The 72,089-nt window shown below is 36.5% G+C and overlaps 1 protein-coding gene and 1 pseudogene across 1 annotated transcript; one reads left to right on the top strand and one right to left on the bottom strand.

Moving 5' to 3' along the window:
* The first annotated feature begins 39,728 nt into the window (after positions 1–39,728).
* LOC141718825 (wall-associated receptor kinase 2-like) lies at positions 39,729–43,424 on the top strand (annotated as a pseudogene).
* A 1,921-nt stretch (positions 43,425–45,345) lies between these two features.
* LOC141718764 (transmembrane ascorbate ferrireductase 2) lies at positions 45,346–49,423 on the bottom strand. The gene is made up of 4 exons (XM_074521149.1): positions 49,165–49,423; positions 48,924–48,972; positions 46,031–46,230; positions 45,346–45,911 (listed from the first exon to the last, which is right to left on the bottom strand). The coding sequence occupies exons 1-4, from the start codon at positions 49,306–49,308 to the stop codon at positions 45,606–45,608; spliced, it is 699 nt and encodes a 232-aa protein (XP_074377250.1). The 5' UTR covers positions 49,309–49,423; the 3' UTR covers positions 45,346–45,605.
* Positions 49,424–72,089: the final 22,666 nt, after the last annotated feature.

Raw genomic sequence — 72,089 nt, 5'->3', positions numbered from 1 at the left:
TGCACACATTTTATTTAATTATTTATTCAATTATTAAACTTTTTAATATTAAAAATAAAAGAAAATACACGAGTTGTTATAGGTAGTGAGTTTTAATTGGCTGAAGACTCTTTTGGGGATGATGGTGAGGATGATGAGAATGACAGCATGAGCATAGGGGGAGATGAAGATATTCTTTCGTGGGTGATAACCAAAGAATGTTCATATTCACATATCCAAACCACTTTATTCAAGCTTATTCATGACACCAAAAAAGCTATTCAAGCCTCTACAAGTGCCAGCACAAGAAGGGTACTCACAGCACATTTTAAAGCTCTACAATTGCACAAAATTCAGGCTCTCCAACACAATCAAAATGTGGATGAACTTAAGCAAGAAATTTCTGATATCAAATAAAATTTTGTAGCAAGGTTGGATGCTAGACTTCCTGGAACCACCATTACTGAGATAGCTCAGAATTTGAGAAAAGAAGCTGATTTGACCAAGAAAGTTGAGACCATGGACTCTAGACTGTCAAATGTGGAGAAGTCAGTGGCCAAAATACTTTCCAATCAGGAAGCTCAGACTGCTCTGGTCCAACAGTTGGTGGCAGCACAGACTTCTACCTCACCTCTACTTGATGATAACAAAAAGGGGAGAAAGAAGACTCACTTGTCCCAGTTAGTCAAGGAGGGTCAACATGTGAGGGGGACCAAGTGCTACATGTTCAAGTGAGCAAAGTAATTGTGCCAACAATTACCTACATAAAGCCACCAGAATTGGACATCATTGACCTTATTCAACTAGCAGCTTCTAAGTTAAGGTCAAAGGAACTCATCAATCAAAGTGAAGTAGAGGCTGTTGAAAAAGCAGTAAATGCTCAGTGGCAAAAGCTTAGTGAAAATATCAAAGAAATATTTGGACAGATAGAGAATCCAGACAAAATCTTTCATCACTATTCACAAGTCGAGCAAATCTCTGTGAGTGAAATGAGTCTAGGCAGCTTGGAAAAGGGACAGACTTCATGCATAAAGTCTCCAAAGGCCAAATTGGTTTTGAAGCCTAAAAGGAACTATCCAAAGACATCAGACAAGAATCCCTTGGATCTCATGTTTGAGACTCCAAAACCAGATGAAAAGAAGCTGTTGGCAAGGTCCATTGCATTCTTCAAGGATCCAGCTGATTCAGTACTAAAGAGGAGAATTGCCAAAATCTACAGGAATGGTATAGAGATTTGTGTGGTGGTTGGTCACCCTCAGTTTGCAGCAGCTAAACGTTTAATCTAAGTATGTTCCTCAACTTAACAATTTTTCTATAAAATAATACCCAGATTCCTTTCACGAGCTGTTGATGCCTAGTACAACTGGTCTGGTTCACAGACGACTAACTTCGATTCAGGTCTTTGTATTATAGCATTGATTACATTGTTAAGCTTGCAACAACTTTATTGCTTTGAACACTGACTATCGATAAACAAATGTACTTTTACTTGAATCCATTCTGGTACTTTAGACAAAATCTTCATTGTTACTACAATCTTGAATACTTCATTTACTGTTCTTCACTGACGTTTGAACATATAAGTGAACTTTTGTCAGTGAGTATAACTTCAAGATTGCAGCTATCTTCTTTAACCTTTATCTATACCATGTCTTCAATTCTTCAGATTCCTATGGTTCGAACACTGTCTATCTTCAATGAATACTGATACACTGAAATTTTCTGGTAGCACTTATACACTGAATCTTCATCATTTCTGTAACCCTGAAAGTCTTTAACCTTTATTCTTCACTGAGGCATGAACATATTAATGAACTTCTTTCAGTGACTCGTAGACAGACTTCAAGCCTTCTTCTAATCTTTTGGTTCTTTGTATTTGCCTTATCTTTATTTCTTCCTGATTTCTTGTGTAGACGTAGTAATATTAACTTGTCATGTTCTAGTGTTGTTCTCGTGTTGAGTTATCACGTATACTATTTATACAGTTACGCAGTCTCACCAACAGATTGATTTATTTACAAAGTTGCTACCTACCTCAACTTTTAAAAAGCTACGAAATAATATTAGAATGTGAAGACTGAAATCATTACTACAAAAGATGTCAAATTGTGAGACATTTTATTCAGGGGGGTTGTACTCTTTTTCCTTCGTCAAGGTTTTTATCCCATTGGATTTTTTGTTACAAGATTTTAACGAGACAGCTAATCTTTGTAATAACTCGCATTTGACAATTAAGGGAGAGCGTTATAATATTCATATACAAAACAAAGAGATAAACCCTGGTTCTAGATTAGTAATTGTCAAATAGTTTCTAAAAATGGCACAAATCTATACTATACTATTATAAGCAGAACATCCTCTATTTGGTAGTTGGTCGGTTGTTCGGTACAGTTGTTTGGTACGGTAAATATCAACCGTCAGATCTAAAGACAGATAGATGAGAACCATTAGATGTAATAATAAAATAATATTATATTAATATTTAAACTGCTCTCATAGGTTCCGGGTTTGAATCCCGTCAACAGCGTATTATATTTAAATTTGTATATTTTTTATTTTTAAAAATTTTACATGTTCAAGGTTCGAGTCCCGTCAACAACATATTATATATTATATTATTTATTTTCAGTCAAGTCTCAAATTATCATAAAATATATATTATTATAACTTCTTATGTTCTTCAATTTATTTTTTAACTATTAAAATCTATACTTACATATTAATAATTTTAAAATAAAATATATCAATTGTTAGTTGTTTTGAGAGTCGACTTCCATTTTCTCTCTTCTCTCTTTTCTCTCTTCCCCCATTCTCCAAAATAACACACTTCTGCCCCTTGAAAATCAAGAGTTCCTCAAATCTCTTGGTTTTTTCCATGATTTCTTGATTACCCATTATGGTTTGAGGAATTCTCTCCTCTTCTCAAAATGTGGTTATCGGAGCCTTTGGTTCGTTTTTGTCCACTAATAAACCTGTTACTGCTTGTTCTTCTTAGCTTCTTAGCTTATCTTTATGTTGGGGTCTTAGGTCTGGGTTGAGCTAGCTATTGCAGGTGGTTTTGTTGTTGGGAGTGTGCTAGTTGCTGGTTTGTTCTTTGGCGACTGGGCTGTCGCCGCCTGAGTGTGTTTGCCGCATGGGCGTCTGGTGTCGCCGGATGTTGCAGCAACTGGTGTCGCTGTTGCAGTAACTGCTCTGTCGCCGTCTGCAAATTGGGTTCTTGTTGTGTTCTAGCAAGCTGGGTGACCTGGTTGACTCAGTTTAGCTAGGGGACTCATCAATTGGTAATCTCCTAAATATAAACTTTCCATTTTGGGATTCCGCCCTTTGAAACTTTAAATTTCAAATTCCCCCCACCAAATAATTTCAAATTTTCGAATTTCCCCTCACCAAAAATTTGAATTTTCTTCCTTTTTTGGGTCTTTTCAGATTTCAATCTCCTTTCCATTTTAGGATCCCTCCTTTTGAAATTTTAAATTTCAATTTTTTGAAATCTATTTTCAAATTTGATTTTCGAATTTCAATTTACCTCCACCCAAACTTTTAAATTTTCGAATTTCCCCCTCCCAAATATTCAAACTTTTCTATCCTAACAGCCTAGCTTTGTTTCCAGCAGCCACTTGATTTACCCATGCCTATCTCTTCCCTTTGAGCAGCCTGCCCTATCCCACCCTGTCATTTCTTCTTGGTTCTTAATGAAGAGTGCTTGAATACTTAGTAATTATGCACCTTGTTGCTGTGCCTTGGTTGAATTCTGTCGCGCCACTTTGAAGGATTTGATACATGCTTGAGTTTTGTCTTGACTGCGGGTTAATTGTTGGGTTTGGTTGTGTGTTTCTTTGGATGTTTTTCGGTGTCCCCTTGTTTCTTTGGGCTTGTGACTCACTGCTCAATTATTTGATCCCGCCATTTTGTCCTACATTCAGAATTCGCAATGAAGAGTGCTTGAACGCCTAGTAGTTGGCTGAGTCATTATGTTTGGGCTTAAGGGTTGTTGTTAAGTAGTTGCTCAGTTAGTATCAATCTTGGGGTTTTAGTTAAATGGCAGATTATCACTTGGAGCCTTGGGGTTAACCCCTAGCACAATGTCCCGTTTCACTCTATTTTGGATGCAAGCCTTGCCAACTTGGACGAATGGAAACAAACGGGGTGTTGTTGGGTGAAGTTTGCTAGTGACACGGGCTTCGGTCACCATTACTGCCTTGTTAGGTCACACACATTATAGAAGGGGGTTGAATACAGTGTTTACTACAATCAAATCGAATATAAGAACTCAAGTAACAGAACATAAATTTTATTCAACACAATAAACCCTGTTACAAAGAACTGTTCTCTCTCAGTGATGAACAAATTATCACGAGAGCTGCTAGGGTTACAAAGAATAATATTTTCGATTAGGATAACACATATAGTGTAAACCCTATGATGTGTTTATATAGACACACAGTTACAAGATAAGTTCTAATTGATATAGAATATAATTATGTATCCTAAAATATATCAATTAGTTATCTTTTCTTCCAAGTATTCTATTCTTCATAGAATTCTTCTCCATGCATATTTCTTTCTGTTTTAGTCTCGATCTTCTTTCCTTTCAATCAGTCGCCTTCCTTATCTGAAAGTCTCCTTAAGTCCTGATATTATCTCCTGATAAATATCTTCTGATAACTTAAGTCCTGATATCTTAAGTCCTGATTTCAGTATAAGTACTGATTTCCAGTTAAGTCCTGGTTTGTCCTGTTAGTTAAGATCTGAAAACTAAACACAAATCATCATTAGACATGACATCACAAATATATCCAACAATCTCCCCAACTTGTAAATTAGCATAATATACAAGTTCAACAGATATTTGATGATGTCAAAAACATTAAGTACAAATGCATGAGAATTTGACTAGATAACTATAACTTACAGTCCTTACAGCTTTACCATCCTTAAAGTCTGATTTTAGCTTCAGTCTGTATATCCTTCAGAATTTAAGCAGTTGTAGATCTTTGACTTGGCTTCAGTATGTGATCTCTTTAATATCAGGAGTTGTTCTAAGATAGTTCTTCAACAAACTTCTCTCAGCATATTCAAGTTCATTCTGCATCCTCCTTTTTGCATCTTTAAGTTCAACTGTATCTTCACCTGTTTGGAAGATAGCAGCCCTGAGATCATTTATTTTTGCTTTCCTTATATCCTGATCAAGTCTGATGATATAGGCTTTATCAAAAACTAGATTGAATTTAAGTCCCTTAATACCAGAAAATGTAGTGATGATCTTTGCGGTATTAGACTTCATTTCAACATTATCACCATTGTGATCTCTGTACTTAGGATAGTATGTGCTGTCAGACTTTACAGAGTAAAGCCTCTTCTGTCTTTGAATATTTGATTTTAAATAACCTGTAGCACCATCTGTTGATCTATTTTACACTTGAAGTAGGAATTGAACATGTTCCAGTTCTTCAAAATACTTCAATAGAATAGCATTCTTCCTGATCTGGAATACCCTCCCATCTGTCATAAAGTGTAACATGACATCTTCTTTCAACACAGAATGGTAAACCATTTGTATAGATTCAAGTTGATTCAATCTCTCAGGAGTTGCACCTACTCCTGGTTCACTTAAGGAAGTTGGATCATTGGTAGTGTTGTGTATTCTCTTCTCTTTAGAACTACCCAATCCTGATTTGTCTCTTGCTTCCTTTTCTTGAACAACTCTTGCTTCAAAACCACTTGATGTAGTCTTCAAAGGTTGAGCCTGTTGATCTTTGGTAAATCCTGGTAGTAGCATCCTTAAAGGTTTAACATGAGCAATGTCAGAGGTTAATGTGCCCTTCTTCTTATCTTCTAATATCAAGCCAACTTGAGCTATGCCAGAGGTTGCTTGCTTCTTTGTAATATCAGAACTTACTACATCTTGCCTCTAAACAACTTGAGCCATGTCAGAGGTTGATTGAGAAATCTTCTTTTTCTTCAGAGTAAGACTAGTATCTTCTTCATCAATTATTTCCTCATCCATGATTGGCAGATAGACTTTTACAAAGTCATCAATTTTAGCTTTACCCTTGAACCTTGGATCTACCTCCACTTGTGATTTGGCCTTGGTTGCCTCAGAAATTGTCTTATCTTTTATCACAATGCCCTTAGGCTTTGGAAGTTTCTTTTCAGCAATAAAAGCTTTAGACTTGGATTTGATATTTTCTGCTTTAAGTCTGGCTTCTTCTTCCTTTAGAATTTCAAGGTTCATACCTAGATTATCTTTAAGAAATAATCTCTTTGAAATCCCTTCATCCAGCTTCTATAGCTTGGGGTCTTGATAATAAACAGTTGTTTCCTTCCCCTTGAGCTTCAGTGTCTGCATAAACTTCTGTGATTCTTGACTTTCACCATGTATCAGAACATCAGGCCTAGTCAGAACTTGTTTACCTGAACTTATTCTTCTATCAGCATCAGAGCTTAATCTATGTGTAGAAGTTTCAGCTTTCCTAGATAAAGAACCTTGACCTTGACCATGACCTCTACCCTTTTCAGAGTTTCCCTGGTCATCATTTCCATCATCCTTACCCTTTAGTGGTTGAATAGGTTTGCATTTGGACTTAATCACTTTTTCCCCCTTTTTGGCATCAGCAGGTAGAAGAAGAGAGACAAGCAATTCCACTAAGGATTGGATCTTATTGAGTTGAGTTTGCTGAGAAGCTTGATTCTTTAGAATTTAATAAATCTGTTCTTGTTGCTTCTCCTGAGTCTTTTCAATATACCCAATTCGGTCAAAGGCTGGCTTAAAAAATTTGTTCTTTTCCAATTTTACATTCATATCTTGCTGGATCAGTGATTCTTGAATTTTATTCACCTTGTTATGAGTTACTGAGTGTTGACCCTGAAGGTGCCATGTACTCAATGCAGTAACTCTCAGATGTGCCTTGAAATTATCATTTATCAGCATTTCATCAGCTTTGGCCAGGTGCTCAGCAAGAATTCTTTTAGTAGGAACAAAATCAACCTTGTTCCACTCCTTAGTCCACTCCTTTCCTCTAGGAGTTTCACTCCAAGGTACTGGTGCATCCTCTCTAACAAACTTCTTGATTAGATCATCTTTGCATGGAGCTTGTTGAGGTGCTTGTCCAGATGGACCAGCTGCATCAGCATCTACATTTGTAGCAGCTTCACCAGTAATTTCAGCATTGTCAGCATCAGAACTTACAGAGTCTGCAGTATCAGCATCCTCTGATAGAATAACAGTATGTGAGGCTATAGAGGTTTCAACATCATCCTCTAAATTCTGATCTGCAACTAAGTTCTGATCAACATCAAAATTTTGATGCCCACCTACAATATGATCTTCATCATCTAGATTCGGAACTGGTGTTGTTGGAATATTTGTATTGAAATCAGCATCCAAAATTGGTGTTGTTGGTGGAGTGAGTTGAGTTAGTGGAGCTTCCAAGTACAAAACATCAGGTACAACCAAGTTGTGAATATCTATTTCATCACTTGTACCTGGATCTTCAGTATGTACTGGATTATTAATAGGAAAAACGGGAAGTGTAGGCACTTTCTCTGGTCTTGTTCTTGAATAGGAGACTTGTGAGCTGACTCAGCAGTGGGAAGTAATTCAATTACTATAGGTTCTGTTGGGATCAGAGATTCCTGACCCCCTTCCTTAGCTGCTGCTTCCTGGATTTCCTCAGAGTGAGATGATTCACTTACAACCTTCCTGGCTCTTTGCTTTTTAAGTCTCTTTGCTGAAGTAGAGACTTTGGGAGCTTCATCATCAGAATTTAGCTTTCTAAGCCTTTTGAGGGGCCTAGAACTCCCAGTTTCAGTATCTTTCTGAGAAGATATCTTCTCAGCTTCTACAACAACAGGTTCTGATAGGGGAACCTGTTCCTCATCATCTGACTCATCTCTCAGAATGATCCTCCTTCTCTTCTGTTGAGACTGAGCCACAGTCTGTGTCATCTTGAGTTTTGAAGATGAAGGTTTCACAGGATGTGCTGAAGGTTGAGGTTGAGTTTGAGGTTGGTAAGAGATGGTATGTTCTGATGGTTGTTGTGTTGGTTGTGATGAGTTTGTGCGTTGGACATCATGATAAACAGATGTATATGTGTGTGGATCAGCATTTATCAAGATTTGTTTTACTGACTGAGGAATCTGTAAGGGTCTCAGAACTTGTTTCTTATTGTGAGCATTTAACAAATCATTAAAGGCCCTTTTTGCAAGCTTAAAGGGTGAAATTAAATCACTGTCTAGTTGGGGTTCATCAGCACAACAAAAAGTATATATAAGCTGATAGAATCTAGCAAAGTATACTACATTCCTATCCTCTGTCATCCTATCCCCTATAAAACCTAGCACAGCACTTGTAAAATCAAAATGAGTTTGATGGATAAGGGCATACCCAATTTGCTGACTCATGATGGGAATAGCATCAAAGTTGGAGAATTTATTGGTGAATGCCTTGGTGATACAATCAAAGAAAAAGCTCCATTCCTTTCTGATATAAGATCGTTTCAGTTGACCGAGCTTTCCCAAGCTTTGCTCATAGCCCAGACTGGCCATAAGCTGCTGTAAAACAGGATCCTCCACTGTTGAGAATGTACAGTCTTCAAGTAAATAGAGAGCTTTACGAACAACCGATTTAGTAACCACATGCTCGACATCTCCTGATGTGAAAACTATGCTTGGTAAACCAGCAGCACCACCATCATCATATAGCCTAGTTCTCCAAAATGTCAGTACTTGTTTGCTTGAAATAGATTGAGGTTGGGTCAAAGCATACCCAATCTCACTATTAGCTAAGAAATCTTGCACAAAGTGCAGATCTGGTGGAACTTCAGCCTTATTCAAGATTGCAGCATAGTTATTTGGTACAAACTTGGCTCCATCAACAATTAAATCCTCGGGCGCCATCAAAAATAAATGAGAAGTTAGAGTGCCTGAAAGGTGTTTGAGAAAATGTTTGTAAAGAAAACCGTCAGAAAATGCGAGATAATAAGAAAAAGAGAGAGATTGAATAGAATAGAAATGTGAATAAAAGATTTGAAAATCTTTTATCTCTTTTACTTAGACAACCCACATGACAACAATTATTGAGAAGTGGAACAAACCTTACACCTGTCAGCCATGCAGCAGTTAAGACAAAAGTTAATGGGCACGGTAAATAAGTAATGATTACTTTGCACGTTCAATTTTTCAAAAAGAAAATGTTCCCACTAAACAAATGATTATTACTGCTTTATCTCACATAGTCCAATATTCTGAAAAAATATAATCGTTCAAATATTGACTTAAAAGAAAACCAAGTGAATAAATACTACCGCGTTAGCATCAGAACTTGATTATTATCAGAATTTAAAAGTCATCAGAATATGGCTTATTTAACTCAAAAAGTAAATGTTTATTTCTGTAATTCTTCACACAAATACTGATATGGTTTTGTCAGAACTTAATCATCAGAACTTCCATCAGAACTTGTTCTCAGAACTTATGCAACTAACACTTAAACTGTTCATCTAAAACAACATTGATCACCACAGTAATTTTCATCAATCATATGGAGTGTATGTGTGTGCATTAAGCTAAATATCAGACAAAGAGTAAATTCTGATTCACTTCAGTACGTCTTAGAAATAAGGCATAACTAAGAATTGTGCTCAAAATCTGTTATCATGCTGAAGTCTACTATAGAATGAGTTTATGCATGAGTCCCCCTCAACTGTTTTGTGCTCATTTTATGCATCTTTTGAGATTCCTTTTTACAGTGGCTTCTCAGTGTAAGTGAGTCACAACTTCTTATCAGAACTTATGTTGTTGTCAAAGTATTTCTCCAGTAATCATAGAGCGTGAAAAGTCACCAAGAATTTTTTTTCTTTTCTAATGCATATTACTTAATACCAGCAATGCACTTGGATCTTCCCTTCCACATTTTTACTCTAGATCTCAAAAGAGTACCTGACATTTAATACTTTTCTTAACTTTTTCTTTTGATAAGTGAGGCTTATCAGCACTTAGTACATTCATAAGATTTACCAACATCAGAACTTAACAGATAAGAAGCATTATTCTAGTTTTTGACTTAATAATGAGATACACAAAGTAAACCTAACCAAGCTCAATATCAGAATTTGCTTGTGATAAAAGATTTCCACATAAACAATTACTTCATACATGGGATCATCAGTATGTTAGAGACTACTAGGTCAACATTTAACATAGTTATCCTCATTGGATTGAATAGTCACAGAAACATTCATATCACTATCAGAATTTAGAAATTCACATCAGATAATAATCAGCACTTAGGAAAATTTCAATTAAAGCACTGAATACACAAAGATAGTAATATCTGTAAATACTGATTATAAAATCTGATGTATCAGAACATAAACTATGCAGATTTAGAGAAAGAACCTGAAACCATTCCAAGTTCATTTACCAATCTAGTAAAAGTAGCTTCACACAGTGGTTTTGTGAAGATATCTGCTAGTTGTTGATCTGTTGGAACAAAATGCAATTCCACTGTACCTTCATCCACATGTTCCCTTATGAAGTGGTACATAATGCTGATGTGCTTTGTCATTGAGTGCTGAACTGGATTACCTGTCATAGCAATAGCACTTTGATTATCACAATAAATAAGGATTTTAGAATATGTTAACCCATAATCCAGTAACTGATTCTTCATCCAAAGAATCTGTGCACAACAGCTTCTTGCAGCAATGTATTCTGCTTCTGCAGTTGATGTGGAGATTGACTTTTATTTCTTGCTAAACCAAGAAACCAATCTGCCTCCAAGAAATTGGTGGCTTCCACTTGTGCTTTTCCTTTCAATTTTGCATCCTGCAAAATATGCATCTGAGTAACCTATTAGCTTAAAGTCTGATTCTCTAGGATACCACAATCCCAGATCAGCTGTACCCTTAAGGTACTTGAAAATTCTTTTCACAGCTGTTAAGTGAGGTTCTCTTCGATCTGCTTGAAACCTTGCACAAAGACAGGTAGCATACATGATATCAGGTCTACTTGCAGTTAGATAGAGTAGTGAGCCAATCATACCTCTGTAATCAGTAATATCTACTAATATACCAGTATCCTTATCCAATTTTGTTGCAGTGGCCATAGGAGTGGATGCACTTGAACAGTCTTACATTCCAAATTTCTTCAACAAATTTCTGGTATACTTAGATTGACAAATAAAAGTTCCTTCTTCATTCTGCTTGACTTGAAGGCCCAGAAAATAGCTAAGTTCTCCCATCATACTCATTTGATATCTTGACTACATTAACTTGGCAAACTTCTTACAAAGTCTGTCATTTGTAGAACCAAAAATGATATCATCAACATATATATGCACCAAAAGTAAGTCATTTCCATGGTTGAGATAAAACAATGTTTTGTCAATAGTCCCTCTGTTAAATCCACTTTCCAGAAGAAACTGAGCTAAGGTCTCATACCATGCTCTTGGAGCTTGCTTAAGGCCATAAAGTGCTTTATCAAGTCTGTAGACATGATTAGGAAAATTTGAATCTACAAAACCTGGAGGTTGTTCAACATATACTTCTTCTTCCAATTCTCTATTAAGAAAAGCACTTTTTACATCCATTTGAAAGACTGTAAACTTTTTGTGAGCAGCATAAGCCAAAAATATCCTTATGGCTTCCAATCTAGCAACTGGTGCAAATGTTTCATCATAATCAATTCCCTCCTGTTGAGAGTATCCTTTTGCAACCAGCCTTGCTTTATTCCTTGTAATTATGCCATCACTATCAGTTTTGTTTCTGAACACCCATTTTGTACCAACACCAGATATGTTCTTTGGTCTTGGCACTAGGGTCCAGACTTTATTTCTTTCAAATTCATTTAACTCTTCATGCATTGCTTGCACCCAATCAGCATCTTGAAGAGCTTCTTCCACTTTCTTTGGTTTAGTATGAGAAAGAAAAGAATGGTAGAGACATTCATTTGATGTTGCTGTTCTAGTTCTTATACCTGCTTCAGGATCTCCAATAATCAAGTCAGGTGTATGTGCTTTAGTCCACTTCCTTATAGATGGAAGATCATCTCTAGAACTGGATGCTCCCCCATGATCCATGCTGTCTCCATCAATATTTTCTGATTCTTCCCCTGAAATTATGCTCTCTAAGTTGGATCCTTCAGAATTTGAGTTTCCGAAATTATCAGAACTTGGTCCATGTAACGCCCCCAAATCCAGGGTCAGGAATCTGGGTCGTCACGCCATCATTCACTCATGTGTAACCTGATATTGATTCAATAATCCAACAGACCCCAATCTCATACTCGCACACACAAGTTATAGCCTTAGAAATGACATACAAAATGTAATCTTCTTTTATTACACTCAGATGTACATTACAGGATCTCAAACAATTATTTATAACCTCTACATGAAGTTGAAATAATTACAACCGATATCTTATATCTATCTGATACTCTAGCACACCTGAGATAAAGCTGCCAGGGATCCTCCCCATGACTGCAAGCGACTAAGTCCCACACCGGCATACTGGTTATCTGTTGTGTTATGTCATTAAAAAGAAGGCAATAGTGAGCTATAATGCCCAACATAATAATGTACAGTATAAAAATGACTGTATGATAAACTCATGTAAAACATCGTATTTGATAAATACGTTTTCTTTAAAAATAGTTTTCCTTGGTGATACACACCTTCTTATGAAAATAATCCTTTAGTGGATTTTATTAACCTGCGAATACCTTAATAGTAAACCCAGCACCTAGGCTTGGGTTACGGTATTGCATCACAATTCCAATTGGAAGAATAGGACATTCACTGGAGCCACCGCATACGATGATCAGTCGTACTACGGAAATAGTAAGCTTTTCTACTAGTAGAATGATGATTTCCTTTTTATTATCGGTTATCACCCTGGCCGCATTCGGGCCTTTTCTGTGTCCATCCCTCTCAGGTATACACTTCGTAGATCCATAGGTACATATTGTACCGTCTCCTACGGAACCAGTAGTCTATCCAATACACGAAGTACTTGGATTCTACCCCTCCCTTGTCCTTTAGGAAATCCTATCGTATCTCGAGAACTCGAACCACATCGAAGTTCCTCCAAGCGTTTTGCTTGTTGATAGCTTTACTGTATATATATATATATATATATGTACTTCCGAAAGTTTCGGAGGAAGTACTAAGGATTTGAGTTGACCGTTGTCAACAGATAATCAATAAGGGGGGAAAGTTTCTCCTTGAAACTATATTCAAAATATTAATAATTCGGGATAATATTCACCGACGATCTGAAATTATTCGAATGATATTCCGAAATCAGAAAGTATGTTATAAATCAGGATCTAGGATTTTTAAATTAATAATAAACCCTTTAATAAATAATTTAAATGATAATCGATAATAATCAAACCTCGAATGAGTTTACTCTCTAGAAGATTTATTTAAAACACTATTCCTCAACTAGTTTGTGTCTACATAATTAATAATCTATAATGATTAATCGGTTTTGAAATAAATCAACGTTGGAGTATACTACTCCCATAATAAAGGAATAAGTATATAATATTTATTATCCGAACAATAAAATATAGTTGAGGGAATATGATCGTTGTGAAATCGTTTTAATAAAAGTTCGAGGTGTTTTAATATTTCGTAAGTGGACGATGAGTCCCTTTTAAAACGTACTACTATGGACTTATAACCGTCCTATAATATCACCGGAAATGATTCCCGGGTTTTATCTTAAATCCTGACCGCCTCTCGGTCTTATATAATACGTCACGCTTAAAGCGAAATAACAATTCACGATATATACTTATCGTACAACATCGCTATATTATGCGAAAATTCAACAACTACGTATCATGGCAAACATGGTATTTATACAATGATAGTAAAACAATCCTTTCACAACCCAACAGTAAAAATGGAGTTGGGTTCGTAAACTTGCCCGGGTATCTCGAGGTGGAGGATGCTCTAGGTTCCGCTCGGAAATCTATGACCATAAACACAATTCATCTCGTTAGGTCCCGTTCTAATTTACGGCGACTCGCACTCATGCGCTATTTATTATGCACCCTCTCAAATTATACTACCCTTATTATTCCTTTAAGTCCTTATTTACATCGTGGTCGCTTCATTTTTCTAAGTATCTTAGGTTCATTCTCTTTATAGTCGTCGGCTCCGCTTATGGATTCTTACGGTTTCTAATCGCGCGGTCTCGGCTCTGATATTTTATAAAACTGAAAATCATTGTTTTCACTTGAAATTTTAATGGAAGTTAGGAAACACAATATGTTACTCTTTGTAAAAATTTCATGATTTATGAACACTTTTAAATTGATCCTTTATATTTTCAAGGTTCGTAATTTGTAGCAGTTTTTGTCGCGTAAATCACTTTTACTAAAATGACCATAACTTTTGATCCGTAAATCATAATCAAGCGATTCAAGTGCCTAAACGATCCTTAGAAAATTTTCTATCATCATCAAGGGTTATTTTTCAAGAAACGACAGTTTAAAACTTCGGGATTTTCTGCAGAAACTTAAAGTTATGATTCGTTGGTTTTAACGGAGTTACGTTTACGATCGGGGTTTCCTTTACGCCCTAACTCTTAACACAACCACCAATAATCATCATATCATCATCAACACATAAACTCCTCTCAAGAACATCATTTTCTTGAGGCAACAACAATCAACCTTAAATCTACTCAACTTAAACTTCAAGATCTCAACAATACCACTTCTTAAACTAAGTTTTCTACCACATACTAAATGGATCTTAAAAATGAATCTTAAATATAGTTGAGCCAAAGATTTTTACCTTTCTTGAAAGCTTGAGATGTGTTCTTGAGGATGGTGGAGGCTTGGAAGTGCTTGGTATGATTTTTGGAGCCTAGAACCACCATTGAAATCAAGAAACCAAAGAGAGGTTACTATTCATACTATTCACTAGTGAGTTTCTTGATTTTATTTTACACATCAAACCTTGATAAAAAGAGATGAAATAATTTTCTTACCTTATTTTAATTGCTAGGAGGCTTGAGAATTAATTGGATGATTTTACAAGAGCTAGAACTTAGAGATTTGAATTTGAATTCTCCTTCTTTGCATTAGGGCCGAATGGAAGCATCAAGGGGGGTATTTATACTCCTCTTGGTTGCTTAGCTTGGTTGATTTGATAGGTAACTTCTAGGAAATGGGGTGGAAGATCTTGCACTTGATTTTTATTCTCCTAGGTTGAATCCTAGGTTTATTCTTGTTGCAAATCTTTGGGACAAATCTTTGGTAGCTTCCTAGAAACTACTTATGTTAGCTTTCTTAGCACAATATTTGGATAGCTTGCTTGATCATCCTATGGTTAGCTTAATTTTTGAGAAAGTAACCATGGTTACTTTCTTACCATGGTTTAGTTAGTGTGTTACGTTTATTTAATCGTTTACGCGTTCGCTCGGTCGCTTAAACGTTTTCGTAATACTTATTCGTAAATGGTTCGCGACGTAATTCCTTTCGTATTTATTCCTTATATTTTTAATTATCGTACTTGAATATAAATCCGAAGGGTTTTAATCTTGTAATTATACTGTGATTCCCATAATCCTTGATGAGTCGTAAATACGGTCATTTTTCAAAGTTCGTTTTCTTCGAAAACTAATAGCGTTTACATACACTCATTTAGTACGTATAATCGTAATATCAACTCCGAAACTCATTTTCTCATGCACTACATAGTTTGGGCTCAAAAGTTTTTCCCGTCCGTCAGGGTTACTATTCATTAAAAGTTTTACAAGGTCTCAAAAATTCAAGTTATTATATTACCATTCATAAAGGTCTTTTACCGATGACAAAAATTTGGGTTCTTACAGTCTTCTCCCCTTAAAAGGATTCCGTCCCGGAATCAGTTCAGAAACAGGTAGGGATATGCTTCTCGCATGACAACCTCGAGTTCTCACGTTGACCTTGCAGTATTTGATCTCTTCATAAAATTTCCACTCATCCATCCAATATATTTCTGGGTACTCGTCCTTGTAATTTTATGACCTCTACACGTTACTCGACATACGCTAAGTCTGGCTACGAGCTTATTAGCTCATTTTCAATCATATGTTTAGTTTTGAAGATTAAATTTCCTAATCTCGATTCGTGGTACTCGTTATAAACTTAGTGACCGTTCGACGATGGTGCTAATTTATAAGTCAACTTTCTTAGTCCTTTAATCCTTTAAATGATCCAATAAATCTTGGGTTCAACATTTCTTTCTCTTTCGAATCTCGTCACTCCCTCCTCGGGAGGTACTTTCAACAATACTTGGTCCTCTACTTCGTACTTTCTGTCTTTATAGTTCTAGTCCACATATCTCTATTATTCGTCCTGGGCTGCCACTTCTAGGAATTCCTTTGGTCTGTTGACTCAACTATGGTACCGTATCCTCCGTTTACCAATTTCTTCCCAACCTAAGGGAGAACGATTCTTTCTTCCGTACAAGCTTTGTGGTCGTTCCAATGCACGCATGATAACTCGTTATTGTCGATAATTCGATTAACATCAACTGCCCACTTCATTCCCCTTAAAAACTGATAACATGGACGATTAGCGCATCTTCTAGTGTTTGGAATCATCCTTCAACTTATTCGGTTCCCCCTACATTGCTCCTACTAGTGCTAGAGTTTCATTCCTTAACGTTTTCCCATTTTGGGTGCATCATCTCTGTCGATTATTCTATGTAAGAAGTTCTTGTCGCATTTCTACACGCTCGTCTCCTGCTACACGCTTAGCGCCGATTTTAACATTTCTTCACGTAGTAACGTAAAGCACGTCATCGTCTGGTTGCTATTTTGAGGGAAGCACCATTTCATACGCAATTTATTGACATGTTTTAGGATCGTGCAACGTTCAGCTTCCGTCATCGGTCGGACTTCTTTAATCATTCCCCGTATAATATCTACAGTACTACGACACTTTCTGGGTCGTACTCGTTATTCTCGCTAGCGCCTTAGACGTATTCACATTTATTGGTACCTGCTACTAGTGGCCTTTATAGGGCGTGTACGATCTTCTTTGCATCCTATCAGTTCTGACAATGACATCCTTCATTCTTTCACGTTGCCCATCGTAAGGGATATCGGCGACTATTTTTCCTATGCTAGCGTGGTAAGTACATCTACACGAATTATCTGTCAATAATAGGCGATTCCCCAAACCGTTCCAAATAAAAGTTAAGCCGCTAGTTGTATTTTCAATGGTCAGGATAGTCCTCTCATTCTACTTGTCGATTTGAGAACTCTAAGTCGTGCCTCTGTCCGCCTTTTTTCATAAAATATCTTGGGAAATAGTCCCGTTAATTAAATCTTGGGTCTTGCGTGGCGCAGTCATCACAGGGTCTCTCTGTCCCAATTATCTCTTCTGCGTTCATAAAATTTTTTATAGAGTGGACATCTATTGTTTGCATAATAAAGCGGTCTTATTTAATCTATCACTCAAAATCCTCAAATAGCACGACGGCTAACTTGGTTCTTGATAATCCTCCTTCAAAATTTATTATAATTAACTCTTAACCCTATTTGGATCATCTACAAGTCGTAATCGTCAAAATTTTAACCCTCTCCTTTCCTTTTTCATTTTCCAATTATGTCGAATACTTACTTATCTACTCGATGACATCCCCTTTCATATTCTATCACGACTAATATCCACTTACATTTTTAGGCATCTTTAAGTCTTTTTGTTAAGTAATAAAGCATTTTTTTCATGCGATCCTTCTCATCAGTTATTCTGAGATTTGTCATCCTCAATATATCTTTTTCTACTTGAAGTGTCGGCCACCACATTGGCCTTTCCTTGATGATAATATATTTCTCAATCATGGCCTTTGATCAATTTGACTATAGCCTCTATCTCGTGTTCAGTGTAAAAAAAAATTCCAAAATTTTCTCATAAGTAAACTCCTTGTCCTTTTTCAGTCCGAACCTTATCGCAATTATTCTAGATTATTATTAGGAAGCCTTATGTCACAGTCCTTAAGCTGTGTAGACATATCATTAGATTTCACGCAATATCCTATTTTTATCATCGAGTAATTCTAGTACGGGATTGCTACTAACCTTGCCTTCACCTTTTGAAAAATATTATTCCTCAAATTCATACATGCTTGTTTTTTTTCCCGAATTTATTAGCACCTCTCCCGATAATATTTCATAGAAGTGCACCTCTCCCGATAATGTTTCATAGAAGTGCACCTCACTAATCACGTCGTATCTCTATTTTCATTCTTCTATAACCATATTAAAGATACTTATGATAATAACTAAACATGGTATTCTTCTTTTTAAAATAACTTACTCATCACGATGCTCCGATTGCACCATCATAGCACTGAGCTTTCAGTCTCATATTAGAACAATCGGTTCTCAACTATACCTCTCTTTGTTGGGAAGGCAATTAGCCTTGGAAAAAAAATGATTTTCACGATATCGATGAAATTTAGACAATCTTAACAAGATTTCCAAATCTAACATCTGAACAAATAATGAGCTCTGAATAAAAGAGTCGCGGTACTAAGAAGATTTATAACTTGGAAGGAAGAATATAACAAGGATTATCCTTCCATGTCCTTGGAAGTCTATATTGTGATATTATGGAGAATATCCATTGAAAGCAATGATTGCTGAATAATAACATCATACGAATGGTACTTGTAAGATTTTCCCATTGAAAAAATACTTTTCTTCTCGAAAAATGAAAAAAATATTGAATAACATCCTCAACCAAAGGTTAACCATTGAGGTCTCAAAGAGGTGTTATTTTGAAAGAAAGAATTTTATCCAATGATTAATAAATAAGGAAGTATATTGTTCTTCAATTACTTTGTAATTTTAATAGGATATTCGTTATACAAACGAAAGAATAAAATATTTCATGAACAAAATACTTCATAAAACTGAATGTGAATTCTCGTTTGAGTGGGCGACCTAGTTAGGTCTCAATTAAATCATTTTTTTGAAAATTCCAACAACAATTAAATCTGGCATATATAATGCACTATGGAATAATCAAAATTTTATTGGAAGTGGAACTAGCAAAATAATAACTAGTCCATATCAAGCAATATTATCAACCGCCTAAGAAAATGGCCAGCACATATGGTTTGGCCCATAGCAACAAGCTAGGACGATTAGCTAGGCTTTCGTTGCATTAATTAAAATTTTGACTAGTTAGGACAATTAACTAGTCATTCATGAGAACATATGCAACTAGGCATATTTCAGTTTGTTTGTAAAAAAAATCTCAACATTGTAACCACTGAAAAAATTGTGGCTACCTGGATGACGATTTTAAAATAAAGAGTTTTTAAATTTGGGCCGAGAAAGAAAATTATAACTCTGAATCGAGTGGTCTTGGCATCGGAAAAATCGATAGCCTCTTATCAAATATTTCTTGCCAATAAAAGGGTACACTCAGAGGTGTCCTCGTTCACATACTTTATTAGATTCTCAAATAGAATTAAATTCGGAATACCAATATCAAATTGATACTCGTACTATGATTTCAAAGTTCGGTATACGATTTCATCCCGATTAGAAGAAAAGGATTCCCGAGGAATCTATGGGTATTAGATCATCCCTGTCTTTAACAATTTGTTAGATATTTACAATCTCGACTGAGAAGAGTAAGTATGAAAGAAGAATCTAATGAGGATACTCATTATGACTATTCATCGATGAATTGAGGAAAAAATTTAAAAAAAAAATTCTATTGGATAATTGAAATGAAGTATAAATATCTCTGAGTTGAACAAGAAGATTATAATCTATGAATGAAAGTTCATGGATTAACTAAAAGAATTGAACAAGTCCTGATACGGAGAAAGACTATTAAATATGGTCACATCAGAAGTTCAAAGTAGGGAACGAAAAGGATTGCCTGATATGACTTATCAAGGCGATACGAATGATCAACAATTTGGAGGGAGTAACATGACAGTGAATAGGTGCCAAAATATTTCACTGATTATCCTAACTCTCTTTATTATCCTCCTGAGGATGATACCACCTCTTCGTCTTTGTAATTCCATGTTTCAATAGTTTCTCTTTCAACATCATTTTAAAATCGCTTACTAACTTGACTTTCGCACGTATATCTGTCATTCCGGTGTTTTACCTCGAAGACCTTACTCAGAAATATTCCAAAAATATCTATTAAGCCGATAGTTTCCTGCTACACGCATCCGTTACTAACTATAAGTGGCCAGTTCCCCCTGGGAACAGATCAAAGAGATTTCTTAGGGATCTCAATGCAGTCCATAAGTTCAGTGGCATGTGTGTGTAATTGAACATACATTACCGAATATATTAGAGGTCTACGTGTATATGTACGTTGCCTCTGAAATCTTTTCTACCGAAGAATTCCACTCTAGACTCACTGGTCTATCCTTTTTTTTTAAAGGTTCTAAGATCAAACCATCGCTCGTTGTAATCTTATGCAATTTAATTATAGACATGCTATCAATTCTCAATGCTCTCGATTTCTGAGCTAAACCATCATAACCTTACATGTTAAGTGCACTAATAATATCACATAGTGTACTCGTCCTATGATGACATTCTTATATTACATTCAAATATTCCGTAATAGAATTAGAATCCTCAAGGGTATATTGGACACTATCTCTGGTGAGTTTGTGATTAATACGGCATTCCCATCCTCATTGGTAAAATAATACTGTCAACTAGTTTGGGCCAATAACCTCAACTGTATGCTAATAATTAGACTTCATGATCCTCACATGTGATTCCCCCTTCACGGGCAACCTATAAAGAACTACGAGTATCAAGGCTCGTGTTATCAATATTTATATATTGTGTTGGTAATATCGTCTTTTCCCCAAATACTCTGGAGACTCAGCTCCAAGTTCTACATCCACATCCTTGCCAAATCAAATATGATTCAATTTTTTCTCCTCCTCATTCTGATAATCTCCAATGGTCCTATTAGTCATACTTTAATACCTCAAATACACACTTATCCTCACCTACCCATTGGGCTACATCCGGTAGTCCAATGATGAACTCTATATGAGCTCTCACGAAATCTCGCATCTAGACAGACTACTAACACTCTCGTTTCTGAGTACTATAGCTTAATTCTCTGATACCATTTCTGTAATGCTCCCAAATCCGGGGTCAGGAATCTGGGTCGTCACACCATCCTTCACTCATGTGTAACCTGGTATTGATTCAATAATCCAACAGACCCCAATCTCATACTCGCACACACAAGTTATAGCCTTAGAAATGACGTACAAAATGTAATCTTCTTTTATTACACTCATATGTACATTACAGGATCTCAAACAATTATTTATAACCTCTACATGAAGTTGAAATAATTACGACCGATATCTTATATCTATCTGATACTCTAGCACACCTGAGATAAAGCTGCCAGGGATCCTCCCCATGACTGCAAGCGACTAAGTCCCACACCGGCATACTGGTTATCTGTTGTGTTATGTCATTAAAAAGAAACCAAGAGTGAGCTATAATTCCCAGCATAATAATGTACAGTATGAAAATGACTGTATGATAAACTCACGTAAAACATCATATTTGATAAATACGTTTTCTTCAAAAATAGTTTTCCTTGGTTATACACACCTTCTTATGAAAACAATCCTTTAGTGGATTTTATTAACCTGCGAATACCTTAATAGTAAACCCAGCACTTAGGCTTGGGTTACGGTATTGCATCACAATTCCAATTGGAAGAATAGGACATTCACTGGAGCCACCACATACGATGATCAGTCGTACTACGGAAATAGTAACCTTTTCTACTAGTAGAAGGACGATTTCCTTTTTATTATCGGTTATCACCCTGGCCGCATTCGGGCCTTTTCTGTGTCCATCCCTCTCAGGTACACACTTCGTAGATCCATAGGTACATATTGTACCGTCTCCTACGGAACCAGTAGTCTATCCAATACATGAAGTACTTGGATTCTACCCCTCCTTTGTCCTTTTGGAAATCATATCGTATCTCGAGAACTCGAACCACATCGAAGTTCCTCCAAGCGTTTTGCTTGTTGATAGCTTTACTGTATATATATATGTACTTCCGAAAGTTTTGGAGGAAGTACTAAGGATGTGAGTTGACCGTTGTCAACAGATAATCAATAAGGGGGAAAAGTTTCTCCTTGAAACTATATTCAAAATATTAATAAGTCGGGATAATATTCACCGACGATCTGAAATTATTTGAATGATATTCTGAAATCAGAAAGTATGTTTTAAATCAGGATCTAGGATTTTTAAATCAATAATAAACCCTTTAATAAATAATTTAAATGATAATCGATAATAATCAAACCTCGAATGAGTTTACTCTCTAGAAGATTTATTTAAAACACTATTCCTCAACTAGTTTGTGTCTACATAATTAATAATCTATAATGATTAATCGGTTTTGAAATAAATCAACGTTGGAGTATACTACTCCAATAATAAAGGAATAAGTGTATAATATTTATTATCCGAAAAATAAAATATAGTTGAGGGAATATGATCGTTGGGAAATCATTTTAATAAAAGTTCGAGGTGTTTTAATGTTTCGTAAGTGGACGATGAGTCCCTTTTAAAACGTACTACTATGGACTTATAACCGTCCTATAATATCACCGGAAATGATTCCCGGGTTTTATCTTAAATCCCGACCGACTCTCGGTCTTATATAATACGTCACGCTTAAAGCGAAATAACATTTCACGATATATACTTATCGTACAACATCGCTATATTATGTGAAAATTCAACAACTACGTATCATGGCAAACATGATATTTATGCAACAATAGTAAAACAATCCTTTCACAACACAACAGTAAAAATGGAGTTGGGTTCGTAAACTTACATGGGTATCGCGAGGTAGAGGATGCTCTAGGTTCCGCTCGGAAATCTATGACCATAAACACAATTCATCTCGTTAGGTCCCGTTCTAATTTACGGCGACTTGCACTCATGCGCTATTTATTATGCACCCTCTCAACTTATACTATCCTTATTATTCCTTTAAGTCCTTATTCACATCATGGTCGCTTCATTTTTCTAAGTATCTTAGGTTCATTCTCTTTATCGTCGTCGGCTTCGCTTATGGATTCTTACGGTTTCTAATCGCGCGGTCTCGACTCCGATATTTTATAACACTGAAAAATCATTGTTTTCAGTTAAATTTTTTATGGCAGTTAGGAAAATCAATATGTTACTCTCTGTAAAAATTCATGATTTATGAACACTTTAAGTCCATCCTTTATATTTTCAAAGTTCGTGATTTGTAGCAGTTTTTGTCGCGTAAATCACTTTTACTAAAACGACCATAACTTTTGATCCGTAAATCGGAATCAAGCGATTCAACCGCCTAAACGATCCTTAGAACATTTTATATCAAAATCAAGGGTTATTTTTTAAGAAACTACAGTTTAAAACTCCTGGATTTTCTGTAGAAACGTAAAGTTACGATTCGTTGGTTTTAACGGAGTTACGTTTACGATCGGGGTTTCGTTTACGCCCTAACTCTTAACACTGAAAGGAATATGTCCTAAGTCCAATCATTAATTAGGATTTAGGAATAACTCTTTATGTAATCTGTTTTGATTTTATTGATATTAATAAAAGACTTATTTTGTTTTTATTACGGGATTTATCTATTTAAGTGTTTAAATAAGATATACCATAGTTTAGAGTAAAGCTTTTTATGGATTATGATGAGATCATAATAGTGAGACCTAAAAAGATGATAACTCTAAACTTAAATAGTTCTTGGTCATAGGATTACTAACTGGTAATTAATAATCCGCAAAGATCGGTACATACTATGCTTGCTTCATTATGAAGGATGTCTGTTCTCATAGACATTTGTGTGGTGACACTATAGCTAGTATGTAGGTGCTTATTATAGAATAAGTTCACTGAACATGACTCGCACAGCTGAACAACTGATGGAGTTCACTCACGTGTCAGCAGTTGTTCACATAGTGATAGTTGTACAAGTATCCTTAGACTTGAGGTCATCATAGTCATCTTGTGTACACTGAACTATGCTTTGGTTTAGTTCTTAGTCTCCAGGGACAATTATTAGGGCTCTTCTGGGTATAGGAATTTGTACACGAAGATAGTGTATGATCAATAAAGGATCTACCCCTTCCAGTGAAGGAAGCGAATGTTCAAGGCTGATCCACTTATGCTAGTTCAGGAATCTCTGGCCAGAGTGAATGAAATTAGAAAGGAGTTTCTAATTTGCATAGAACTACGCATAGTAAATGGTAAGCAAGTGATTAAATTAGATAGGCTGGACATGAGATCCATGCCTTGTATTTAATTGGGACATTGTAGGGTAGAAGGAGTTTATTGTACGGTAACTATTCACTGAATAGGTTCTTGGTATTCTAAGCAGTGAATTCATATTATCCGGATAGTCGCGATATGCTGAGAAGTATCCCTCACGATGTAGAATAAATGTGATTAATTAATTAATCATATTTAATAAATTAGAGAATTTATATAAATAATGATAAAATAGTTTTATTATTATTTATTTCTACTACCGGCTTAATATTGAACCTACAGGGTCACACCATAAAAAGAGAATGATTTAATGGTGGAGGAATTAATTAATAATGGCTAAATAATTATTTATTTGTGAAATAAATAATTAATTGGCAAATTTAATAATTGATTAAATTAGATTTAATTGATTATAAATTAATTAAGAAAAGTTCTTAATATTATTAATTAAAGGATTTAATTTTTGGAAATTAAATCAAGAGAGAGAATTATTTCTAAAGTGTTTAGAAAAAGGATTAATAATTAAAAGGTGTTTTAATTATTAATTAGAATAATAAATGGGATAATAATAATATTATTTATGGGAAAATTTCAGCTGAAAATTTTGCCTATAAATACACTATTATAGACCCTAATTTGATTCTAACCCGAAAACCCAAAAAGTTTGGAAAACCCAATTCTCTCCACCTCCTTCCTCCTCCTTAACATCGTTTTCTTGGTGGATACCGGTGGAGTGCTTCACACTTGAGGAGCAACTGCTAAGGATCTCTAATCGTTGTCTCCGGATTATTTTTAAAGGTTAGATTCGATCCCTCGAATTTTTATTCACGATTTATATGCTTTTATTTGGATTTTGTATGTGTAAAAGTGTTTTGCCATGACCCCGCTGCGTTAAAAATCCAACAATGGTATCAGAGCATAGGTTGTATGCATATAGATCTGTGGTAAAAAATTCAGAATTTTATGTGCTTGTATGAATTAATTATGATTTTTACAAGTTATATCATGGATTAATTTTGTCTGATGAGAAATTGTTTCTCAAAATAATTTTGAATGTTGATCTGGGTTCTACAAGTGTTGTAGATCGTCTGGGTATTTTTTTCATAATTTTAGGATGTATAGATTTTTTATTATGAATTTTTGAAGTTGTTGCAATTAAAATTCGTAATTAAATAAATCGTATATATATATGAATTATAAGTATGTATGCATCTGCTGTATCTGCTGGTTTGTACTGCTATTTGTCTGCTGTTCTTTGTGGAATGCACGGTTAAAGGACAGAGAAGGACGGCTGCACGGCAATCGAGGAAGCTGTTGACGGCTGCTGAAAAACAAAAAAAAATAGGGGTGTAACGCATTCCGGGAATGCGTTACACACCTGTGGCGCATTCACGGAATGCGTTACACCCTTTAATGGCTGAAAAGGTGTGTAACGCATCACCGGAATGCGTTACAGGTCCTGTAACGCGTTCCTGTAATGCGTTACAGCCCGTCTATTGATTTTAAAATTGATTTTCTGGGAGTTTCGTAACTCCGTTTTAGGCGTGCAATATACCGTTGGATTAGTTTTTCCGAGACGGATCTAATGGAGTGATCAATTTTAGTTTATATAAAAGTTTTGAACTGTTTATATTTCCATGAAGTGTTTTAAAGCTATTTTTAACTGTTTTAGTTGCTTTTAAATGCTTCATGTGATACATAGAGATGTATAATGCTTAGAACTATATGCTAGATGATGTAACATGCCTACCTTGGTGTTTATTCATGTTTATATATGTGATATATACTTAGTTTATCATGCGATAATAGATTTAGGTGAACTTAAATGAACATAAGGCGTTTGTTAAACAACCTAGTATAGTGAAATTGTTTCATAACCTTAAGAACAATATTATGAATACAATCATGAGATTCTTGTGTTTATGAAACACGTAATTGAATATGAATTTTCGATATGAGAGAAAGGATGATTCTGTCAACAACAGATTTCTATCTGTAAGAAAGGGTTATTAAGTGACGCCTCTTGACAATGTTCCACCCGATCTGGGAATCATCTGATTATTGATTATTGATTTGAAATATTTAATTTAAAAGGAAGAATTTCTTTCTAATATGATTATGATTGTAACATAATATAATCCCTCTAAAATTAAATAATATCAAGTAGTAATTGGCCAATGATACAACGGGCTTGTGTCGGTCATAGCCTTCCAACATGGTAGAAAGTAGTTCTTATTTTTGAATCATTGTCGTTTCGTGCCACAGCCGAGGGCTTTGATTTCGAAATAAGAAATACTTGTCTATTACATAGAGATGTGTACATTGAATAAGAATCTAAAGGTCGTTACGTGCCACAGCTGTGGGCCTTTGGGGACTAATTCAATTGTACGGAATGTTGGGTTAGACTTGACTTAGAATATTGAGTTTGTCGTGCCACAGCCGTGACTCAATTATTCAAGAGGCTAAAGTTTGATTAGGGAATAACATTAGATGTAATTGAAAAGAGTTGTCTGCCTATTGAACATTACATGGTGTTTCGTGCCACAGCCGGGGTTGTGTAATGGAATGTAGGATCCCTATTCCCACTAGCATTATGAATGCTTAATTTTTCACGTAGGGGGTTGAATAAATTAGGTAAACTAGTGGGAGCCACTTATGAATAAAGACCCGATTCATATAGTGTTATGAAATGAAATCGAATATTTGCTGAGTGTTGTTATGTGTTTATCATTTACAGATTTATAATATACATTATGTCTTCTGCACTATCACTCAGGAGTATATTGGATGCTCACAAATTCACTGGTCCTAATTATGCTGACTGGCTTCGAAACTTGAGAATTGTTCTCAGGATTGAGAAGCTGGAATACGTAATTGACTCACCTAAGCCTACTGAACCTGCTAGTGATGCACATAATGATGAACATGTTGTGTATCGTAAGTGGATAGATGATGCAAATGTTGCTTAATGCATCATGCTAGCTTCCATGAACATTGAGCTACAGAAGCAACATGAGCATATGGATGCTCACACTATCCTCATGCATCTACAAGAGTTGTATGATGTGGCGGGGAGGACAGCTCGATATGAGATATCGAAGGAGTTGTTCGGTTGTAGGATGTCTGAGGGATCATCTGTGAATGACCATGTACTTAAGATGATCAATTTGATTGAACGTCTTGGACAACTTGGTTTTGCCATGGATGGGGAGCTGAGCCAAGACTTGGTCTTGCAATCGCTTCCGAGTTCGTTCTCGCAGTTTGTTGTGAACTTTCACATGAATAAGTTGGATGTCAGCCTGCCTGAACTCCACAACATGTTGAAGACTGCGGAATCGAATTTTCCCCCTAAGAAGAGTTCTGTTCTTCTAATTGGTGAAGGTTCCAATCCTAAGAAAAGGAAGAGGAACCCTTCCAAGAAGAAGATAGTAGGTGAGAAAACGCCGGTTCCACCAAAAGCTGAAGACCCCAAGAGCAAAGTTGTTTGCTTTCACTGTAACAAGGTGGGGCACTGGAAGAGGAATTGCAAGGTTTACCTTGCAGAATTGAAGAAGAAGAAGGGTAGTGAGACTACCGCTTCTGATTCAGGTATGTTCATGATAGAAATGAATATGTCATTAAATCAAATTTCTACTTGGGTATTAGATACCGCCTGTGGTTCTCAAATCTGCAATTTGTTGCAGGGACCAAGGAAAAGTAGGACTCTTGAGGAAGAGGAGGTGATTCTACTGATGGAAATGGAGCAAGAGTTGCTGCTGAAGATGTAGAATCATTTCATTTACATAGGCCTACGGGCAAGACTATTGTTTGAAATAATTGTTATTTTGTTCCCTCGATTGTGAGGAATATTATTCCCATGTTAGACTTGGCTGGATTTTCATTTATTATTGAGAATAATGAATGTTCTATTCTTAGAGATAATATTCTTTATGGATGTGGTGCTTTAAATAATGGTCTGTATGTATGTGACATAATTTATTTCAGATTGAACAAACTAATAAAAGAAAAGGGATGATGAAAATCTCACTTTATAGTGGCATTGCAGTCTCCATTTAGTAGACATGGAGAGAGGGCTGCAAATTTGCTAGGAAAGGTACACATAGATGTATGTGGACCAATGTCTACGCAAGCCATGGGTGGATTTTCATACTTCATTACTTTCATAGATGATAGATCTGGATTCGGATATGTGTTTGATGAAACACAAGTCTGAGGCCTTTGAAAAGTTCAAAGAATATAAGTATGAAGTGGAGAAACAACCAAACATAGTATTATAACTCTTCGATTAGATCGAGGTGGTGAATACTTGAACGGAGAGTTTCTGGATTATCTCAAAGTAAATGGTATAGTCTCCCAGTGGACTCCTCCAGATTAGTATCTGAAAGGAGAAATCGAACTTTGTTAGACATAGTTCGGTCCATGATGAGCTATGCAAATCTTCCAGTATTCCTATGGGGTTATGCATTGGAAACCTCAGCATATTTATTGAATAAGGTGCCTTCCAAAATCTGTTCCTCAAACTTCGTATGAGATATGGAAAGAAAGGAAACCGAGTCTTAAACACGTTAAGATTTGGGGATGTCCAGCTTATGTCAAGTAAGTTGACCCAGATAAGCTGGAATATCGATCTGTAAAATATAGTTTTGTGGGATATCCTAAAGAGACTTTAGGGTATTACTTTTGCACCGATCATCGGGTGTTTGTCTCCAGACATGCTACCTTCTTGGAAAAGGAGTTTATCCTTGAAGGAAACAGTGGGAACAAAATTGAACTTGATGAAGTTCAAGAAGCACAAACTACTACGGATCAAATGGAAACACCTGTTTTGACTGAACAACCTTTTGTGGAACAGCCCATTCATAGATCAGGGAGAGTATCTCGCCAACCTGAGAGGTATTATGGCCTTGTCATTGAGAATGACAATGAGTTGTCGATCATTGATGATGACCACCCTGTGACCTATAATGAGGCTATAAGTAGTGTTGACTCAGAGAAATGGCATAATGCCATGAAATTCGGAAAGAAATCTATGTATACGGGATACAAAAGAATGATTATAGCAGATGGCCAGGTGGAGACCTTTAAGGCCAGGCTTGTGGAAAAAGGATTCAAACAAAGGCAATGGATTGACTTTGATGAAACCTTTTACCTGTAGCCCTGTTAAAATCAGTTCGGATTTTCCTTGCGAATGCTGCTTACTACGACTATGAAATCTGGCAGATGGCCAGATGGTTTTCTTTCCAAGGGAAATGAAAACCTAGTGTGTAAGCTGCTGCGAACCATATGTGGTTTAAAGCGAGCTTCTCAAAAGATGGAACATTCGTTTTGATGAGACAATCAAAGAGTTTGATTTTATCAAAAAACGCAGATGAACCATGCGTCTACAAAAGGGTTAGTGGGAGCGCGGTAACATTTCTTATATTGTATTGAATTAGAGTTGACACACATAACAACATAGCAGACCCACTCACAAAGCTACTTTATGAAAGTCACTTTGATCGTCAAGATGGGTATTAGATACCAGAGTGATTGGCTTTAGTACAAGTGGGAGATTGAAAGGAATATGTCCTAAGTCCAATCATTAATTAGGATTTAGGAATAACTCTTTATGTAATCTATTTTGATTTCATTGATATAAATAAAAGACTTATTTTGTTTTTATTACGGGTTTTATCTATTTAAGTGTTTAAATAAGATATACCATAGTTTAGAGTAAAGCTTTTTATGGATTATGATGAGATCATAATAGTGAGACCTAAAAAGATGATAACTCTAAACTTAAATAGTTCCTGGTCATAGGATTACTAACTGGTAATTAATAATCCGTAAAGATCGGTACATACTATGCTTGCTTCATTATGAAGGATGTTTGTTCTCATAGACATTTGTGTGGTGACACTATAGCTAGTATGTAGGTGCTTATTATAGAATAAGTTCACCGAACATGACTCGCACAGCTGAACAACTGATGGAGTTCACTCACGTGTCAGCAGTTGTTCACATAGTGATAGTTGTACAAGTATCCTTAGATTTGAGGTCATCATAGTCATCTTGTGTACACTGAACTATGCTTTGGTTTAGTTCTTAGTCTCCAGGGACAATTATTAGGGCTCTTCTGGGTATAGGAATTTGTACACGAAGATAGTGTATGATCAATAAAGGATCTACCCCTTCCAGTGAAGGAAGCGAATGTTCAAGGCTGATCCACTTATGCTAGTTCAGGAATCTCTGGCCAGAGTGAATGAAATTAGAAAGGAGTTTCTAATTTGCATAGAACTACGCATAGTAAATGGTAAGCAAGTGATTAAATTAGATAGGCTTGACATGAGATCCATACCGTGTATTTAATCGGAACATTGTAGGGTAGAAGGAGTTTATTGTACGGTAACTATTCACTGAATAGGTTCTTGGTATTCTAAGCAGTGAATTCATATTATCCGGATAGTCGCGATATGCTGAGAAGTATCCCTCACGATGTAGAATAAATGTGATTAATTAATTAATCATATTTAATAAATTAGAGAATTTATATAAATAATGATAAAATAGTTTTATTATTATTTATTTCTACTACCGGCTTAATATTGAACCTACAGGGTCACACCATAAAAAGAGAATGATTTAATGGTGGAGGAATTTATTAATAATGGATAAATAATTATTTATTTGTGAAATAAATAATTAATTGGCAAATTTAATAATTGATTAAATGAGATTTAATTGATTATAAATTAATTAAGAAAAGTTCTTAATATTATTAATTAAAGGATTAAATTTTTGAAAATTAAATCAAGAGAGAGAATTATTTCTAAAGTGTTTAGAAAAAGGATTAATAATTAAAAGGTGTTTTAATTATTAATGAGAATAATAAATGGGATAATAATAATATTATTTATGAGAAAATTTCAGCTGAAAATTTTGCCTATAAATACACTATTATAGACCCTAATTTGATTCTAACCCGAAAACCCAAAAAGTTTGGAAAACCCAATTCTCTCCACCTCCTTCCTCCTCCTTAACATCGTTTTCTTGGTGGATACCGGTGGAGTGCTTCACACTTGAGGAGCAACTGCTAAGGATCTCTGATCGTTGTCTCCGAATTATTTTTAAAGGTTAGATTCGATCCCTCGAATTTTTATTCACGATTTATATGCTTTTATTTGGATTTTGTATGTGTAAAAGTGTTTTGCCATGACCCCGCTGCGTTAAAAATCCAACAAACACAACCACCAATAATTATCATATCATCATCAAAACATAAACTCCTCTCAAGAACATCATGTTCTTGAGGCAACAACAATCAACCTTAAATCTACTCAACTTAAACTTCAAGATCTCAACAATACCACATCTTAAACTAAGTTTTCTACCACATACTAAATGGATCTTAAAAATGAGTCTTATATAAAGTTGAGTAAAAGATTTTTACCTTTCTTGAAAGTTTGAGATGTGTTCTTGAGGATGGTGGAGGTTTGGAAGTGCTTGGTATGATTTTTGGAGCCTAGAACCACCATTGAAATCAAGAAACCAAAGAGAGGTTACTATTCATACTATTCACTAGTGAGTTTCTTGATTTTATTTTACCCATCAAACCTTGATAAAAAGAGATGAAAGAATTTTCTTACCTTAGTTTAATTTCTAGGAGGCTTTAGAATTAATTGGATGATTTTAGAAGAGCTAGAACTTGAAGATTTGAATTTGAATTCTCCTTCTTTTGCATTAGGGCTGAATGGAAGCATCAAGGGGGGTATTTATACTCCTCTTGGTTTCTTAGCTTGGTTGGTTTGCTAGGTAAATTCTAGGAAATGGGGTGGAAGATCTTGCACTTGATTTTTATTCTCCTAGGTTGAATACTAGGTTTATTCTTGTTACAAATCTTAGGGACAAATCTTTGGTAGCTTCCTAGAAACTACTTATGTTAGCTTTCTTAGCACATTATTTGGATAGCTTGCTTGATCATCCTATGGTTAGCTTACTTTTTGATAAAGTAACCATGGTTACTTTCTTACCATGGTTTAGTTAGTGCGTTATGTTTATTTAATCGTTTACCCGTTTGCTCGGTCGCTTAAACGTTTTCATAATACTTATTCGTAAATGGTTCGCGACGCAATTCCTTTCGTATTTATTCCTTATATTTTTAATTATCATACTTGAATATAAATCCGTAGGGTTTTAATCTCGTAATTATACTGTGATTCCCGTAATCCTTGACGAGTCGTAAATACGGTCGTTTTTCAAAGTTCGTTTTCTTCGAAAACTAATAGCGTTTATATACACTCATTTAGTACGTATAATCGTAATATCAACTCCGAAACTCATTTTCTCATGCACTACATAGTGTGGGCTCAAAAGTTTTTCCCGTCCGTCAGGGTTACTATTCATTAAATGTTTTACAAGGCCTCAAAAATTCAAGTTATTATATTACCATTCATAAAGGTCTTTTACCGATGTCAAAAATTTGGGTTCTTATAGTCCATCAGAACTTGATGAATCAGAATTTGAAGAGCCTGTTCTAGGTTCTGATGCTTCTTGAGATGTGGTTGTATCTTCAATATGCTCCCCCTGCACAGGTGCATTTTCCTTTGGCGTAGTTACCACGGTTTCAATAACATCAGAGTTTAACCCATCAGAGTTTGCAGTATCAGGATTTAGACTGTCAGGATTTAGACTGTCAGGATTTACAGAATCAGAATTTAAAACTTCATTCTCAAATCTCAGCTGATCATGATCATTAAAATCTTCAAGTCCTGTAATCTTCTTATCATCAAAAGAGACATTGATATATTCCATGACAACCCTTGTTCTTAAATTGTAGACTCTGAAGGCTTTTGTGGAAAGTGGATATCCAACAAAAATTCCTTCATCAGCTTTTAGATCAAATTTGGATAGCTGTTCAGGATGAGTCTTAAGAACAAAATACTTGCATCCAAATATATTAAAATACTTCAGATTTGGCTTCTTTTTCTTCACCATCTCATATGGTGTCTTTCCATGCTTGTTGATAAGTGTTGCATTCTGAGTAAAACAAGCAGTCTGCACAGCTTCAGCCCAAAAATAGGTTGGTAACTTTGCTTCATCAAGCATAGTTCGTGCAGCTTCAATAAGAGTTCTATTCTTTCTTTCAACAACTCCATTTTGCTGTGGAGTTCCAGGAGCAGAGAATTCCTGCTTAATTCCTTGGTTTTTGCAGAACTCTTCCATGATCAAATTCTTGAATTCAGTGCCATTATCACTTCTTATGATTTTCACATAGTCTTTAACCAATTTATCTAGTTGTTTGACATGATCAATCAAGATAGATGTTGTTTCACTTTTTGTGTGCAAGAAATACACCTACGCATATTTAGTGAACTCATCCACTATGACCATAGCATATTTCTTCTTTGCAATAGACATGACATTCACTGGACCAAATAGATCAACATGTAGTAGGTGATAAGGCTCAAGAATTGAAGATTTAGTCTTGCTCTTGAATGAAGATTTTCTTTGTTTTGCCTTTTGACAGGAATCACAAAGGCCATCAGGAGCAAATACTGATTTTGGCAGTCCTCTCACAAGATCTTTCTTGACAAGTTTATTTATATTGTTAAAATTTAAATGAGAGAGTTTCTTATGCCAATCCCAGCTTTCTTCAATTGATGCTCTGCTTAACAGACAGATTGCAGAACCATCAAAACTTGTTGAAAGCTTGGCTTCATAAATGTTACTATGCCTGTATCCTTTCAGAACAACTTTTCCTGTAGATTTGCTTACAACTTCACAGTGTTCTTCAAAGAAATCCACATGATAACCTTTGTCACAGATTTGACTAACACTTAGCAGATTGTGTTTAAGTCCTGAGGCTAGAGCTACTTTTTCAATGATGACATTCCCAAGATTGATATTGCCATATCCCAGAGTTTTTCCCATGTTGCCATCTCCATAAGAAACACCTGGGCCAGCTTTCTCCACAAAGTCTGATAGCAGGGCTTTATTTCCAGTCATAGGTCCTGAATATCCACTGTCCAAAACTAGGATATTTTTCCTGTTGCCCTGCAATCACAAAGACCACTAATGATTAGTTTTAAGGACCCAGACTTGCTTGGATCTTTGGCCTTATTAAGTTTGTTAACATTTGCAGCAGATTTAACATCAGAGTTTATGTTAAAAATTTTCTTATCATAATTTACAGTATCAGACTTTGCATCAGAACTTACACTAGAAGGAATAATGCTAACTTTCTTTAAAGAAGGTTTTATTTGATAATAATCATAATATAAACTATGATATTCCTTACAAGTATAACTGGAATGCCATAAACTACCACAATGAAAACAAGGATTTTGTGGCCTATATCTAACAGACTGACTCTTAACTCCTGATTTTGAAGATAAGGAGTTTATGTTTTTATTCTTCCTGCAAAAAGAAGCCAGATGGTTAGAATTTCCACAGTTATAACATTTCTTTCTAGGAGCATTAGGAACAGGCTTATAATCATTGCTTTTATTCACACCTTCCTTTCCATTCCTATTTTTCCTACGTGGCTTTACCTTGTTTACATTCTTAACATCTTTCAGCTTATGCTTAAGCTGCTTCTTTGTCATTAAGCCTAGTTAACTTCAGTTGGTTTATCCTGTTTTGGTTTGTCAGAAGTTAATTTCTCTTTAATTTCTGATTTATCAATATCAGACTTACAGCAACAAACTTAACACATTTACCTTTGGCTTTTGTTTAACAACTATAGGCTCAATTTCTACAGTTCCTTTATTATTCTTATCATCTCCATAACCTAAGCCCTCTTTCCAGTTTCCACTACTTAACAAATTCTGAGTTGTTCTTCCAGAGTTAGTCCAAGACCTGATAATCTCTCTTTCCTTTTCTAACTCAGTTTTTAGAGATTGATTCAATTTTAACACTTCATCTCTAACATAAAAAGCATCATCTCTTTCTTTCTGAGTTTGATGGAACATAACTAACTCCTTTTCTAAATAGTCATTCCTTTTCTTAAAAGCCAAATTTTCCGAAGTTAACCTTTCACATGTTAAATTTTGATCTCTATAACTAATGAACATGGTTTTAAGATATCTTCTCAACTCAGTAATATCATCAGTATGAAAAGTATAAGTTGTTTGAGGTACCTTTAACTCAGCAGCTTCAGAACTTCTATCAGCATTTGCCATCAAAGCATAGTTCACCTCACTTTCAGAATATGAAGTGTCTGTCCAGCTTTTCTTCTTTGTGACAAGTGCCTTGCCTTTGTCACCTTTTCCTTTCTTGTAGTCAGGAGATATGTGGCCTTTCTCACCACAATTGTAGCATTTAACATTTGAGTAATCTCCTCTGTCAGACTTTCCAGCTTTGCCTTCAGATTTTCTGAATCCCTTCTTATCAGAACTTTCACTTTTCCTGGAAAACTTCTTTCCCCTTCTGAATTTCCTGTAAGCTATCTTTGTGATACCCTTCACCATAAGAGTACACAATTTCATCATCTCTTCATCAGCATCCATCCCAGATAGACTTTCAGTTTCTGAATCCTCATCACTATCAGAACTTGATGACTCAGTATCAGACTTTGTGATGAGAGCATTTCCTTTGCCTTTCTTTGAGACAGCCACTTTAGGGGATTCCACCTCAGCCTTAAGAGCAACTGTCCTTGACTTTCTCCCATTCATCTTGCTTCTTTGTTCCATCTCAAGTTCATGAGTCTTGAGCATACCATAAATTTCATCGAGAGTAGTTTCATCAAGAGCATAGTTGTCTCTTATAGTAGTTGCCTTCAAGTCCCAACTTTCAGAAAGAGCTAAAAGGAATTTAAGATTAGTATCTTCAAGATCATATTTCTTATCCACCAGTGACAGATCATTCAAGAGTTTAATAAATTTGTCATATAAACCAGTTAATGACTCATCAGATTTTGAGTCAAAGTGCTCATACTCTTGAGTGAGTATAGTCTTCCTGTTCTTCTTAATGGAATCAGTTCCCTGACATCTTGTCTCCAGGGCATCCCATATCTCATTTGCATTCTTGCAGTTAATTACCCTGTTTGACATGACATTATCAATGATACTATGCAGCAAATGTCTTACCTTTGCATCATTTGCAATAGATGAGATATCTTCAGCTGTATATTCACTTTTCTCCTGTGGTACAGTCTATGCTGGCTGATCTGCAACTACAGCAGAGAGCTTGGTTGGCTTATGTGGTCCTTCATTAATTCTGTCAAGGTATTCTGGATCTGTAGCTTCCAGAAATATAGACATCCTCACCTTCCATATGGGATACTTAGAAGGTTTCAGTATGGGAACCCTAATAGTCTCATATCGATTATGGATTTGAGTCTTTGGAGTTTATTCAGTTTTGGTGGGCTTGGTTGGAGTTTGTGTTTTTTCAGACATGATTGTTTTTGGATCTTAAACTGTTTGTTTGTTAACAGATCTGCTCTGATACCACTTGTTAGGTCACACACACTGTAGAAGGGGGTTGAATACAGTATTTACTACAATCAAATCGAATATAAGAACTCAAGTAACAGAACATAGATTTTATTCAACACAATAAACTCTGTTACAAAGAACTGTTTTCTCTCAGTGATGAACAAATTATCACGAGAGCTGCTAAGGTTACAAAGAATAATATTTTCGATTAAGATAACACATATAGTGTAAACCCTATGCTGTGTTTATATACACACAGTTACAAGATAAGTTCTAATTGATATAGAATATAATTATGTATCCTAAAATATATCAATCAGTTATCTTTTCTTCCAAGTATTCTATTCTTCATAGAATTCTTCTCCATGCACATTTCTTTCTGTTTTAGTCTCGGTCTTCTTTCCTTTCAATCAGCCGCCTTCCTTATCTGAAAGTCTCCTTAAGTCCCGATATTATCTCCTAATAAATATCTTCTGATAACTTAAGTCCTGATATCTTAAGTCCTGACTTCAGTATAAGTACTGATTTCCAGTTAAGTCCTGGTTTGTCCTATTAGTTAAGATCTGAAAACTAAACACAAATCATCATTAGACATGATATCACAAATATATCCAACATGCCTATTGTGTGATCTCCTAAACATCTAAGTCTTCTTAATTAAGGTTTCATCTCTGCATTCGTTGGCCCAACTTAGTTCAAGCTTGAGCAACTTGTTTGGGTTGGGCAAAGCATAAGGACTGTTGCCTAAATTGGACGACCCTGCATTGATCAGTCTTGGTTATTTGTCTTCGGCCTTGGTTGAGCTACATTGAAGAGTGCTTGAATGCTTAGTAGATGCTGTCTTTGCTGAGTTTGGGTATGAACTACTTAGGCTGATTGTTGGATGGTTGTAGGCTGGATGGTTACTAATCCTCCTTTGAAGAACATGTGGGGCTACTCGAAAATTTGGCACCTCGGCCCAATTTCTGATCCTTGACTTCCTTAGTTTGTTTGGGTTCTCCATGATTTGAAAACAACATGATGCGCTTGCATGCTTAAGAGATGCTTTAGCCTTAGTCAAACTGTCAGCCCATGTTCTCTCGAGTTTTGGCCAACATCAACAATCGGGAAACTAGTATGCCAAGGAGATGCCTTGGATTTTGATTAACTGCTAGTTATTTCAAGCTGAAGAGGTTAGGATAGGTGCAGTCCAATTGTTCCTCTGCATAATTGTATTATTTTGCTAGGATTTCACCCCGGACTGATTTGTTGTCAATATTAGGTTTGTTTCTATTGTTCTAACCCCTGCGTGGGTTTGATTTCTAGATAGTCTTCCCTTGGTTCGCCAAGGTGCAGAGGGTGAATCCCTCAACTCCCTGTAATCCAATTTTATATTTATACAAACAACAAAATTAGCAAAAAAATATATATTATTCAAAATTATTTGAGTATTGAAAACAATCCGTGCATATCACGGGTTATAGGCCAGTACCTAATGAAATGAAGAATTGGACATCAAGAATACCGATACACGCGAGATTATACTCACTCCGTCCCCCAGAATTCTTTACACGAGGATGGGGGATCGACACGCACTTTAATACTTTTATTAAATGTAGTTGTATATTTTTTTTAAAAAAAATATTTTTAAAAAAATATACAACTAAATAAAAATATAATGTACAAATTTTTATGAAAAAAAGAAATTTTTTAAAAATGAATTAAAAAACTATACTTTATAATTATCTTAAAATATGTGTCGAATATATGAAAAAAAATATAAAGAAATTAAAAGAGGGAGGTAATAAATGTTACTCCCTCTGTCCCTCCCATTTGTTTACACTTTCCTTTTTTGGATGTCCCTTCCAATTGTTTACATTTCAAAACTTTCCAAAAATAGTAAGGTTTTTATAATTTTTAAAATAACTACATCTACTACTTCTCTCCACTATACCCACTTTATACATATAATATTAATCGGTCTCACTACTTTACTCACTTTTTTAACTTTCCTCCACTATTTTATCATATTTCTTAAACTCCGCGCCCCACCCAAATGTAAACATTTGGGAGGGACGGAGGGAGTACTATATTCACGCTGTGGGAGATGATTATATTGTCTATAAATAGGACGTCTCAGCTAGCCTCTAGCCCCATGTCCACAACTCTCTCTCTCATTAAGAATAAAAAGATTGACCCTATTGTTGTTTTCTTTTGCTATTATACTCCCTCCATCCCTAAAAACATTTTCTCTTCGTATTGGACACGTTTGTCGATGCGCACTTTTGATTGTTAATATATTTAATACCGTATTAGTATTAAATATAAAAATTTCATTGTATTAAAATACTCATAAATATGAATTCAACAAAATCACTCATGACTATGTTTGATCTTATAGATTAGAGGTAAATTAGTAGTCAATCGTTTACCACGAACAGTAATGAAAGTCAAAATGGGAAAAATAATATAGGACAGAGGGAGTATCTTTTTAATATTACCACAAGTCCTTAAATTATTAGTATCAGGGGTACGTAAATTTATAACAAAAATTAGTTTCATACAATGAGAAAAACTTTCAAGTAAAAGTTAGTTTCATCAAAAGCCGTCAGTGTTTGTAACATTGACCAAGGTTAGGTACTGCACCAGCAGTATTAATGTAGAGAGTACATTACGTAATTGATTCTTGGCCTAGCTCATGGTGTGATTGTAATATGATCTGTATAAATTCTGGGGCAAGTTCATCAAGACATTTAAGTACCCATGTCACTTGATTAAACGTTTAAAGTCAAATTCATGTGCAGTGTGGGTAATATTTTTCATCAAGGTGGAAACAAATCATCTCATGCAATGTTCTAACAGGACGTAATGGGTGTTAGTGTAACATACTAATACAGCTTTTTGTTCAAGACAAATAATTATCAAAGTGTCTATTAAAGCGCTTTTTACTTGGCTTCAAATCATCCATCTTTATACCTTTCAGTTAATCATCGATCCTTTCAGTTATTCATTTTTGTTACACACTCTAAAAACAATGCAGTTTCTCTTTTTCACCATGCTAGTGATGTTATCCGCGCCAGGCATCACCAAGGCCGGAACCATTGCTAAGCCAGGATGCCAGACTCAGTGTGGCAACGTAACAGTGCCATATCCATTTGGAATTGGAGTTGGCTCCGGTTGTTCCATTAACTCATCTCCCTGGTTTGATGTTACTTGTAACACTTCTTTCAACCCTCACAGGGCTTTCTTGCTTAAAACTGATTGTGAAATATCATTTTCTTATATGCGAATTCCCAACGTCATGGCCAGAAAGTGTTACACTCCAACCGGTGATTCAAACAATAGCTACAGCATCAGTGCAAATCTTTTGAATTCTCCTTTCACTTTCTCGTATTTAAATGATTTCACTGTGGTCGGTTGTGATGATCGAGCATTGATCACCAACCCTAAAAAAAGCATTACAGTAGTACTGGTTGCAGTTCCGAATGCATCAACGCTAAGGATGTTCTTAATTATGGTTGTTACGGGATTGGTTGTTGTCGAGTACTAATACCAAAAGGTCTAAAGTACTTCGAGGCTCAACTTGAATCAATAAGCAACCATACCAGGGTTTGGTCGTTTAACCGTTGTAGCTATGCTTTCTTGGCTGAAAAGGATAGATTTAAGTTTCGTGGTGCTTCAGATTTATCTGATCCTACATTTATTGAGAGGACAATCGATAGTGTTCCCGTATTACTTGACTGGGTACTTGGGAATCAAAGTTGTGATGGAGCACAAAAATCAAACGGGTATGCCTGTCAGTCAAATACCAACTGCATTAATTCAACCAATGATCTTCTAGGGTACACTTGTGAATGCCGTCAAGGTTTTCGAGGCAACCCATACCTAAGCCCAGGCTGCCAAGGTCAGTCTCCATTCAAAACATACTCAAAAACAGTACTGATATAATTATTTAGCACACTGTATCCTGATTGTGCCTGTTTAATTTGTTGTGATGCTCTCTTTGGTAGATGTCGATGAATGTGCTAATCCAAACAAAAAAAGGTGCGAGAAAATGTGCACCAATACTATTGGGGGTTATTACTGTTCTTGTCCGCACGGGTACTATGGCAATGGCAGAGTTAATAGCGAAGGTTGCATTGCTGTGAAATCCAAATTTCCAGCAATCAAGTTCTCACTAGGTAATATATATTTTTCCTCTGAAAATATTGTGTCATTGAAAAGATGTTCATGGTAATCGAACTTGAGACATTTCCGCCGTGAGATGTAATACCATGTTAAATTACTAGTTCTCCTAAAATCTTAAAATGTTAGGAGGACTTCCCAAAATCTAATATAATATTCCAACAGTTTAGAATTGCAACTCATTAAGGTTTAAGAACAAAGAAATGCACGGAAAATGTATTAATCTCTTCTTTGTGTACGATCTTGTTTGTAAAGTTAAAATAAAGTAGTAATGTGTGTGTCCTATACTTTGTCTGCAGCTATAGGATTTGGTTTATTGGCCTTAATAGTTGGAGCAAGTGTTTTGTATCTCACCATTAAAAGAAGAAAGCTCTTAAAGGAGAGGGAGAAGTTCTTTCACAGAAATGGTGGTCTGCTACTGACTGAACAAATTACTTCAAACAGTAGTTGAGTCCAGTCATCCCCACACATTTTCAAAGCTAAGGAACTGGAGAAAGCCACTAATAACTACGCAGCTGATAAAATTGTTGGACGCGGTGGTTATGGCACGGTGTATAGAGGAGTTTTATTAGATCTTCGTGTGGTTGCAATCAAAAAGTCCAAAATAATGGACCAGAGCCAGGTTGAGCTATTCATTAATGAGTTCATCATTCTCACAGAAATAAATCACAGACACGTGGTGAAGCTCTTAGGGTGTTGTTTAGAGACCGAAGTTCCATTGTTAGTCTATGAGTATGTCTCAAATGGAACTCTATTTCAACACATCCACAATAGCAGAGAAGTCGCATGGTTATCACTTGAAAATCGCTTAAGAATAGCCACAGAATCTGCTGGTCACTCGCATATCTTCACTCTGCAGCATCCATGCCTATTATCCACAGAGATGTCAAGTCTGCAAACATATTGTTAGACGAGAACTACAGCACCAAGATCTCAGATTTTGGAGCTTCCAGGCTTATAGCAATGGACATGACCCAGGTTACAACCCTTGTACAAGGGACATTAGGCTACCTGGATCCAGAGTACTTTCAGACAAGCCATTTGTCAGATAAAAGTTGTTGTAAAACCTTAGAGAAAAAAAGACACCTACATTTTTTTTGCAGAGAACTTGTACTGTTATATTTCTTGTTATTTCTTTTATTCTTCTAAAACTAAGGTAAACTAGCCATTATATAGGTTTTACAAACATATTAAAACTAACTATTACTAAAACTAACCACTACTAAATAATGGGTAAATTACATGTTCATAATTTACTCCATAACTCCACTACCCCACTACTAAACAATTCTAAAATAATATTTTTCTCTAATAATTAATCTATTGCTAAATATCTAATAATTAAATAAACAAATAATTAATAACTAAATTTAATATTATTTCAACATTCACCCCATAATCTTAAATTTACTAAGCACTTTCTCTTCGACTGTGATGCACTTCTCACCACCATCAATTTTGATGCACTTTCTCATCAAAAACACTTTGTAGCACTTCTCTCCAAAAACACTTTGGAGCACTTTCTCTCCAAAAACACTTTGGAGTGGTTCTCCCTCGATCAATTGTGTCATCCTTTCTTCATCAAAATGATATCTACAATTCTTTGCCAGATGCCCATATTTTTTGCATTTGTAGATGCCCTGGAAAATATTAAGGATAATATATATATGTATATGTGTATTTTTATAAGAGTTTTATAAGCGCGGGATCATATGGCTCTTATACCATGTTGGAAAAATTTAGAGAAAAAAGAAGACACCTACATTTTGCAGAGAACTTGTACTGCTATATTTCTTGTTATTTCTTTTCTTCTTCTAAAACTCAAATTAAACTAGCCATTATATAGGCTTTACAAACATATTAAAACTAACTATTACTAAAACTAACCACTACTAATTAATGGGTAAATTACATGTCCATAATTTACTCCATAACTCCACTACCCCACTACTAAACAATTCTAAAATAATATTTTTCTCTAATAATTAATCTATTGCTAAATATCTAATAATTAAATAAACAAATAATTAATAACTAAATTTAAGATTATTCCAACAAAAGTGATGTTTACAGCTTTGGTGCAGCTGAGCTATTTACCGGGAGAAAGCCACTTTTATTGGAAGGTCCTGCAGACGAGAAGAATCTTGCAACCTTTTTCATTACTTCAGTAAAGGAGAATCGGTTGTTGCAGATTCTCGAGCCTGGAGTGGTGAGGGAAGGGAGTTCAGACCAACTAGAAGCATTGGGTGAACTGGTCAAGAACTGTCTCAGCTTGAGGGGTGAAGAAAGGCCTTCCATGAAAGAAGTTGCAATTCAGTTGGAAGGTATAAGAAAGTACACCCAACATTCTCGTGTTGATGATAATCAACATGAAGAAGAGGCATCCACGAGTCATGGAGCTGGACAATCATCTCATCTTTATGGCTTCTCAATAGATCCTTGGGATTTCTCTGGAAAAGATAGCATGGATTAAATAAACATTTATTTTGCACTGCAAATGGTAGTCTGTGTTGGATGTTGGAACAAATATAAAAAAAATTGAGTATATATATTTATTTTAGTTTGTGTAACTGGTAGTAGATTTTTTTTATTAATTTTCATAATTTACTTTTTCCGCTAGGAAAAATAAAATTCAGAGTAATTTTATTAAAGAAGATGCAGATGCAATCAAAGCAATGCATATTCCCAGCGTATAGCATCAGATAGAATGGTGTGGACAAATGCAAATAATGGTATTTATACAGCTAAAGGAGGTTATCATTTCTGGTTTGAATCCAAGTTTGGAATAATGTGCTTCAGCAATGTACGGGTTGGAAGAAACCTACCTCCAAAGGTTAAAGTGTTTGTTTGGCGATTCTGTAGATATGTTATCCCAGTACGCACGAGATTAAGTTCCAGCTCCAAGTCACTTGTCCTATGTGTACGAATGATGATGAACATGTCACATTTATTTTTTGAATGCAGATTTGCTGTGGGATGCTGGAAGTATGTGAGACTCACATATGAGCGAAGCCAACCAAAGCTTGCCCAGGATTGGTTACTGCAAAAACTTAGTTCTGTAGGTACTGAGGAGCTGATTACAATTTTTGTGGTCATATGGGGTATCTGGTACTGGAGAAATAAAAAGGTATGGGATGGCAAAACAGTCACAGCAGAGGTTGCCATGGACAATAGCTTTCAGATATACCACCAGAACCAAAGTGGAAACCACCAGTACAAGGGGCTTTTAAAATTAATGTCAATGCCTCGGTTTTTCCAGGTGCCAAAACTTTTTCGATAGGGATGGTACTAAGGAATCACGAGGGCAAATTCATGGCAGCCAGAAACCATAAATTCTCATGAGAGGTATCAGCTTTTGAAGCTGAAGCTGTTGGTGTACGCGAGGCCTTATCATGGATCAAAGAAATGCAAGACAGGATGATGATATAACAGTAGAGTCGGATTCTCAGCTGCCAAAGTATGAACTATTTGGAGATTGGAGAGATCATCGAGAGTTGTAAACAGCTTCAAGGTAGTTTACATTAATGTTAGATTGTATTTATCCCGAAAAATGCTAATAAGGTAGCACATAAAATTGCTAAAATCCCTTAATAAATTCTTCTAATTTATTCACGTCTTCTCTTAAGTGTTTGTTGAAGGCTCTTTCCTACGATTGTTTGATTTAATGAAGTAAATCAGTTCAAAAAAAAAAACTATCAAGTGATTACTTCAGAAATTGATATTACAACAAAATATAACAATCTGAAAAATATTGTAATAAAGTGTATACTAGTTTATTGCCACATATGACAGCATATGCATCTTCGTAAAAAGAAATCAATATTACTCTAGATCTCTAAGTTTATAATGTAAGTAAATGCTTAAATGCAAGTTCAAACTTTGAATCTCTTATGGTGGTGTGTTAATTTCGCATCAGAAGAAAAACCTTTAGCTTCCGGAGGAATTATTTGCCTATTTATTAATCCTATTTTCAAGTCTACAGCTATGATGTAGCACCTTCAATTATGTTGGGAATATCATAACAAATAATGGGGTTGGTAGGAGCCAATTACAAAATTTGATTTTTTTTGTAGTATGCAAGAGTTGCTCATTATATATCCGTGTTTTTTCTGATCACATCTTCACATCCCTTCCTCAGTGCTGCTGCTTGATGATACCTCTCCTGACAAATACAAGACCATACAAGAAGACACCAGTCGAAATGTTGTAGATCCCAATCTTACTAGGTTAAAATGTTGCAATATAAGTTTTACCCCAGATATCAAACTTTCATCCCTAGTGAAGACACAGAAACAGAAACAGAAACATACGTGGAGAAATATCCTTTGGAGCTGTTCTAAGTTTTCCGTTGAAAACCCAACTCTGTGAAGAGTGTGTAGTCTCCCCAGGGTCCAGGCAACAATTTTGTTACATTTAGACATCCTTTTCATTTATGCTTGCATTTCTTCCCATTTGGAACTCGGTCAAATTAAAATTGTTGCAAGTGCATTGATTAATATTTTTACAAGAAACTGAGAATCAACTAAATCTGCTTCGTTGGAATTAAAGTTAGATCAGATAGAAGCTAAACCCAACTTCAAAAAAAATGCTGACAACACCAAAAAAAAGATTATACAGTAATTTTCAGTGACAATAATAGCTATGGAGCTGTATACCTGGATCCATAATCTTGAGTTTGACGATACAGAATCATTTGCAACCATTATGTCTAGCTTCCTCCTGCAACCTATTCTGTTGACCCTCTAAGAATTTCTCCTTTGCCATTTCCAGGAGAAATAATTGCAAGAATAACAAAACCACCCAAAGCAATTAACAAGATGCCCAAAGAATTCACTAATATTGCCTCTGAAGAGTAGCGTGATATGATATGGTTGGTCTGAAGAAATGTTGCTTTTTCTAGTATCCCAGTAGCACAAGTAGCAACAGCAAGGGCATAGATGTAAACCCCGAAGAATAAATGCCAAGGAAGAAGGGATGATCTGCTATTTCTTGAACCACCTGGGTACCAGAAGGTTGCAAACCCAGCTGCCCACTGCGCGAAAGAAAATATTTGCACGGTATCAGAAAATTTAAGAATTTAGGAATTTCCCTGATTTGCATATTGCAGAGAGGAAGAAAATGCAGTAGGAATTTTAAGTATTAAGAGAAGACCTGGATGCTAAACAAGAAAACACAAAGTAAGCCCAGCCACGAGTGCAAGCTGTAGAAATTATCAATACCCTTATCATTGTGGAACTTTATAGCAGCCCATACACCAATCAAGCTCAAAAAGAAAGCTAGGAATTGTAATGTAAGATGAACTAATTTCTTAAAGCTTTTTGTTCCTGAAACCGTCTTGTATGCTAGCATTGCTGCATTTAGGTTGGGAAGTAAAAGTTAGTTACAAGAGCCTCAGCTAAAAAAATACCTTCAGTAAACCAAACTGACATGAAAACGGGAATGGTGGTTGGAAAACCAGCCTAAGATGAAAACAATAATATTGGTTAGAAATGCCTGACGAGCAAAGCAACAACAAAGTCAAAGTGCAATATACACAATATAGATCGCTACACGCCTATGTACACACAAATGAGGTGATCCTATTAACAAACTTACCATTCTGCCGAAAAGGTTGAAAGACTAAGCTAGACCACAGTTGATGCAAAGACACAACTCTACAAGCCCGTAAAAGCAACATCCGTTTCAAATTGAGTTTTAAGACAACAAGTAAAATATATCAAAACTGAGGAACAAAATAAATCACATAGAGTCATAAGAACTCTTTGCCCAACATTCTACGGATGAAGCCCAAATTTGAGTCAATTCACCTGATTGTACAGAATACAAGATTTTTTACGGTAAAAAATCAAATTGATCACTCATTTCATCCAAATGTATCAAATAGGTCATTACTTTCCAGCTTGACTCAATTTGGCTACCAAACTGAAAATGGGTTAAATATCAAGTAGGTCACTTACTGCGTCCAAATGTTTCAAGTGAGTCACTGGTTACAAAACTGACTCAAATGAGTCACTCATTTAAATATTTATATCAAAAATATCACTCTATCATTAGTCGAAATTCTTAAAAATATTATATATTGAGTTTCACACATTTTTTATGAATGATATTACATCCAAATGAAAGATTCTGAGTTCTAGTATTTTAGATAATATTTTTAAATTTTTTAAAATTTATTTACTATTTATTTTTATTTAAATCAAATAATACAATCAAAAAATTAAAAATAAATAGTTGATAAAATTTTAAAAATCTAACAATATTATCTAAAATAGTAGAACTCGTAACCTTTCATTTCGATGTAATATCATTAACAAAAAATATGGAAAACTCGATATATAATATTTTTAAGAATTTCGACTAACAATAGAGTGATATTTTTGATATAAATATTTAAATGAGTGACTCATTTGAGTCAGTTTTGTAACCAATGACTCACTTGATACATTTGGATGCAGTAAGTGACCTACTTGATATTTAACCCAACTGAAAATTGGTATCAATTTACTTATTTAAAAGTTAAGATTTTGTATTGATTTAGTCATCGGGAGATGATTTATTTGTTTAAAATTAATGATCAAATTGAGCAAACTGGAAAGTATGACATACTTGATATATTTGGACGAAACGAGTGACCGACTTGATATTTTTCCCGATTTTTTACACGATCAAGCATTGCTACTCGTAAGGCATCTCACACAAAGCTTTATCCTCAATTTTAAAACTTAAAAACTAATTTTGCCAATCTGACATTAAACTGGAAAATTAATCAATTATATAGAACTTCCACAAATTATCCAACTGCATTTTATTCCCACGGTATAGGGTTAAATATCAAGTAGGTGACTGACTGCGTACAAAAAACTCAAGTAAATCACTCATTGCAAATTTGATTCAAAATGATCATCAATTAACTTAATTTGATCATTCCGTTAAAGTTGAAAACTAAAATTAGCCAAAATCGAGATATGTTAACACATGAGAGTAGGGGTCGTTCTGGGCTTCAATATGGTTATTAAGACTTGTTTTTTGACTCACAAAATCATGATGAAATCTCGTTTTTAATCTTAAAATTTTGAAAATAACACAAGTTGGGAGAATCAATGCCAGATTTCATCATGATTCTGTGAGGCAGATAGAAAGTTTTAGTGATCATATTGAAGCCCAAAACGAGCTCTACCATCCTATGTTACCATTTTTCAATTTTGGGTAATTTCAAGTTTTGATTTTATAAAAATGATCAAATTAAGTTACTTAATGATCACTTTGAGTCAAATTTGCAATGAGTGACCTACTTAAGTTATTTGGACGCAATCAGTCACCTACTTGATGTTTAAGCCCCACGGTATATGGTGGTTATAGATGAACAGGTACACACTGATAGAAATATTATACTAACTAAGTATATTACCACGGTATATGGTGGTTATAGATGAACAGGTACACTCATTCAGTACACACTGATAGAAATATTATAATAACTACGTATATTACCACTTATCAATTAGAAAAAGATAATGTACTATATGCACAAAATACTCTATATATAGAGCATATCACATAGAACATAATTTTGAATATGTTGAATTTCATATATTAGTTAAGGAATGTTTTTCGAGTAACAAACTTTCATATCAAATGCTAAAAGAGATGATGAATGCAGTAGTGTAAGTGTGATCAAATGACCTTTTACATGCTTATGTCAATCACGAAAGATGGATTACATTTGTCAACAGGATTCTCTTAGCAATTAAGAACTGGTCAGAACGAAGCAAAGTAAATCTGTAAGTTGAATTTCTTAATAAAGCCGATAATGGTACATCTACGAACATCTTCAAATCACTATGGCTTTCTTAAAAAAAGGCAACCGAGCCATTAAAATACATTCAAGATCATACAAACAGATACGATATAAAAAATTTCAACAAATTTAAATACTCATAATTTTACCACCGCATCAACAGAATACAGTATAAGCATTGACACAACATTTCAGAAACTTGAAATCAATAAGAACGCCAAAAAGAGTTTTGAAACATTATACCTTCGCCATTCAAGAACACGAGGCTAATCACCATTAAAACCGGATGGACCTGCATAAACATCGACATTAAGAGTGATCAGCAATAATAGAATTAAGCTAATTAAAAACAATAAAATTAAGTTAGAGTATTTAAAATTGGAAGGCTTGAAATTGAAAGTACTATAAGTTAATATCTTTTTAAAATTAATAATGAAATTAAAAAAAAAAAAAGTATACAAAGCATAAAGAGGAGACTTATTACATTAAAGATGAGATCTTTGTTATCGGAGATGAGAGCGATGCCACCACGAAAGTGTAGAGTCCACGTTAAAAGCAGCGCCGACACAGATATTCCGACGAGTCTTATGATTGTCATGATCGGAAATCTCACCACCGGTGCCCCCATTTTTTGACTTGAACAGATTATTATGCAATGCCGATTATGTGCTTAATTAACAGATTGAGTTTGAGGGAATCGTATTACTCTCGTCTCTGAGTCTCTGATTACTATAATTTTAAAATGGTGTCATTTTTTTTTACTAATCATATTTATACGACTAGATCCAAATTTGGGGAATGAGCGACATCGAAAACGACAAAATAAATTTTATCAAATATAATTTTTTTAAAAATATTTTCGAATTTGAAAATTTTAAGATGCGAAGCTTTTTTATATCTTATTATTTTATTTTACTCCAAAACAAAAGAATACATATTTTATTTTAGTTGGTTTAATTATTTTTTATTTTTATTTATTTTATCTTGATTATTTGTATAAATATTTTTTAGCTCGGATAAATAGTTTTAGTATTTTGTTTTATTCCGACGCCGTTAATGGACGAATTTAGTTGATAATAAATTCAGAAGGATACTAAAATTGTAGTAGTGATTAATGATTTTGAAGAGCGTAGGCTATTGATATTAGAATTGGGGTTTTGTGTTTGGTGATATTAGGATTAGGGTTTTGCGTTCGGTGATGGCTGAGATCGTATGGATTATCAAATTTGCAATTAATATCGAATGTCGAATGTCAAATTCTTTCTTTTTTGCAAGGGTTCGTTCATCACATAAATCAAAAGGTCACCTCAAACTCTTCTCAAATTCTTTTTCTTTTTGGGGAGTAAGAAATCTAGATGGATTAGGTTTCTTTCTCCAAAAGGTCACCTCCAAAAGGTCACCTCATTAAGTAATTGGCATAGGCTTAAAGCCCAGCTAATTTCTCGGTATGGCGGTTAATTCATTGACTTGAGATTATCGAAATCAAAGTCCACCCAAGGGTGACATTCTTCGACCCATCAAAAGGTGAGGTTATTAAAAAGCCTAGCCATCTTTCAACTACAATAAATGGTATAGCGTTATAAGTCTAGGGCAAGGCCCTTTTCTTTAATGTCGGCAAGTAGCTCTTAAGAGAAAATAACTTCCCCTCTTTTCATCTAGCCTTGCAAGTAGGGCTTTTTATCAAATATTTCGGAGGCGACGCCTGAAATTAAGCGAGTTTATTTTTAGGCGTAATAAGTACCTCCCAGTTTCTTGTAACAAAATTTGTTAAAAAAACTCTCAAAATTTGTTCTCTTCTTACATGGGCGATGGGCTTATTTACCTCTCCAACAGATACAGTGGTTTGCGTGTTTTCAAGAAAGGGTCATAATTGCGAAATCGTTGTCATGTCTCGATGTTCATATCCACGATGTATCAGGGGTAGCCACGTGTTTATACTGACTCCGTCTTCCTTCTCTATAAAAAACCCATTCACTCCATTTTATATCATTTCATCAGTTAACTGATTTCCTCCAAAACTACTGCATCTTGTAAAGTAAAATATGACGTAACATGTTGTTGAATATATTTGAGATGTCATGTCTAATATGTTTCATGTTTAGTTCTCAGATCTTAACTAACAGGAAATATCAGTACTTACTGGAATCAGGACTTACTAGAAGTCAGAACTTAAGGATATCATAACTTAGATTATCATAAGATAATATCAGAAGATGGATATCAGAACTTAAGTACTGGAGGACTTACAGTTAAGGAAGGAAGCTGATTTACAGGAAAGAATATAGAGACTAATACAAGAAGAAGATATGCAAGGAAAGAGTTTGAGGACTAGAAAAATTATAAGATATCTGGTTGATATATTTTAGGAGACAAAATTATATTCCATATCAACTAGAAGTTATGTTGTAACTGTGTGTCTATATAAACACAGACATAGGTTTACTCTAAAAGAGTTACGATCATCAAGAAGATCAAATAATTGTAACCTAGCAGCTCTCGTAATATTTGTTCATCACTGAGAGAGAACAGTTCCATTGTAACAGAGTTTGTTATATCAAATACATTTGTTTTCTGTTACTTGTGCTTTAAATCGATTTGATTGTATTCTACACTGTATTCAACCCCCTTCTACAGTGTTGTGTGAGCTAACAAGTGGTATCAGAGCCTATCTGTTAATACACATACAGTAAAGATCCAAAACAATCATATATGAATAAGCAAAAAATCCAACCAAGCCCGCTAAAATTGAAGAAACTCCAAAGAATCAAACCCATAGTCAATATGAGACTATCAGGGTTCCCATGCTGAGACCGTCTGAATATCCCATATGGAAAGTGAAGATGGCTATATTTCTGGAAGCTACAGATCCAAAATACCTTGACAGAATTAATGAAGGGCCGCATAAGCCAACCAAGCTCTCTGTTGTAGTTGCAGATCAATCAGCAAAGACCATATCAAAGGAGAAAAGTGAATACACAGCTGAAGATATCTCATCTATTGCCAATGATGCAATGGTAAGGCATTTGCTGCATAGTGCCATTGATAATATCATGTCAAATAGGGTAATACAATGCAAGAATGCAAAGGAGATATGGGATGGTTTGGAGACAAGGTGTCGGGGAACTGATGCAATCAAGAAAAACAGGAGGACTATGCTCACTCAAGAGTATGAGCACTTTGACTCAAAAAGTGATGAGTCATTAACTGACTTATATGACAGGTTTGTCAAACTCTTGAATGATCTGTCACTGGTGGACAAGGAATATGACATTGAAGATTCAAATCTAAAATTCCTTTTAGCCCTTCCTGAAAGTTGGGATTTGAAAGCTACTATTATAAGAGATAACTATGCTCTTGATGAAACTACTCTTGATGAAATTTATGGAATGCTCAAGACTTATGAACTTGAGATGAATCAAAGAAGCAAGAGACGTGGGAGAAAATCAAGAACAGTTGCTCTTAATGCTGAGGAGGAATCCCCCAAAGTGGCTGTCTCAAAGAAAGGAAAAGGAAAAGCTCTCATCATAAAGTCTGATTCAGAATCATCAAGTTCTGATGATGATGATTCAGAAACTGAAAGTCTACTTGAAGTAGATGCTGATGAAGAGATGATGAAGCTGTGTGCTCTTATGGTGAAGGGTATCACAAAGATAGCATACAGAAAATTCAGAAGAAGAAAGAAGTTCTCCAGGAAAGGTAGAAGTTCAGATAAGAAGGTCTTCAGAAAATCTGAAGGCAAAGGAGGAAAGTCTGACAGAGGAGATTACTCAAATGTCAAATGCTACAACTGTGGTGAGAAATGCCACATATCTCCTGAATGCAAGAAAGCAAAAAGTGACAAAGGCAAGGCACTTGTCAAAAAGAAGAAAAGCTGGACAGACACCTCATATTCTGAAGATGAGGAGAACTATGCCTTGATGGCAAATGCTGATAGCAGTTTTGATGCTGCTGAGTTAAAGGTACCTCAAACAACTTATGCCTTTCATACTGATGATATTACTGAGTTGAGATTATATCTTAAAACCATGTTTATTAGCTATAGAGATCAAACTTTAACATGTGAAAGATTAATTTCTGAAACTCTTGCTTTTAAAAGAGGAATGATTATTTAGAAAAAGAGTTAGTTATGTTCCATCAAACTCAGAAGGATATAGATGATGCTTTCTATGTGAGAGATGAAGTGCTAAAAATGAATAAATCTCTAAAAACTGAGTTAGAAAAGGAGAGAGAGATTATCAGGACTTGGACTAACTATGGCAGAGCAACTCAGGATATACTCAGTAGTGGAAATTGGAAAGAGGGCTTAGGTTATGGTGATGAAAAAAGTGAAAAAGGAACTGAACAAGTTAAGCCAATTATTGTTAAACAGATTACTAAGCCAAAGGTAAATCCTGTTAAATTTGTAGTTAAAACTGTAAAGTCTGATTCTGAAAAGATGAATGATATTGAGATAGAAGTGATAGCAGAGTCAACTTCTGACAAATTAGAACAGGATAAACCAACTGAAGTTAACATAGGCTTAATGACAAAGAAGCAGCTTAAACATAAGATGAAAGAGATTACCAGTGTAAACAAGGTAAAGGCAGCTAGGAAAAATAGGAATGGAAAGGAAGGAGTGAATAAAAGTAACAATTATATGCCTATTCCTAATGCTCCAAGAAAGAAATGCTATAACTGTGGAAACTCTAACCATCTGGCTTCTTTTTGTAGGAAGAATAAGAATATAAACTCCTTACCTTCAAATTCAGGAGTTAAGAGTCAGTCTGTTAGGTTTAAGCCACAAAATCCTTATTTTAATTTTGGTAGTATATGGAATTCCATTTATACTTGTAAGGAATATCATAGTTTGTACTATGATTATTATCAGATAAAACCTTCTTTGAAGAAAGATACTTTAATTCCTTCTAGTGTAAAGCATGATGCAAAGTCTGATACTGTAAAATCTGATAAGAAAAATGTTAGCATAAACTCTGATGTTAAATCCGCTGTAGATGTTAACAAACTTAAAAAGGCCAAAGGATCCAAGAAAGTCTGGGTCCTTAAAACTAACATTTAGTGGTCTTTGTGATTGCAGGGCAACAGGAAGAACATTCGAGTTCTGGACAGTGAATGTTCAGGACATATGACTGGAAATAAAGCCCTGCTATCAGACTTTGTGGAGAAAGCTGGCCCAGGAGTTTCTTATGGAGATGGCAACATTGGGAAAACTCTGGGATATGGAAAGATCAATCTTGGGAATGTCATCATTGAATCAGTAGCTCTAGTCTCAGGACTTAAACACAATCTGTTGAGTATAAGTCAAATCTGTGACGGAGGTTATCATGTGGATTTCTTTGAAGAACACTGTGAAGTTATAAGTATTTCAACATGCAAAATGGTTCTGAAAGGATACATGCATGGTAACATTTATGAAGCCAGACTTTCAACAAGTACTGATGGTTCTGCAATCTGTCTGTTGAGTAGAGCATCAATTGAAGAAAGCTGGAATTGGCACAAGAAACTCTCTCATTTAAATTTCACCAATATAAATGAGCTTGTAAAGAAAGATCTTGTGAGAGGACTGCCAAAAACAATATTTGCTCCTGATGGCCTCTGTGATTCATGTCAGAAGGCAAAACAAAGAAAAGCTTCCTGCAAGAGCAAAACTGAATCATCAATTCTTGAGCTTTATCACCTACTGCATGTTGATCTATTTGGTCCAGTCAATGTCATGTATATTGCAAAGAAGAAATATGTTATGGTTATAGTGGATAAGTTTACAAGGTACACATGGGTGTACTTCTTGCACAAGAAGACTGCACTTGCATCTACTCTAATTGATCATGTCAGACAGCTGGATAAGATGGTCAAAGATTCTGTTAAAATAATAAGGAGTGATAATAGCACTGAGTTCAAGAATTCAATCATGGAAGAGTTCTGCAAAGATCATGGAATTAAACAGGAGTTTTCTGCACCTGGAACTCCACAGCAAAATGGAGTTGTGGAAAGAAAGAACATAACTCTCATTGAAGTTGCACGAACAATGCTTGATGAAGCAAAGCTACCAACCTATTTTTGGGCTGAAGTTGTGCAGACTGCTTGTTTTACACAAAATTCTACACTCATAAACAAGCATGAAAAAACACCATATGAAATGGTGAAGAAGAAGAAGCCAAATCTGAAATACTTTCATGTATTTGGTTGCAAGTGTTTTGTTCTTAAGACTCATCCTGAGCAGCTGTCAAAATTTGATATAAAAGCTGATGAAGGAATTTTTATTGGATATCCACTTTCCACAAAAGCCTTTAGAGTCTACAATTTAAGAACAAGAGTTGTCATGGAATCTATCAATGTCTCTTTTGATGATAAGAAGATTACTGGACTTGAAGATTTCGATGATCATGATCAGCTGAGATTTGAGAATGAAGATTTAAATTCTGATCCTGAAAATTCTGATCCTGTAAGTTCTAATGGATTAAGTTCTGATGTCATTGAAACTGTGGTAACAACTCCAAAGGAAAATGCACCTGACCAGGGGGAGCAAGCTGAAGATCCTACCACATCTCAAGACTTTCGAGAAGCATCAGAACCTATTACTGGCTCTTCAAGTTCTGATTCATCTAGTTCTGATGAGCCAAATTCTGATAATTCTGGAAGCTCTGATTCTTCAACTCCTAAAAAATTAAATTCAAATTCTGAAGTCTCAGAGAGCATAACTACAGGGGGCGCATCAGAAAATGCTGATGGAGACAACATGGATCATGGGGGAGGATCCAGTTCTAGAGATCAACTTCCATCTGCAAGGAAGTGGACTATAGCACACACCTGACTTAATCATTGGAGATCCTAAAGTAGGTGTCAGAACTAGAACTGAAACTTCAAATGAATGTCTCTATCATTCTTTTCTATCTCAGACTGAGCCAAAGAAAGTGGAAGAAGCTCTTCAAGATGCTGATTGGGTGCAAGCAATGCAGGAAGAGTTAAATGAATTTGAAAGAAATAAAGTCTGGACCCTAGTACCAAGTCCAAAGAACAGATCAGTTGTAGGTAAAAAATGGGTGTTCAGAAACAAAACTGACAATGATGGCATAATTATAAGGAATAAAGCAAGACTGGTTGCTAAGGGCTACTCTCAACATGAGGGTATTGATTATGATGAAACATTTGCACCAGTTGCTAGATTAGAAGCCATAAGGATCTTTTTGGCTTATGTTGCTCACAAGAAGTTTAAAGTCTTTCAAATGGATGTGAAAAGTGCTTTTCTCAATGGAGAATTGGAAGAAGAAGTATATGTTGAACAACCTCCAGGCTTTGTAGATCCCAAATTTCCCAATCATGTCTACAGGCTTGACAAAGCACTTTATGGCCTTAAGCAAACTCCAAGAGCATGGTATGAGACTTTAGCTCAATTCCTTCTGGAAAGTGAATTTCACAGAGGCACAATTGACAAGACTTTATTCTAACTCAACCATGGAAAGGACTTACTTTTGGTACAGATATATGTTGATGATATCATATTTGGTTCTACTAATTCCAAACTGTGTGAGAAGTTTGCAAGGCTGATGCAGTCAAGATATCAAATGAGTATGATGGGAGAACTCAGCTATTTTCTGGGCCTTTAATTCAAGCAATCTGAAGAAGGCACTTTTATCTGTCAATCCAAGTACACCAGAAATCTACTGAAGAAATTTGGAATGCAAGATTGTTCAACTGCATCCACTCCCATGGCCACTTTAACCAAGTTAGATAAGGATACTGGTAAATCAGTAGATATTACTAACTACAGAGGTATGATTGGCTATTTACTCTATCTAACAGTTAGTAGACCTGATATCATGTATGTTATCTGTCTTTGTGCAAGATTTCAGGCTGATCCAACTTAATAGCTGTGAAAAGAATTTTCAAGTACCTTAAGGGTACAGCTGATCTAGGATTGTGGTATCCTAGGGAATCATATTTTAAGCTAATTGGTTAATCAGATGCAGATTTTGCAGGATGCAAAATTGACAGAAAAAGCACTAGTGGAAGCTGCCAATTTCTTGAAGGCAGATTAGTTTCTTGGTTTAGCAAGAAACAAAAGTCAATTTCCACATCAACTGCAGAAGCAGAATATATTGCTGCAGGAAGCTGTTGTGCACATATTCTTTGTATAAAGAATCAGTTACTGGATTATGGGTTAGAATTTTCTAATATCCCTATTTACTGTGATAATCAAAGTGTTATTGCTATGACAGGTAATCTAGTTCAACACTCAATGACAAAGCACATCAGCATAAGGTACCATTTCATAAGGGAACATGTGGATGAAGGTACCGTGGAATTGCATTTTATTCCAACAGATCAACAGCTAGCAGATATCTTCACAAAACCACTATGTGAAGCTACTTTTAAAAGATTGGTAAATGAACTTGGAATGGTTTCAGGTTCTTTCTCTAAATCTGCATAGTTTTTGTTCTCATGCATCAGACTTTATGGTCAGTGTTTACAGATTGTATTATCTTTATGTAATATGTGCTTAATTTGAATTTCATTAAATGCTGACTGTTATCTGATGTGGATTTATATACTCTGATAAGTGTTTTGAATGTTCTGTGACTATTCAATCCAATGAGGATAACCGTGCTAGATGTTGACCTAGTAGTCTTTAACATACTAGAAATCCCATGTTTAAATTAGTTGTTTATGTGGAAACTCATTAACACAAGCAGATTCTGATATTGAGCTTAGTCAAGTTTACTTTGTGTATCTTATTACTAAGTCACAAACTAGATTCTTGTTTCTTATCTGTCAAATTCTGATGTCAGTAAATCTTAAGAATGAACTAAGTGCTGATATGCCTCACGTATCAAAAGAAAAGAAAAGAATAAAAGTCAGGTACTTTTTTGAGATATAGAGTAAAAATGTGGAAGGGAAGACCCAAGTGCATTGCTGGTATTAAGTAACATGCATTAGAAAAGCAAAAAATTTCTTGGTGACTTTTCACACTCTATGATTACTAGAGAAATACTCTGATAATAGCATAAATTCTGATAAGCAGTCGTGACTCACTTACACTGAGAAGCCACTGTAAAAAGGAATTTCAAAAGATGCATAAAATAAGCACAAACAGTTGAGGTGGACTCATGCATAAACTTGTTCTATAGTAGACATCATGACTGATGACAGATTTTAAGCATTTTTCTGAGTTATGCCTTATTTCAAAGATATACTGAAGTTTATCATACTTTAATCTTTATCTGTTGTCTTGCTGAATGCACACACTTTCACTCCATATGAATGATGAAAATTAATGTGGTGATTAAGTTGTTTTTGAGAAACAGTTAAGTGTCAGTTGCATAAATTCTGAGGACAAGTTCTGATGGAAGTTCTGATGATTAAACTCTGAAGAAAACAAGTCAGTATTTGTATGACGAATCACAGAAAAAGATATTCACTTGTTGAGTATAGAATCCATATTCTGATGACTGTTAAAATCTGGTATGGAATCTTTGATGCTTACATGGCATTTTTCTTTACTTGACTTATTTGTAATAAAATCTGAAACAGTCATATTTAAATCAGAATAATTTGGGTGAAATAAAATAGTCATAATCATTATGAGTTAGTGGTTAACGTGTATTTCTTGAAAACCTACATGTGCACAGTAATTGTTAATTATTTCCCGTGCCCATTAACTTTGGCTTTAGATCTTTTACTGACTATTATTATTACACATCAGTCTAGGGAGTCGAAGGATCATTATTTTTACTTGTAATTGTTAAATACTCTTCGCATCCCTTGGTATTCTATTGGCTATTTAAACCAACTATTCATTCCAGCCAATACATCTTCCATTCTCTCACAAACTCACTCTTTTTACATACTCATCAAAAATATGGTTCGTTTCAACTTGCTCATGAACTATGATACTTTCAATATCGAGTTGAGTTGTGATGATTGGCAACAGGAGTGGCATGTAACTGTCATTCCTGAAGAGATCTGGAACTCAGTTTCACAAGAGGTTCACATAGACCTCTTGTTCTTTTATATGGACTATCATCTCCATTGTGATTGTCTAGAAGAGGAAAGGAGAGAAGCTCTCCGTCAGCAAGAACGGATCATCCGTCTTGCAGTGCTCTTCGTCAGCAGCAGAAGGAGCTAGTCGTTAGGTCTTCTTAGACTAGGACTAAGGCTGTTGATGTTAAGAATTCTTAGAATAGGATTATCTTGTAATTTTTGCATGTAATTGATAAATTTCATGAAATGAACTCATCTGATATACTAATGAAATTTCCTTTAAATTGCAAGATTTGTTCTTTGTTTCTCAAATTATGTGACTGTGCATGTTTTAATTGCAATTTGTTAATCTTTACTTCATCGATTTTTAACTTTATCCTGTGATGAATGTTTTGATTTAATAATGGTCAATAATAAATTTTAATTTGAGGAAACAATTGAAGCACGGGTTCATGCATCTGAACTTGTGATAAATGAAGCTGAGAATGTTACTTCTCAGAAAGTAAAAGCAGCTCAAAGTTCTGATACTTTGAAAAGGAAATCTGTACATTCTGATGCTGCTGAAGCAACTCCTTCATTGGCAAGGAGATTGAAGAAAATGAAGGCAATGAGGTATTTGGCTAAATGATAGGGATAAATAAATCCTGATTGTATAAATAAATATTGCAAGGTGTGGGCTGCTAGGCCCAATAAGAAGATGTATGACATTCAGACCAAGAAAGTCAACACATTGATCAGGCCAGATGGACCAGATCAGGCCTAATGGAACAAAGAAGGCCCAAAAACCCTGATTATTTATTAATTTTGTAATTAATAAATAAAGGAGGAAAACAGCTATTAAGATAAGTCCTAGTGGGGATATAAATCCTTGTAGATTGGCCTCAAGGGGACCTAAAAGGATAAGGAATCAGTTTCCTACTATCTAGGACTCCAAAGTCCATTCTAATTATGAGACTTGCCCACCAAGTCTCCTATACCAAGTCCAATTCAAGGACTCTCAACATCTATATAAGGAGTCTCGCCCCACAAATCAGAACTACATTTTTTGGCTTGATTCTCTAATTCACAGAGATACGTAGGCATCTCGTAAAGGCAGAGTTGAGCTACGAAACACGAGAGCAGCCATTAAAGGCCTTGAGCTCCCGAATCTTAGTAATAAATACAACAAATAATAACCTTAGTTTTTTATCCATAACATTTGGCGCCGTCTGTGGGAAGTGAACAACAACCATGGTGAGAACACGGAGAACAACTAGCGCTCTGGAGGAGGGAACACCATCAGGGACAACTCAGGTGATTTCGTCAACCGTGGAGATTCCTCCCCACTCAACTTATGCATCTACTCAAGCGAAAATCCAGATAGGGGCAACTCAATCTCAGCCACAAGGGACGACTCCCCCGACTATTAAAGGTACGAATCCTCAAGTTCAACAAGTACATATACCTGTGAATTCTCGACCCGTCGGGTATGGATATTCAACTGTTGTTACCACTAACCCCCCTTATGGGATGCCCCTTTACCCCGACGTTGGAGGAAGTGGATATGTTGGGCGAAGTGAAGCACGGGGGCAATCACCCCCTTATATACGAGGTTTGGCTCCTATCCCCGAGGATCGGGAATTTTCTGGTCCTTACACTGAGAGAGATTCTGAATTTTCGGATGATGAAGTGGCCCCAAGAAGGAGACGTCCAGGCAAGGAGCCGATGGCCGATGGAAGGCAACGCCCTCGAAGCACCCAAGGGGCGAATCCCCAGGAAGTGCAGGAAAGGATAAGGGCTCATGAGGCTGAGATCCAAAGGCTGAGGCGTGACTTGGAAGCTCACCAGGCCACCAGACCCCAGATGCCTCCTAGGGGGAGAAATCCTCCTCCTGTCATAGACCTGGATGGTCCGGTACGAAGAAGGGTTGTCTTTCCAAGAACTGATCCAAGCAATCTCCTTCCCCTTGGAGACCCTGATGATCCAATTCCACCCTTCACAGAAGAAATAATGAATGCCCATATCTCAAGGAAATTCAAGATGCCCACTATCAAAGCCTATGATGGCACCGGAGACCCCGCTAACCATGTCAGGACATTCTCTAATGCACTGCTGCTACAACCCGTGAATGACGCTATTAAGTGCCGGGCCTTCCCTCAAACCCTGTTGGGTATGGCTCAAAGATGGTACAGTCGCTTACCCCCAAATTCTATTGGATCGTTCAGAGAATTAAGTCAGGCTTTTATTAAGCAATTCATCAGTGGAAGAGTCCATGAGAAAAGTTCAGCATCTCTTATGAGTCTTGTGCAGGGAGCTAAGGAATCCTTGAGAGATTACCTGAATCGTTTCACAAAGGAGGCTTTAAAAGTCCCGGACCTTGATGATAAGGTAACCATGATAGCACTGCAACAAGGAACTAGGGACGAGTTTTTTAAGATGTCCTTGGCCAAACGTCCCCTGAAAGCATGTTGCAGCTCCAAGAAAGGGCAGGGAAGTATATCAAGGTTGAAGAAAGTATGAGGAAGACCGTAGTAAGTAATGAGCCCACTGGAGGCAAGAAGCGAAAAACTGATTTAGAATATATTGCAAAAGACAAATATCCTAGGACCGAACAAAACCCTGATTCAACCCCCAAGAGGGGAGGACCTGGGCAAAAGTTCACTGAATACGCTAAGCTGAATGCTCCTAGAAGTCAGATTTTGATGGAGATTGAGAAAGACAGAGATATTCGCTGGCCTAAGCCCTTGAAGGCTGATCCCGCCAAGCTAGATAAGGGCAAGTATTGCAGGTTTCACAAAGATGTTGGCCATGACACCGATGAGTGTAGGCAATTGAAAGATGAAATTGAGTTTTTGATTCGAAAAGGAAGATTGAACAAGTATATTGGAGATGGAGGGGACAGAAATAATAATGGAAGGAAGAACTTTGAAGATCGTAGGAGGGACCAAGACGATCAGGGGCGGAATCCCCAACCTAGAGGGCCGGTTATAAATGCAATTTTTGGAGGACCGCGACGCCCTCGAGGGCCTGTGATAAACATGATCTTTGGAGGTTCAACTGCTGCTGGATTGCCCAAAAATTCCAGAAAGGCATATACTAGGGAGGTTATGCATATTGTTGGAGAAGCCCCGAAGAGGGCCAGGACAGAAGTAATATTGGCTTTTGATGATTCCGACCTAGAGGGTGTGAAGTTTCCCCATGACGACGCGCTGGTCATAACACCGATAATAGGAAATAGCCCGGTTAAGAGGGTCCTTATGGATAATGGTGCTTCTGTGGATATCTTGCTCCATGACACCTTTCTAAGAATGGGGTATAACGACTCCCAGTTGACACCAACCAACATGCCGATATATGGATTTGCTGGAGTAGAATGTCCTGTGGAAGGGATAATCAAATTGTCGACCACCATAGGTACGGAACCAAGGCAAGCAACGCAGATGCTGGATTTCGTGGTGGTAAAGGCTAGTTCAACTTATAATACTATCATGGGGAGAACATGGATACATGCCTTCAAGGCAGTCCCCTCTTCCTACCATTCAGTCATGAAGTTTCCCACCCGAAACGGGATTGGAGAAGAGAGAGGAGATCAAAAAATGGCTAGAAGCTGTTATGTGGCCTCTTTGAGGGCAGATGGAGTCGGGGGGCAGGTTCTTCCTATTGAAGATATGGATGTTCGAGAAAATGATGAGAATAGAGGAAGGCCAGCAGAAGAATTGGTTTCGGTTCCTTTAGACCCCGAGAATCCTGAGAGGATGACTTTCATTGGAGCCATATTAGAGGAGCCCCTTAGAGGGAAGTTAGTGAAATTTTTGCAAGAAAATAGTGATGTGTTTGCATGGTCAGCAGCTGATATGCCAGGCATAGACCCGGAGTTAATTACTCACAAGCTAAACGTGGATCCAAGCCGGAAGACAGTGAAACAAAAGAAAAGAAATTTTGCCCCGGAAAGACAAGAGGCTATAAAACAGGAAGTAGAAAAGCTCTTAGAGGCTGGTTTCATTGAGGAGATTCAATTTCCGGAGTGGTTAGCAAACCCTGTAATGGTGAAGAAGGCTAATGGAAAGTGGAGGATGTGTATAGACTTCACTGATCTAAATGATGCATGCCCCAAAGACTATTTTCCGCTGCCTAGAATTGATACTTTGATTGATGCCACTGCTGGACATGAGATGCTGAGTTTCATGGATGGATTTAGCGGATACAACCAGATCAAAATGCATAAGGATGACATTCCAAATGTATCATTTATCACTGACTTTGGTGTTTATTGTTATCTTGTTATGGCGTTTGGTCTCAAGAATGCAGGAGCCACCTATCAAAGGTTGGTGAATAGAATTTTTAAGGATCTTATTGGTAAGACTATGGAAGTCTATGTTGATGACATGTTAGTCAAGAGTCTAGTAAAGACTGATCATATAGCCCATTTAAGGGAAGTTTTTGAGGTCCTGAGGTACCACAAGATGATGTTGAATCCTACGAAGTGTGCTTTCGGAGTAGGATCTGGAAAATTCTTGGGACTGATGGTCTCAAAGAGGGGAATTGAGGCTAACCCGGATAAAATAAAGGTGATCCTGGACATGGAACCACCAAAAACTGTTAAGGATGTTCAGAAGCTTACAGGAAGGGTTGCTGCGCTAGGACGATTCATCTCCAAGTCGGGGGACAAGTGTTTGTCATTCTTCAAGTCGCTAAAGAGCATCAAAGACTTTGTATGGAGTGAGGAAAACCAGAAGGCATTTGAAGAGTTAAAGAAGTATATGGCCCAGGCCCCGTTGTTGGCCAAGCCAGTTCTGAGTGAAATTTTATTCTTGTACTTGGCTGTTTCAGAGAGCGCCTTGAGCGCGGTGTTGGTTAAGGAGGAACTGAAAGTCCAGAAACCCGTATACTATGTCAGCAAAATTTTGCATGGTGCTGAGTTGAATTATTCAACTATTGAGAAATTCACTTTAGCCTTGGTAATGGCTTCAAGAAAGCTGCGTCCTTATTTTTAAGCTCACCAGATTGAAGTGCTAACAAATCAGCCACTGAAAAATATCATTCACAGTCCCAAGGCAAGTGGGAGACTGATTAAGTGGGCAATAGAGTTGGGAGAGTTCGATCTCAAGTATAAGCCACGTACGGCTATAAAAGCCCAGGCACTAGCTGACTTCGTGGTGGAATGTACCATACCCAACCAAGAAGTCGGGGGGCAGGAAGATACCATACCTCAAGACAAGGGAGTCGACAATGGGGACAGGGAGAAGGATGATAAGGAGAAAGAATATTGGGTTCTCTATTTTGATGGAGCATGAAAAACAAATTCAAGTGGAGCAGGGTTGGTTTTGCAAAGCCCTGATGGATTCTTAATTGAGTATGCTATGAAGCTAGACTTCCCAACCACAAACAATGAGGCAGAGTATGAAGCCCTGATTGCTGGCCTTGGTCTAGGTGGGACACTTAGAGTCAAAAACTTAAAGGTCCATGGAGACTCGAAGCTGATCATATCCCAGGTAAAGGGAGTATTTGAGGCAAGGGATGATACGATGGCTAAGTATGTTCGCCTAGTAAGGGCTGTGATGACCCAATTTAATAAATGCCATGTTGAACACATTCCAAGGGAAGAAAATGCTAAAGCAGATGCGCTATCAAAGTTTGCTTCATCTGAGATTGAAGAAAGTTCAGGAAGTGTGTACTTCCGTGTTTTGAAGACACGAAGCATAGATATTAAGCTTGTGGCTCCCATAGGCTTGGGGACGTCATGGATTGATCCCATCAAGGCTCACATTCAGACCGGTTGGTTGCCAAGTGATGCAACTGAGGCACGGAAGTTAACTATTCGAGCACTAAGGTACTCCTTGATAGATGGAATTCTGTATAAGAGATCTTTCGTGGTTCCTTACTTGAGGTGTCTTAGGCCCGACGAGGCACGCTTGGCTCTTGAGGAAGTGCATGAAGGTATTTGTGGGCAACACTTGGGGGGCAGGGTCTTGGCTCATAAGATAACCCGTTTAGGCTTCTATTGGCCAGAAATGATGGCTGATGCCAAAGAATATGTGAAGAAGTGTGATCGTTGTCAGAAGCATGCACCAGTTGTTAGACAACCCCCCGAGATGCTGACCTCTGTCAACTCGCCTATTCCCTTTGCTATGTGGGGGATGGATATTCTAGGGCCTTTTCCTATGGCCACGGCACAAAGGAAGTTTCTGATTGTAGCCATTGATTATTTCACCAAGTGGATCGAAGCCAAACCCTTGGCCAAAATCACAACTAAGCAGGTTGCACAATTCCTGTGGGAAAACATTATGTGCCGATATGGAATTCCCCGTATCCTCATCACTGACAATGGAACACAATTCAACAATGAGGAATTTAAGAAGTATTGTGAAGAAAATGAAATTGAGTTACGATTCACCTCTGTGGCTCACCCGCAAGCCAATGGGCAAGCAGAGGTAGCAAATCGGATAATCCTGGATGGACTAAAGAAGAGGATCGAGAAGTCAAGAAATAATTGGGTGGATGAAATACTTCCAATATTATGGGCCTACAGGACTACCTGTAGAGTCACGACAGGAGCAACTCCCTTCATGTTGGCATATGGGGCAGAAGCAGTAGTTCCAGTAGAGATATCACATTCCTCTCCAAGGATTCAGGCTTTCAATGCAGAAGAAAATGAGGAAGGGCAGAGGTTAGCCCTGGATTTAATCGATGAAGTGCGAGATAAAGCACATGCAAAGATAGTAGAATATCAAAAAAAAGCTTCATTCTACTACAACTTAAGGGTTAAAGAAAGGTTCTTTAAACAAGGTGACCTAGTCTTGAGGAAGATATAAGCTTTTGGGGTAGGACAGAAAGGGAAACTTGCCCCAAATTGGGAAGGGCCGTACAAAGTCAAGAGCGTTCAGGGTAGAGGAACCTACAAGCTGGAGACTACGGATGGTTTTGAAGTCCCGAGAACCTGACATGCACAAAACCTGAAGGTTTACTACGTGTAAGATGGTCGAAGTACGATTCTCACTTGTCATTGTGACAAGTAGGTTTAAAAGCACCTTGAAGCTTTGTTTGCATAGGATTTTTATTTTTTAGCTATTATAGATTAGGGTCGAACCCATATTATGTAAGGTTTTGGAAAACCAGACTTGAAATTGAAGAGTTCGAAATTATCTCAACCTATGGATGTTTGAGTTGTGATAATACTTGTGTGGCCCATTAAGCCAAGTTTGAATATTAAAGTATCGGAAAAATAAAGGAGAGAATGCAAATAAGGAAAGTAGCATATAAAATAGCCCCAGAGGGTAATAAGTTTTAATACAAACAAAAGTCCAGACATAAGTTAAGGATAAAATTACAGAATAGAAAAACTACTCCTCCATGCGGGAGCCTTCATTCTCTTGCTCCTTATCAGCGCCTTCAGCATCCTTCGCAGGAGAAGCGGGAGGAGAAGCAGTGTTAGGATCCAAGATGCGATCATCTGGCTGAGGGGAGTTGAAGAGGGCGTCTATGCTGTCCTCCGACTCAGCCTGCTCGGGACTTATAAAGTCCTTAGGGTCGACTAAGCCCGGGTGCTTCTCAGAAACCGCCTTTACGGCCGTATCCCATCCCTGAGTAAACTGTAGGGAATAAAGACCCTCATCATGAATCTTCATGAGATTCTTAAAATTGTCAGAATCCATGTAGTCATCAATGAGCTTATCCTTATCGCTCCTAAGTTTTACCAGCTCGGAATGAGCCTTAGCCAGCTCCTCTTTCTTCGTGTCCAGCTTCTTCTCCAGGACCTTGGCTCTCTCTTCCCATTTCTTCATCTCCTTCTCAAACCCATCTGAGTTACCCTTCCACGACCTAGCCTGGTGGAGGGCCGCCTGGAAGTAGGTATTACTCTGCAAAGAAATATGTATGAGTTAGCACAAGTTCGTTGAAATACGAGAAAGTTGGGATTCAAAGAAAAAGAGAAAAAAGAAAGTTACCGCAGCTTGGGCTTGAGAACCCAGAAGCTCAATAGTCTCGATATCACTCCCCGTAACAATGTCAGTAAAGTCATGGGGAGTGATGGAATGGTACGACCAATCCTTAGCATGTTTGGTGGATCCAACCACCGTATCGCTCCTCCTGAAGCCCCAGTTAGGCCTGAAGGAATGTGCCTTAAGTGGAGGATCCACATCGTCCCCCAACTCGACCACCGGGACATGGGGCTTAAGAAAAGAAGGACCGTCAGGTTTGCTCCGGGGGTCCTTGTTTAGCTTGGCCCTCTTCTGGCGGCCTGACTCCCCTTCCTTGGGCCTGTTGACATTATTGATGGCCTCGCAAGCTGAAAAAGAAAGATAGAAAGAATATTAAATTGCAGGAGAGATAAAATGTTACAATTAAAGGGAAGGAAAAATGGTTATCCAGTTATAAATTTACCCTTATCACTGGCCTGAGAGAGACCAACTTTCTTCAAGGAAAACTCCTCTAAAAGGGTCCAGGTGTCTGTTTTCCCATCATCCGAAATTAAGGCTTGGTAGGCCACCTCCTCCTCATCAGATAATCTGATGCTACCTGGACTCCCATCTGACACTTTGCAAAAGGGCCTACGGAAGAGTGTGACCCAATCACCCCCAGCCCAGGTTAGCCTCACAAACTCGTCCCTCCATTTAGGGTTATTCTCAACTATGGAATTACTATCGAAGATATGAGGGATTTTGGGCCGTTGACGAATTAAAACCCAACCTGGTTGACTCATGGCGCTATTATAGAATTGGAAAACTTTCCTAAAGACAGCTACGGAAAGAGGAAAATTGTTTCTAAGATAAAGGACCATAAAACAGATAATGTTCCTCCAAGCGTTAGGAGGGAGTTGACAAGGGTTAATTTGTACATCTACAAGTAAGCGAGGAATAAATTCATGGAATGGGAACCTGAGACCCGCGGTCAGGGCTCCTCGATAGATAAACAAAGTATCCCCCTCCCAATTACAAGTCCTATCCCCAGGGGCAGCTGGAGTAATCCTAAGGTGGGGTGGAAGTCTGTACAGGGTGTTCATAGACTCTATCCTACCATCTAACTCATGAAAGGTGTTACCATGATTATATGAATCTAACTCAGATAGAGAGGGATATTCATCACCCCTCGAGTTAATCATATCAAGTAGGGAAGTATATGGAGATTGAATTTGAATGTTTGTACCTCTCTTAGAGACATTCATCTTCTGCAAATGAGCCAAGTCATGATCCGCCATTGATATGCTTCGGTTGAAGGCTTGAAACCCAGAAAAACCTGAGAAAGGTGGAGCTGCGGTGGCTGAGGTCGCCGGAAATCGCCTTCTCAAAGGGAGAGAACTCTAGAGAGGTTTATGAGAGAAAATGAGAGATGTGAGGTGAAATGAGGATTCTCACTTCACACTACACTTATATAGGCGAAAAGCTCGGGATACGAGGCGTTTCTAGGCCCATTTAGCCAGGCCCAACCTAAAAGCCCATCAACCAGAAATATCAGGAATAATCTAGAAACTCCTATGGAATTTGAAAGGTCAAAAATCGACCAGAGTTTTAAATTGGTTCGATCAGAGTCCTGATCGATATCTCATTCGAACAGGAGGGAAGAAATCCCCTAAGTTCGATCAGAGTCCTGATCGACGCAGAAGAGAGTCCTGATCGATATCTCATTCGAACAGGAGGGAAGAAATCCCCTAAGTTCGATCAGAGTCCTGATCGACGCAAAAAAAGGATCCTGATCGATATCTCATTCGAACAGGAGGGAAGAAATCCCCTAAGATCGATCAGAGTCCTGATCGACACAGAAGAGAGTCCTGATCGATATTCTATTCGATCAGAATGGTAGAAAGCCACTTAATTCGATCAGAATCCTGATCGAAATCGATCAGGAATCCTGGTCGATTAAGCCCATGTATCAGTCGACTAGGGTGTCACTTTGAAGGCCAATTCGATCAGAGTCCTGATCGAAATCGATCAGGAATCCTGTCGACCAGAATGTAAGTTCCTGAGCTAATTCGATCAGGATCCTGATCGAAATCGGTCAGGAATCCTGATCGATTTTGTATACATCCTGATCGATTTTTTATACATCCTGATCGATTTTAAGGCAGAAAATTAGGGAAAAATCCAGAAATTAAGGATAAATCCCATAAAATTAGGGAAAAACCCAGAAAATTAGGGAAAAATCCAGAAATTAAGGATAAATCCCAGAAAATTAGGGAAAAACCCAGAAAATTAGGGAAAATCCAGAAATTAAGGATAAATCCCAGAAAATTAGGATAAATCCCAGAAAATAAGGGAAAATCCAGAAAATTAGGGACAAATCCCAGAAAATTAGGGAAAAATCCAGAAATAAAGGAAAAATCGTTGTAAATGTGTAGGTCGCTCCACACTTTACACAAAAACGAAACTCTGTAAGGGAATGAATAGACTTAACTTTTGCGAAACCTAATCAATGTTTGCCAAAAGTTGGGGGGCAAATGATAGGGATAAATAAATCCTGATTGTATAAATAAATATTGCAAGGTGTGGGCTGCTAGGCCCAATAAGAAGATGTATGACATTCAGACCAAGAAGGTCAACACATTGATCAGGCCAGATGGACCAGATCAGGCTTGATGGAACAAAGAAGGCCCAAAAACCCTGATTATTTATTAATTTCGTAATTAATAAATAAAGGAGGAAAACAGCTATTAAGATAAGTCCTAGTGGGGATATAAATCCTTGTAGATTGGCCTCAAGGGGACCTAAAAGGATAAGGAATTAGTTTCCTACTATCTAGGACTCCAAAGTCCATTCTAATTATGAGACTTGCCCACCAAGTCTCCTATACCAAGTCCAATTCAAGGACTCTCAACATCTATATAAGGGGTCTCGCCCCACAAATCAGAACTACATTTTTTGGCTTGATTCTCTAATTCACAGAGATACGTAGGCATCTCGTAAAGGCAGAGTTGAGCTACGAAACACGAGAGCAGCCATTAAAGGCCTTGAGCTCCCGAATCTTAGTAATAAATACAGCAAATAATAACCTTAGTTTTTTATCCATAACACTAAAGTTATCTTAGAAGATACTGAAGAAGCTGAGGAATGGGATCAGGAATCTCTGATCTCACAGGAACCAATTATCATTGAAGCCCTTCCAGCTCAGGCCAAAGAAACTGCTTCTAATACAGTTGTTACTTCTCCTGTCTCTCCAATTAAAGATATAGATGATGCTAAAGAACAAATTGATAATTCTGAAATAGATATTCATAATTTGAATATACCTGAAGGTCTTTATCTGGAAGCTCCAATTACATCAAAGACACCAGCTCTGGAGATAAATTCTGCTGATCAGAATTTAGATGATGTTATTCCTAAATCTCCAGTTGCTTCACACACTGTTGAGCTATCAGAACACAATGAGTCTTCCTCAAGTTCTGATGACAGTATTTCTGCTGAGACTCCAGTACCCATTCTGGGCAAGGAAGAATTGGTGAAGAAATTTGTTGAAAAGGAAGCACCTATTCCTTGGGAGGATACTCACAGAGGTGTTGAGTGGACCAAGAAGTGGAATCAATTAGATTTTATTCCATGTTCTAAAATTCTGACAGAGCATATTGCAAAAGCTGATGAGTTGCTTACAAATGCTGATTTCAAGACACAACTCAAGATCACAGCTCTGTCTATAAAACATCTTCAAGGTCTACATACTGCTACTCATGAAAAGGTTGATACACTCAAAGAACAAGCTGCTAAGCTAGATCAAGTGCTCAAGCTTGACAAAAACAGGTATATCAGACCTATTTCTGAGAAAGTTGCAGCAATTGAGAAAACTCAAGAGAAGCAACATGCCCAAATTGATGAGGTTCTGGTTAATCAAGCTTCTCAGAAAGCTCAATTGGATGAAATCCAATCTTCAGTTGAACTTCTTCTTTCTCTCTTACTTCCTGATGATGCCAAAAAGGGGGAGAAGGTAGTTAAGTCCAAATGCTCACCTACTCAAGAACTGAAGAAAAAGGATGATGAAAGTGATGATCAGGGAAACTCTGAAAAGAGCAGAGGTCAAAGAAAAGTTCAAGGAAAATCTTCTATTCAAAACAAGTCAAGTTCTGATGCTGTGAATGCTCAAAGACTGAAGTTAAGTGGTGATAAGCAAAGTCTGATGTCAAGTTCTGATATTCTGATTCAGTCAGGATCTGAAGACTCTCAGAGGTTTTTGCAAACTCTGAAGTTAAAGGGGAAGTAGACTACTGTTTACTACAAAGATCCTAAAATCCAGACACTTGATGAGGAGATAGCAAGAAGATTATTTCTGAAACACAATCCAGGAATGGATTTAGAAACTCTCAAGGATGAAGAAGCTAAATTTGCTGCTAAGAAGACAAATCCTAAGTCTAAAGCTTCTGATGCAAAGAAACCTCCAAGGCCTAAGGAGAAAGGCATTGTGATCAAGGAGAAATCAATCACTGAGGCATCTAAAGCCAAAACAAGATCACAAATTGAGATTGATTCTAAATCAAAAGGAAAAGAAAAGGTTGGTGAACCTTTAAAGAAAAAGAAAAATTCTTCCATTCTAGTCTATCAAACTACATTGCATGATGATGATTTGATAGAAGATGAAACTGTTCAAATTCTGAAAAGAAGAAAGATAAGTGAAGATTCTAAAATAACCTCTGACACTGCTCAAGTTGTTGTTCAGAATAAAGGACAACAAGCTACAGAAGAAACAACAAATTCTGATCAAGTTGATTTGGACAAATTGACAATTGCTGATAAGAAGAAGATGCTATGGAAGAAAGCTACTCCAGTTGAACCAAAATCCAATCTCATGATGAGTCAACTTGCTACATTTGGGTTGAGATCCAAGCAACCTAGAGATACAGCTGGATTAGGTTCTGATGAAGAGAAGATTCAAACAGGAGTAGAGGTTACTCTAAAAGATCCTTTCATATTGACAGACAAGCCATATGAACAAATCAAACAAAGACACCTTGACAAGGTGTTGTCTGCTCAAGTTGTGATAGATGCTCATGATAAGGAGATTCTAAAAGAGAAATTGATCTTATTTCTTAATGATGGAAGGATTTATAGATTAGCTGATTCTGATGTATTAAAGAAGTCTATCAGAGAGCTTCAACATATTCATTATATTCTGGAAGTAAAATCTGATGTTACAAGAAGATGGTCAGAATATATTTTAAAGGCTATAAGAGATCTATTCAGAATCTCTGGTACAAAGACTTCTCATTACATTCCAATGATTATTGAAGGTGATGGAAGAGAAATTCCTATGCTGAAGAATTCTGCTAAGGTGGAAGTTATTCTGAAAGGAAGATGCTTATGTTATAATGAAAACTCTTCACATCCTAAGGTTTTCAGACTTGGTGATGGACTTGAAAGAACATCCATTCAAGCTCTCAGAACAGCCATTTATCAAATTGGTGATAGTAAAGAAGAAGAACTAATGCAGGTCAAAGCACATTTAGCTGAAGTTTTGAAGAGAGCTGAAGATAATCTGATA

The sequence above is a fragment of the Apium graveolens genome, chromosome 4, assembly GCF_009905375.1.
Source record: "Apium graveolens cultivar Ventura chromosome 4, ASM990537v1, whole genome shotgun sequence".
Lineage (NCBI taxonomy): Eukaryota > Viridiplantae > Streptophyta > Magnoliopsida > Apiales > Apiaceae > Apium > Apium graveolens.
Note: the sequence above shows the minus strand (reverse complement) of the source record. Positions and strands in the feature narration are given on the sequence as shown.

What these genes read in the sequence shown, in the direction of transcription:
- LOC141718764 (XM_074521149.1), bottom strand. Translation starts at nt 49,308, where the DNA reads ATGGGGGCACCGGTGGTGAGATTTCCGATCATGACAATCATAAGACTC. An exon ending in ACAAAGATCTCATCTTTAAT is followed by an intron (nt 48,973 to 49,164) that starts GTAATAAGTCTC and finishes ATGTTTATGCAG; the next exon opens with GTCCATCCGGTTTTAATGGT. An exon ending in CGTGTTCTTGAATGGCGAAG is followed by an intron (nt 46,231 to 48,923) that starts GTATAATGTTTC and finishes ACCTAAATGCAG; the next exon opens with CAATGCTAGCATACAAGACG.